At 33.6% G+C, this 57,607-nt stretch overlaps 4 protein-coding genes across 4 annotated transcripts; 1 reads left to right on the forward strand and 3 right to left on the reverse strand.

Moving 5' to 3' along the window:
- Nucleotides 1-774: 774 nt before the first annotated feature.
- Nucleotides 775-4,248, reverse strand: LOC132753814 (uncharacterized). Its single transcript, XM_060744350.1, has 2 exons — nt 3,587-4,248; nt 775-3,384 (listed from the first exon to the last, which is right to left on the reverse strand). The coding sequence occupies exon 2, from the start codon at nt 2,578-2,580 to the stop codon at nt 1,951-1,953; it is 630 nt and encodes a 209-aa protein (XP_060600333.1). The 5' UTR covers nt 2,581-3,384; nt 3,587-4,248; the 3' UTR covers nt 775-1,950.
- Nucleotides 4,249-13,177: 8,929 nt separating this feature from the next.
- LOC132753820 (uncharacterized) lies at nt 13,178-20,259 on the reverse strand. The gene is made up of 4 exons (XM_060744356.1): nt 20,034-20,259; nt 15,102-15,533; nt 14,201-15,070; nt 13,178-13,924 (listed from the first exon to the last, which is right to left on the reverse strand). Exons 1-4 carry the CDS (start codon nt 20,257-20,259, stop codon nt 13,476-13,478), a joined length of 1,977 nt encoding a protein of 658 aa, XP_060600339.1. The 3' UTR covers nt 13,178-13,475.
- Nucleotides 20,260-29,270: 9,011 nt separating this feature from the next.
- On the reverse strand, nt 29,271-39,098 carry LOC132753816 (DNA-binding transcriptional regulator BolA-like). The gene is made up of 7 exons (XM_060744351.1): nt 39,077-39,098; nt 37,009-37,082; nt 35,066-35,116; nt 33,757-33,808; nt 32,897-32,961; nt 30,825-30,893; nt 29,271-29,606 (listed from the first exon to the last, which is right to left on the reverse strand). Exons 1-7 carry the CDS (start codon nt 39,081-39,083, stop codon nt 29,526-29,528), a joined length of 399 nt encoding a protein of 132 aa, XP_060600334.1. The 5' UTR covers nt 39,084-39,098; the 3' UTR covers nt 29,271-29,525.
- Nucleotides 39,099-45,401: 6,303 nt separating this feature from the next.
- Nucleotides 45,402-48,935, forward strand: LOC132753817 (uncharacterized). Its single transcript, XM_060744352.1, has 2 exons — nt 45,402-45,554; nt 47,098-48,935. The coding sequence occupies exon 2, from the start codon at nt 47,117-47,119 to the stop codon at nt 48,401-48,403; it is 1,287 nt and encodes a 428-aa protein (XP_060600335.1). The 5' UTR covers nt 45,402-45,554; nt 47,098-47,116; the 3' UTR covers nt 48,404-48,935.
- Nucleotides 48,936-57,607: the final 8,672 nt, after the last annotated feature.

A 57,607-nucleotide genomic window follows, 5' to 3' on the forward strand; every position in this document is an offset into this window, starting at 1 on the left:
TAATTATACATGTTCTTATACTATGAAACTTCACTTTAATGCCCCAACCGCCCATAATTACGTCAATAGGCATATCAAGTAAGTAGTAGCCTTAGACCTGAAACAGATACTTAGAAGTTAATCTTGCTACAAACATGCTGAACTTTTAACAAGGAAAACCAGGGATCAACAGGTATACCTGATATTAACTTGGAAGTGTAGACGGCTGTACACCATAATGCAAGTTGTTACAACAAACATGCAGCATATGATCAGAAGAAGAACCTCAAAAGTTTCTTTAATAATGATAGCTGTCAAGAACAAAACAATCAATCAGTCATATTATGACCAGACCACTACCATGTTGGTTCAGACGCTCATCAGAGCATGATATCATCATATGATTTTCTCCTCTCTAGAACTATTTTCCTGCCTTAGTTGTTTTTTAGCTCGACTTTTCTATGAAAAGGGGAGCTATCCTACTCGCCCCGGCGTCGGCGTCGGCGTTGGCGTCACACCTTGGTTAAGTTTTTCGTACCACCCCACTTTATTTCAGAAGTATTACAAGTATGGCTTTGAAACTTACCATACTTGTTCACCATCATAACCTCCATCTACAGACAAGAGTACATAACTCTGTCAAGGTTTTTGACAGAATTATGGCCCTTTTTTGACTTAGAAAGTGTATTGAGCTTGGTTAAGTTTTTTGTACCACCTCACTTTATTTCAAAACCATTGGAGGTATTGCTTTGAAACTGACCATACTTGTTTACCATCACGACCTTCATCAACAGACAAGAGGACATAACTCTGTCAAGGTTTTTGACAGAATTATGCCCCTTTTTTGACTTAGAAAATACATTGAATATGGGTAAAATCCACTTATTGCCTTAACCCTTTGAGATATTGCTTTGAAACTTTTAATGCTATTTCACATCATTACCCCATCTGTACGCAAGAGAAGGTAACTCTGTCAAGGATTTGTTTTAAAAATTAAGGCCTTTTATCGACTTAGAATCTTGGTTAAGTTTTTTAGTACCAGTCCACTTTTTGACTGAACTGTTTGAGATATTAATTTGAAAGTTGGAATACTTGTTTACAATCATGATTCCCAAACATGTCCAGGAGAAGGTAATTCTGTCAAAGATTTTATTTGAAATTATGGCCCTTAACTGTCAATGTTTTGTATTATAGGCAAGCACTAAAAAACTTAAAAAAATCTAAAAAAAATTCATTCCTATCCACTTGTTCACTTTTACCATAAATTATGTCATATAAACATTGCTGTAATATTCAAGGGTATCAAACAACTAGTTCACTTTAAAAATACAGAGATTCTTGTATTGCCTTTTACTGCAAAAACTTTTTTTATTGGCAAGCAATAAAAAAGTCGAGCGCGCTGTCTTACGGACAGCTCTTGTTATGATTTAAATTAATACTGTTTGTTTTACAGTGACAAATATGTATACATACTCTGAAATCTGTATTCTGTATATTAAGAAAAGATGGTAGATCCGAGTACCAACTAGACACTTAACTGTAATGACTTAACTGTATTCTATAGAATTATGGTATTTGATGTGCAGAGTCAGCTTGTACTGTAAAATAACTGTTCCAAAATTTAAAACAATAAAATTTCAGATTATCATAAAGGGGCCATAATTCTTTCAAAAATATGCTCTGTGATTGTAACTCTGAACCCTAACTGGAGTATTCATTATTGCCTCATTATGTTCAGAAAATGTTCCTGCTACAATGAAAGCATGGTCCAATATAGCAAATTTTCAAAAACTTAATCTAAGCATGCTTATGTACCAGTTCAAGTTAAATTTCCAACATGCATTTAAGAAACTTTATATAATAATGATAAAAGCAAGGTTCTACTGGCATGGCAAGTTACTTCAGCGACAGCATTGTTCCATCATAATCAGATCATGCAGGTAATACCTGTGAAAGCGCTCCATTTTCATGTTAATCATCTGACTCGTTTACAAGGTCCATTGCATCCCTTAAATCTTGTAGGAATGACACATACTTCTCCTTCTTTTTCCCTTTAGCATGTTTAACCTCGGTCAAAAACAGTTCATTATAGAAATCTCGGTAAAGTGAATCTTGAATTAGTTCTAAATCTTTCATTATTTCAGAATTCAGTTCTGAAATAGTTAGCCGGTCCAAACTGAAGATCTTCATTCTTTCATCAGGTGTTACTGGAACTGGTTGGCGTAACAAAGTGTTTTCTGGGATATCTTCACACAAAACATCTTTTCTTATTTTATGCTTGCGCTTTATATTAGATTCTGTCAGAAAATCAACAAAATGTTCATCTAGAGCCTTTTCACTTACAGACATATGTGCCCCAACTGCAGATATGTAGTTACTTTTGCGAAGATGACACTGGAAAACTTTGATGCCACTTTCTACGTCCAAATGACTTACTGCACCTTGATCTGTACTGATACCAAACAATGAGTAGGTTTGTTTCTCAACATTCTCCAAAATATTACTATTTCGGCACACAGTCTGCCATATGGTATCAGATGGCACACCCTTTGGTAGCCAAGACTTAAGCTGTTTGTTCTTTTCTTCCAGAAGAAAATCCATGTCTTCCCCGAGAGATAAATATGGGGGGGGGGTCTTGTTTTAATTACTTAACTACAAACATATTAAGTTTTGCAGCTTGCCTCTGTATGTTTAATAACTGAACAGAGTTACAAAGATTTGATAAGTTAATACTACAAGTAAATACCAACAAGAAGTTAAACAGTACTGTTTCTTAAACTGAAATATTGTCTTTTTTCCAAACTGACCAAAAGATTCCCAATTTTCCAGAAAAATTCCCCAATGATGAAGCAGTAACAGTCTTATGTTAACAGAAGTAACTGTTTTAAGTTATTAAATTTATAACTCGGTTAAGTTATTAAATAGCAAGTGAAGAGGCTTATGATAACTGATTTCAGTTATCATAGTTATTACCACTTGTTGTAACAGAACAATAATTATCATTCAGTTTTCTAACTTCCTCCGGCATCATTAAATCCTGCAGAATATCATGAAGTTCAATGTTCTGGTATTTTGGATGAGGTCTGGCATAGAATAATTCTTTTGTCATATACTTGGCACTGCGGAGCAAGCTTGCATTATTTCTCCTAACAGCCATCCTGAAGTTTACTATACCTTGCGAAAATCTACAGACCTGGTCCATCAAGTATTTAAAGTTTGGTCGACTGTCCTTGGAATAATCATCAGCAGTGTGCTGGAAGAATCCTTTTGGGCTTGGTTCTTGTTCAGTCAACATGCAATGGCGAACATACAGAGTAACTAGTTCTCTCAAGGAAGCTGTATGGAAAATTGTCTGCACAAAGCGTTCTTTGTCAGTAAGGGGATTACTTCGCCTGATAGTGTGCACTGAAATGAAAAGAAAATATTTACTCTTTATTAACCTATATAATTATTAGCGTTCTTTTTATACATGCAAACAAAATTTTTATAATAAATACGTAAAAAGATAAACCATAAATACAATTGAACAAGATCATTTTTATTATCAACTGCCTATCAATATAACCCTTTTATCTTTTCTAAATTAAACATCGATGAAAAAACCTACCTCTCTGGTTGCTGAAAATTCACCCCTTCGCCATGATGAGGCCGGTATTCATGTAAGGGGAAAAAATTTAAGTGTCAACAATGATTGGAATAAATAAATTAATGTAAGGCCCAGGGCAACAATAAACCCTGGGCAAGTACAAATGATTTAACAGAATCAGAGATTATTCAAAATGATTTATCACAGATATGCTTTTAAATAAAAATTTTTTTTACTATTTAGTGATTTTTTTATACTTTCTTTTTGGTGACTAGTCAATCAAAAATTTACATCTGATTTGAAAATGATTATCTAAGTAATTGCAAAATAGAGATGATTGTAAAAGTAATAAAAATCTATTTACAAAGTATGTGCAAAATCATGCACATTTTTCAGGTTAATTTTAAATAAAAAAAGAATTACAATGGAATAGTCTTTTTAAAATTAGAAAAGAAACAGCTGCATACAAAAAAAGAGTCAATGATATTTTTCAGTTATTTCAAAAACGGCACATCATATTTCGCCATACACCTTGACATATTCCAGATCTTATCTCTCACTTTATTGGCACCTAAATCAGTCAAGTTTTGTTTTCCTAGTGTCAAGAGCTTGTTCCTGACAGTGTCTATTAGAGGTTTTGTGCCACCGCTAACTGCGACAGAAATCATGTCTTTAAAGTCCTGTGCGAATTCTGTATTTTCCTCCGCTGTCCACTTTTTCCTTTGATTTCCGAGTGTGGACACGCTGCTTCTTGTCAAAGTCAGGGACATTGCAGTATCCGTGGTTAATACCCATTGGGCAACTGTTGTTTCACTATGCACTGGAGACAATCTTGCTTCGGCTGGAGGAGCGTGTATATCTTGCCACCGTTATCACGCTATTAGAACATGAAATGTTGTGGTCCTCAGCAGGAATAGCTAAAAATGTCGCTTCAATAAGAGGGGCAGGGGTGGTGCTCGGCACATTAGGTTGAGATTCGGGCACTGGAAACAATATAATCTCTGCTGGCGGAGTGTGTATCTCTGCAACAGTTGTAACACGGTTGGGACCTTGAACCTGGTCGCCAGCGGAAATAGGGAAAGGCTGATCACATTCTGTTAAAGAGACAGTGGTGGTGGCTGGTCCTATAGTTGGATTACCTTTGGCGATGGAGAGGATTTTTGCGGCCTCCTTTGCATCATGAACTAAGTCGTAATGAGGCTGACGTTGATGGGGCGTGTCGTAGCTGTTTGGCTAATTGTTTTGACAATAACAGTGAAACCATTGCCATCTTCATTGCCAGACGCTTTCTATTTAAAGTTGCGTTAAAATGACCATATTTGGCCTTGCATCCTGAGGATAACCAAGCCATTCTAACATTCGTAACATAGCAAGCTTGTCGACATTTCCCGGCCTTCAGACATGCTAAAAACAAGCACCTTGTCACCAAAATAGCGGCCTCTCCAGTTTACGTACCGCCCGCCGAGTATGCCGAAATTTCCCCACAACTTACATTTGTATTCGGACCTTAGCGCTATCATGTGTTGGCTGCGAAAATGTTGTGTCAATTTCAAAACAGCACTTCTACATATCAGGCATCTATACCCGTTCCTTGTCTGCTTGGAAGGCGTAGATTCAGCCATTAGGGACTTTGCTCAGGGATCCTAATCCTAACCTGCTGTCTGAAAGGCTAAAAAGGACGTTGGTCTTGAATACAAAGATATATACCCTAGGGTCTGGTTTCAACATTTTTTTCCAAGATGCAATTTAATATTTGAACAATATCTACAAAACACAGATTCGAATTAGACAGAAAGCTATAAAAACTTTGAATTGTTCCTCTCCAGGAATTTACAATTTATGTAAACACAGCCCATGGCAATATCACACACAACAATTTGTCAAAAAAATGGAAGTCATTCATAGAATGATCCAGCATTTTACAATAAAACATTTTTAGGTTCTATCTTCAAAAAGAATCCAACAGAAAAAATATTTTAATAATAAAAAGAAAGCAAAGTGTAGAAAAATCATAAGTGATATCCCTAGGTTGCTGCTAAAGTACCACTGCTGTAAAATAATCCTTGTTGTTGTTTTTTTTGTGTGTATCTTTACAAAGTTTATTATACAATAAAGTATGTAAGACAAGATATCAAAAGGACAAAAAAATTGTGTAGACATGAAAAAAAATATTTGTAACCTCTACAGACTAACTTTTAACAATAAATAAAACTATATAAAAACACAAGATATTGTAACAATGACACAATGTGTTCTGTTCTAATAGTCAGGCTATGTTAATACACATAGCTTTTCAACAAACCATATCAACAAAGTCATCACTTTTAATCTAGATATCAAGTTTCAAGAGGTCATCATCATCCTCCACAGATTTTTGTAGATTTGATGTTGTGTCGTCGAAAGCTTTTGGTACAGTGGATGTTTCATCTTTGTTGACAAGTTCAATTTTTGTCACAATATCTGATGCACCCTTGCACTCTATACTGTACTTGTCATGCTCTAATATGAAATCTTCAATAAGACCATCATTGTAACCAACAATATGGTTCACAGCACAAAAGGACTCTATCACATCTGATGGTAGAATTAATTTATTAGGTCCCTTTTGCTCATCATCAAGTTGAATCTTTCCATATCTTTTCACTTTCAATGAAGCAAGGTTTTGTTTAGTGTTGCAGTGTGTGCATTTAACTATGGAAGTACCTGTGTCACCCATGTCAATTATTTTATAGCAATGTAGGCATTTCCTTGTGGAGACCATCTGATTCATTGGGATGGAACCCACAAATTTTGTGGAAATTTCTGTAGGAACTTCGGTTACCACATTTTCAATTTGCTCAATTGGCTCAAATCTTGTGTCTTTAGTTGTTGTTGCCTGTATTTGGCCATTGAACATCTTTGTGTATAAGTTGTGTATTTTATAACACATATTGAGTTGTATATACCATTGACACATATGTACCCCTAAGTGGAAGTATAATACTTTCTGTGCATTATTGCAGTATATTATTAAATTTTCTTTCGCCGTGCAGTTTCGCACAAAGTGTTCTTCATCACTGAAGGAGATTTCTTTGGCTGATAGTGTGCACTGAAATGAAAAGATATCATTTACTTTTATTATTGTCGTTCTTTTTATACACGCAAACCAAATTTTTGTACTAAATAAAATAAAAAATTTCTTCAATATTGTATTGAAAAATATATATAAAAGAATTTATATTGTTTCTACATCTAGTCACAAACTTGAAAAACAACTTTACTTCTTTAAATCCAAATGGAAGGTGCAATTAGTATGATCTACCCCATGGTTTGGAATGACAGGTATAGAGATGTGACACATTTTATATTTTAAATTGATTTCGACTCTGGAATTTCAATTTCAATAAGGGCTTAGATAGATGTCTTTTAGATTCTTGTAATCAAATACTGGTTTGTCCTTATCCCCTGGATTTGGACAAACTTGAATATCACAAGCTGATACATCTTAAATTTTGCACTCTTTCTATTACTGCTAGATACTTCTGGTCCAATATTGGTTTGTACTTATTCTCTGACCTCTACCCACACCTGTCCCCTGTGAGTTAGCCAACTCATGAATGGTAAAGATCTGGTTTAGTGGACTGTACATAATGCCCATGTCACATATTCTTGGATAATGCCTCAGAAGAGCTATGGTCTAATCGTTCATAGATAACTAGGGAAATGTAAAATTTGGTAGCCCTCTACAGTCCCAGTAAGGACACAAAATGGTATGAGTACGGAGTCTGAGGGATTTACCACCAAAAGCCCCAGTAGAAACTTTGATTGTTATGGACCGACCCAGTTTGATAAGGAGCGACACTTATCAGGACGGACACACTACGGATACACTACCTTCTGTTATTGTGTAAACACGGGTTAGTAAAAAATAAGTACAGTCTGATACAGAGAAGAACGAATTATTGAGAGGAACAAATTGCCAAGGATCTAAACAGACCTATTATATCCGTCTACAACCTCTGCATGCTCATTTTCAAAATGCCTCACAAGAAAAGAACACCTAAAAGAAGGGAATTGCAAAGTTCAATGATTTTGGCGGAGAGGATTTGGCCTCATCGTGTCTGACCCCCGAGACATATCAGTCCAATTAAAATGAATTTCTTGAAGAACGCCGGATCCTCAACAATTTCGGCCACGAGAGCTTCATACTAAACATGAATGTGTCTTCGTAAAAAACCTATCTCTAGTCCACCACCTCTGTCCACTACCTAGTCTGTCTTCTCTTACCTGATTAGATATGGACTAGTAATCATTAATGATAAATGTTGATCAATACTGCTTCTCTTTTAATTTTGAAATTTGCTGTTCATTTTATAATTACATTAATTATCTTGAATGTTTATGTTTCAAAAATATGTAAAAAGCTTGTTAATTAATCTTATTATCACTCGAGGGCCAGCATCAGAGGCTTATAAAACACTTCGGTCTATGTACATATTTACTCCAATTTCACAATGCAATGTTTGTAAAATATGTAACATTAAATATTATTCTATTACTTATGAATTGTAGTACGATATAAATATATTTTTATCTCTATGCATGTCATCAAGCAGCTCAACGGCTGCCTCCGCATTCTGAGCAATTTCAATTTAAAGTTGCAGCCAGTAAATTGCAATTATCATTTATTGAATGTTCCCGCAAATATGTCTGTTTTTAACAAGAATGTTGTATTTATACCCTTGAAAAAGTACATGATACTTAATTTATCCGTACTTAACATTGGTGAACCGTACTATTCCGTACCGTTTTGTGTTGCAATGCAATTAACCGTATAAGACCGTGCTTATCCCTGCCTCTCCATAGTACAACGTATTATGATCATGACTTTCCGTGACAAGGCCACATTAACCCTTATTTAAACGGTAGCTTAAACATAGGGTAACCGTACAAAATATGTAATTCTCTGTACCAAACTGTGGAAATCCTTGACAAGTTGGTGGACTACGACTCAGTACGGACTAGTAAGGTTTTCGTACGTCTCATAACGGTTTAATACGGACATGTAGGATTACACTACGGATTATTTTTCCGTAGCAAATTTTTGTGCATGTTCAAAAATTGTCAATGATCGCTACAGTAGATAAGGACTACTACGACTGATTACTGTTACATTACAAAGAGCTACTGTCCAGTACAGGTAGCTACAGACGATGCCGGAATTAATCCATGGCTATTCCGTGGGCGTAATAATTCCGTGAATATGTGACCGGGGTATTAGATAAAATCCTGCTTTATCTTTTTTGTTTGATGCAGTATTGCATGCCTTTCCTAGTGCCTTTGTTTTTACTTTCAAGCAATTGTTTGGATTGCCTTCCAAAAAATTCAATTTGGCCGTGTCTGCAAGAGCACGTCTTGCTTCAGCTTCCTGGTTCATGCACTCTTTAATGCGGAACAACGAGCAGCCTTTTGTCTGTCTTTTGTAAACAGCATTTTAAAGGTATGTGCTGTTCCTTTCTAAGGCAACTTGTAGTTCAACCATCACTCAGTCCTTAAAAATGAGTAGCAATAATCAGTTAATAGCAATAACCAATAAATAAATACAGTAAACACGTATTTAATAAGCACACTCCACTTTTCTCATTGTAACATAAAAGTCTATGTTGAATAAAAGGAGATAACTTGAGTTTCTTTGCACTCGACTTTTGAGGAAAAACAAAAAGGTATTGTTAGCCATGGCAGCGTTCCTGTTGCCATTGTCGTCCACAAACTTTAACCTATATCATAGATTTACAGTCAAATTGGCCCCAAGTCAGATCAGCCCCAAAATAGTCAGATCAGCCCAATTTTTTTAATTTTCTTAATTCATTGTTCATTTTCTTATTTAAATATTGATAAAAAAAACTATTGTGTGGATGGGAATACCAAATAACTAACAATGGATTGCATAGAAAACAAGAACAAAAAATGTACTATAAAAATGTGAAACAGTATACATGTAATTGTCACTTCTCATGTAATTGTCACTTCTTATCACTGAACACTATTCGCACATTACTGTGCTTCTTGTCTAAGCACCCTGGGTTGGTAAAGACTTGAAACCTTCTTCAGCAGTGCCGTTGCCGCGATCGTTTCACAAGCAGAAAAATTAAATGAAAGTATTAAAAGAGTCAACAATTATTTATAATGTAAATGTATATTCATTTGAATGATATTATACAAATTAGAAATTAACATTAATTATATTTATCTTGTATCACACACATTTTTCATGATCAATAATCAGTCTGTGAACATTATACTAGCGCCTCTGTTCAAATTCGTATATCATTAATGAAATGCAACTTGACATCGAAAGAAATGGTCGATAAATGGTACTTTAGTGTAAGACACAAATAATGAATCATATTTACCTGTCTCAAGCTTGAAATATCTGCGACTGCATAGATCTGTAAGTCTTTCTTTGCATTGGCCGCAGCTTCATCTCAGACACAAGTCGCACTTGCGATTCTATGAATCTTGCTTCTTTGTACAGTAGCTTAATCAAATTGTAGAAGGGCGGCAACACTCCAGCTCTGATGTTCAGACGACGATGCCATCCTGCAAATAAACAAAATGATAGATAATGCTTCTAGTTGAGTTATAATCTTAAAAACAACATACAGACCCCTATATATTTAAATGGAATAAAATGTATGTAACATATATTAATAAAATCCTGTGCATAGGTTGAATGATTAAATGTTGAATGTTCAAACATCAATTACTTTTACGATTTTACATAAACACATTGAAGCTGGCATCTCCGTTTCCATGGACTCTTCTAAGGTAGAAGTAGCATGTTCACGCGATTGCTGACATCCACGACATGTGGACAACAGCTCCGTGTTTCCACGTATGGTATCCCTATATTGCGTCTGAGAGAGAGTACAACTAAGATTGTTAAAAATTATTCTTAAATTAAAGAAGTCAACAGCAAATTATTTTGTTTATGGAGAAACCGCTTGTATGATCACAAATATGGTTCGACATTACATTTACAAACTCTGAGTGGCTCAAACTTTCTTTTACACAAAAGCTAAAAGATCTCTTTTTTTAAATTGGTGGTATTGTAAAATTGAAAATTCGAGTAAAAGTTTGTTATAAACAGTAATTAAAAGAACTTTTGGATTTGAATCGTACTTGGTTAATTTAGATAGTTTATAACTGTAGTTTTTTATTATATTTCAAACAAGAAATCATCGATTTCCAGAAGAAACGGGTACAGTACTTCAATTAACCAAAGATTTTGTCCTTTATTGTTCATTTATGTTACAGTGCAATTCTCAGTTAATAATCTTGTAATTTTTGGCTAATAACATTATTTTTCCAAAGTAGGATTTTTCTTAAAAATAACTTTAGGGCAGATTTGACTAGTTCTGACGCTGATTTGAATAGTTTTGGGGCCGATTTGACTAGTTTTGGGGCCAATTTGACTTTTTATAATTGTTGTGTGGCAGATTTGACTAATTTTGAGGCCGAATTGACTAATTTTGGGACCAATTTGACTTGGGCCGATCTGACTTGGGGCCGATTTGACTAGTTTGCATATCATAACTTTCTTTCAAAGTACTTGGTGTATTGTCTTCATACTTGGCCACAACAGCCCTTGGGGCTGGACCATCAAGTAGACAAGCCTAAACTTAACCTTCATTCATAAATGACCTTTACTTCAAGGTCTAATATCTAAATTTTGCTGGCCCCAACAGTCCATGGTGCAAGACTTTCAAGTAGACCAGACTGCAACTTGACCTTGGTTCATAAATGAACTTGACTTCAAGGTCCAATATTTAAATTTTGGTTGATTTTTGCTTTTAGTGGCTTTGTGATTTTTGAAAGGATTTTGTTCAAACTTGAATACATTAGTACAGACCTTTAAGTTAATCAGACTGACCTTCAACTCATAAATGACTGACCTTTAGGGTCAAATTATTGAAATTTTCATATATTTTTTTGCTTTAACTCGATATAACTTTGTTATGGATTGATTTCATATTAAGACATAGCATTCTTAAGAATAAGACCTTCAAGTATATCAAGCTCAAATCTACCTTAGGCCATTTATGACCTTCAATTAGTGGTGTCCCGATTGTCTCTGAAAATCGATAACTAATTGGACCACCCCAAAATTTGCGAAAAAAAAACGATTATTTTAATGTTCTACCACCGCTGAATTGCCTAGGGCCTTACTTGTTTACACACTGTAAATAGAAGTTTCCCGACCGAATCTCTTTAATTCCAGACGATTCTAAATTTATTTTTTTTATTCAATGCCACTTCAGAAAATTATAGTGTGTAATAACAAAACATTATAAACTTATATCGTCGTTGGGGGGTCAAAATCTCGTATAACAGTTTTTGCTACTTTTCAGGAGGAACATTTTTTTGATTTCTTTCTTTCTAAAAGAACCTTCTGTGGAAACAATTCCTGTATAGTGGTAACATGAATAGTACGTTTTAATATATAATTGATTTTTATGAGTTGGTTTGATCAGTTTTGACATATAGAGTGTACGACAATTTGACCTTAAAAAATAGCATATACGACATTTTGACCATAAGGGATAATCAAAGAAGTGCATTTATTTAGAAGTAGAATAACAATATAATATCATTTTCATGAACATTGTTTTATTTTTAACAACTTGAAACCTTGAAGTATTGATATTTAACTTGAACAAATTAAACAGAGTTGGTTAATAAACTGTTAACTTTTGACATAACAATTGAATTAAACATCAACTTTCCTCAGTCTTTTTATGCATTCACACACACACACACACACACACACACACACACACGCACATACGCACGCACGCACACGTACGCACGCACACTCGCGACGCGCACACGCACAGACGCACACGCACTCACTCACTCAAATCTTTAAAACTTTTGAAATTCAACTTGAACAAATAAAACAAACAAAATTAATTAACTTCATTATTGACTGAAACATCAATCTTTCTCAGTCTTTAAATTCACTATTTATGAATTTAGTACTTTTTACTTCAAATGAATAAAATGGCACTTTCATATTACTGTCAAGAGAAAATTATAGTTTAACTAAGGTCCCATAACGAAACACCTGTATACATTTCGTTTTCATGTTTTTAAGAATCATGTTTCAGGTGGTCATAAAACCCATGATAATCCATTGGAAGAACACTTTTAAGTGCCTGTAAATGGTCGAACTTCGTTTTCTTTATCTTCAAAGGACCACCGTGCAACTTTGGTATTATCTCTGTATGTTTAACATAAGATTTTCTAGATTTTCTTGGAAGTTCCTTAAATGAGTCTCTATAATTCAATTTATAGCGTACAGAACCATCTGCTTCGTAGTGAAGAACTCTAATGTCACTAACCACTGGGTCTCCAACCCTAGTCCCAGGTCTAATTGAAACATAGTAGCCCAACTCCGAGTATGCTTTGAAAAAATCGTAGCCAACGTATTCAACGATATATGGGTTAGAGGGACAGGCTTCCTTGATGAAGTCAACATACTGTTGTGGCACATAAACATTCTTGTTCTTTATTTTTCCTCTCCACTACGCTGTGTACTGAATCCACCTCCATTTGAGTATGGCCTTTTCGAGGATCTTTTGTGTGATTTCAAGGTCAAGAGTCATAGCCAAGTGACATAAAGTGTTTGACATTACCAAGTTCCTATTTTGATAGGTACATCCATCACTATATATAATGATGTGTTTGATTTCTTCATCTTTGGAAATCATTTTTTCAATGTAGTCAGCCAAGCAAGAAGCAAAGGAATTAGCCGAAAGATCCCCCATTCCTTCATGCCAAAAGTAGCAGGTCGCCTGCTTCGTTATAAGGTCATACAAAGTGAAATTATGGCATGCTAATTTGGTTTTATAATACAATGCGCTTGCATTCATTTTTGGCGAAAGTAGAACTGCTTGTACGTCCATTTTGTAAGAACTTTCACTGAGTGGTTTGTTTGACAAAATAACTTGTCACGGTTTTTCTCCTCTCGTGAATTTATTTTTCTATTCTGATGTTCGTTGTAAATATCAGCGGATATATTACCTGCATCAAAACCTACACAGATATCACACTGGTCCTTTTTTGGCACAAATAGACCAATATTTAGGCTCTCGAAAACTTCGGTAAATACTCTACGACTCGCACATACCCTTTCATTACAATGTTTCACGTATTCTTTATACAAGCAGGTCAGAGAGTTAAATACAGGTTCAAGGTAGGTCTTCGAAGTCGATGAACGGCAATAATGAGATTCCATTCTAGGGATGCTTTCAAGAAATTGCTTGACACTCATACGTAGCTGGCCGTGTCTTTCTTCTTGAGCTTTCTTTCTTGTATCTGAAAAAGAAAGGCATCAAATATCTTTTATAAAGTGCTAACAACACATTTAATATTTCAGTCAATCACTCATTCACTTAAACTGATACTCATTCATATTGTAATTCACTCACTAACACACACACCAACTCACGCACTCTTACGCACGCACGCACTAATTTATTCATTCACACTCCCACAAATTTATTCATTCACTAATTTAAAACTCACTTTTTTATATAGAGAAGAAATTGGGATTTAGAAATTGTATTAAACATTTAAATGGCATGTTACTACCTGACTGCTTCTGCTTTTTCTCAGCTGATCTATCTGGTACACCCGATATTGACTGTTCTATCCATTGATATACTGTCTGCTCCCCTAGTCCAAGAGTTGACAAAAATAGTTGTTTACATACGACAATACGCTCTTCATTAATTCTTAGATGGTATGTGAGGGTTCGAGTTCTTCTACTTGGTTTTCCATTTTCAAGTGTAGGTTCCTCCACTGCTTTAGCATTTATAAGCGAGTTTACATATACACGCCTTTCATCCCATGTTGTCATGTTTGTCCAAAAATTAGTAAATATCTCTCTCCTATCTGCTTCTGTTACGGTTTTGCAATTTTTTATATTAGAGGTTTGGCAGCGTGATGAACACCTTTTTTCAGACAACGTCCTTGCGGACTTTTCAACATGGAATCCCCACTTCCCATCCACTTTTTTCATTCCTTTGTATGCATTCCCTGACATACGCAACTGTTTATTACGATGTCTCTGCCTTTCTCCTTTTCCATTTTGTTTATCATTTGCCTTTACAGATTCATTTTCTACGGTTTCTTCATGATCAATATCGTCTTCCGATGGTGACGCGTATTCACCCTCTTCACTAGGATTATAATCTGGGTCATTTGCATCTTTGTCATTATTTATATCTTCATATTCTTCATTTTCTCCTAGATCCAAACATGTTTCATTTTCAACATTTGTTGTAATATCTTTTACACTATTTTTGTCTCTATTGTTTCCAATGAAAGAACTTTCACCTATGACAGAATATGCTTGTTGAAAGTATTCGTCAATCTCAGTTTCTTTACCACCAATCGATTCATCATTAACACCTGCTACAACACTGCCATTAAATTCATCCAATATAGTAACATTTGACTCTTTGCAATTCAGAGAAAATATCTAATTCACTATTTTGATCAGTTGCTGCATTGGAACGATCATCAAACACATTTACACTGTTATCAGCGTTTACAATTCCAACGATCTTTTCAATCTCAATGTCAGTCTCAGCATCTCCACTTTGAACAAATATTTCAAGTTCTATAAAATCTTTATATATTTCAGTGTTTGACACCGGTTCACTGTTATCTAAATTGGCGCATGACTCATTGTTTTCTGTTTTCATTGTTGATTCACTGTTTTCAGCACAGATAATCGAATCAATTTTGTTATAGATTACAGATTCACTGTTTTCTAAAGTAGATATTTGCTCACTATTTCCACCATTTATAACTTGTTCAGTCCTTTCTGTATTAATATCTTGTGCCTTATAACACACAGATTCACTGTCTTCCACACACGTAGACCCGACTTCCATTGATTCATTATTATATTCTGTTTCTGAAAAATTTGGTTTATTACAAATATTTGAAGGTGTCAACTCATTGTAGTTTTTGTTGTTATTATTTATGTCATGGTTAATACTCGTATCAGTCACTTGTTCTTGTTCCATAACCTTTATGAGTTTTAAAAGAGAATTCTGAACCACCATTTTCTTAGCTAACACACGGCTTTCCTTTTGATTGCTTTGAGCAAAAGTTTACCATTGTTTTGCCCAGTGGTAACATATTTGAAAAATAGTTAATAATTTACAATTTTTATCCCTGGCTCACAGACTGGACAGTGTATCCCACTTTCTTTCAATGTATCTAAATGTGAATAATTTAATGCTTCATCTGGAAATGTTGGATGAATACATAATAGATGAAAATACCGTTCACAGTCAGCGAACTGACATCGAACATAAAACTGCCCATTTCTAAGAGAAATTAGATAAGGCCCAATGTCAACTACTTTTTCAAGAATATGAATTAACTCATTAATATCTGGTACAAACTGACAAATGTGACACTTATATTGTAAATATTCAGTTTCTCCCGTTGACTCGGTATCACTTTCTCCAGAATACTGTGACATTCCGCTTAACCGTATCTGAAAATAAAATTAAATCGCCATTATGATTCTAGATGAATTAAAACACCTATTTTTAAGCTATTTCAAAACATCGTATTTCGATATAAAACGGGAAGAAAATGAAATACCAAATAATCGTATCTCGTAAAATCTCGTATCTTGATTGCTAGTATCTGAAAAATGAAATGACAAATTCTCGTATCTCGAAAAATTACATCAAACGTCAGAAATCGAACAAAAATTATCTTTAGCGAAAATTAATATCTTTATTTACGTTTAATTATTTCAAACATTAGTAACGATTGAAAGAATTATATACAGATAAGCAATGAAAATTAATGTATTTTCTCTATCAGCCGCAATAGGACACTTCTTTGAACAGATATGACTAAGCATATTTATTAAAACCTTAAAAAGTAGGTAATTTAGAAAGTACAAAAATAGAATCTACTTAACTTACCGATTTGAATGTAAAAAACAATTTATCCAACGTTCTCCGTCAACATATTGTGAAATTTAAAAGATACGAGGTTTTGACAAAAACAACAAAATCATCCAATCGACACACGAGATTTTGTCACGTGACAATTTTCGCCTTTTCCATTGGTGTAGAGCTACACTATTTTGGGAGACGGTGCGCTGGTATGTTTAAATTTTCGCGGCATCAAAAACCCATTTTGCTAAAAAACCGAGTTACGATATTTTGACCCCCCACCGACGATATATCTTTTAAATGATTATCTACTGTAGTTAAATTAGTGATCTACAAAACTACTCATTAATATTTTGACCTGTTGACTAGTACTTATATTGACTGCCATAAAGTTGTATTTTACAAAAATTGACTGTCACAAAGTAGTATTAGGTATTTGTGTTATTTGTTTTGAATTCAAAGAGCAAAACAGACTTTAATCTTGGAGACAAGAGTTTATTTATTCTAAAAATGTGGTCACTTTTAGTACTGTATAAAGAATACAGGGATTGGTACTTTAAATGAAAAAAAGGGCCATAATAAGTGCGAATCTCGGTTATACAATCGGCAGACAATCGATTGTGGTGGTCCGATTATCGATATTGATTTTTGAGTCTGACACCCAACACTACCTTCAATGATTAAATTTTTGAATTTTCACTGAATTTTACTATAATTGACTGTAATTAATGAATGGGTGACTTGAACAAAACAACCTTCTTGACAAGACAAAAGGGTTGAACTGACTTTGATGGCCTTGAGCTTTGAATGTCTTTGACTGTCAAGGTCAAATGAATTTTGGTTAAAATGTCATAATTTTGTTATTTTTGTAAAGATCTGACCCATACTTGGACAAAACACTACTTGTTACGGTACCAAAAAAACATATTGAATAATTAAGATTTGACCTTGACCTTTAATTGACCTTGACCATAGTTTTTTGTACAATTGAACTTTGATATCAGCTTGCCTAGAGTGATGCCCGGCATGGCCGTGGCTCTTGTTAGATTATTTGCCTTTTTGAAATGGCATTCTTTCATGACAATAAACATTTATACCAAGTAAGTATTGAAAAGCTTTTAAAGTTTCATAGAAAATGGATCTTAAAGGTCCCTGAGCTCGCTTTAAAATTGCTCTTTTCAGTATCTAATTGTATTAAACATACTTTTATAAACTTATTTTTCCTAAAATTCATGAAAATTGCGTTAGTATTACTGTTACAAAACTTGTAGGAATTTCTGGCAGCAAAGCAGTTGAATAACACGATCAACATTTATTTTACCAACCTAGCGGGATTTGACACATGAAAAAACAGCCTTGAGCAGCTCATTTCCTCACCTTTCTAAAAATAAAAGCTTGGGAGCTTCCAAGAGTCCGGTGATGCCTGTGTCACATGCATTTACCATACCACAAAAGCCCAAAAAATTGAGCACAAGGGCATTTTATTATGTAGATTATGATCCCCTTTGACCGACATATCTTTCTAATATCAGTTTCTAAAATAGGTCATTCTTGCAGTAAAAAAATTGAGACTTAAATAATACAGTGCTGAGTATACAAAAACTATTTAATTAGTATACTGAAGCCTAATATATTTGCAACAGATAACTGTAATTTTGGAACTTGTACAAATGCATAGATCTTACCAATTTTCTATTATTTTTTTCTCAAAGTCTCTATAGGATGTCCTTTTCCTCTTTGGTGGCCCTAGGTGGCTTACTGATGAAGGTTTGTTGCTGTCTTTAAACGCTTCAATTTCAGGGGAAATTGTAGGGACAGCACCTTTTACTAGCTGTAGTTTCAAAGTCAAACCAACTGAGTTCATTATTCTTGGTGGATGAAAAAATGACTCGTCAGAGAAATGTCTAGAGCACAAACGTGAAGTTTTCGTCGGCATAAATGGCTTTAACATTCCGTTAAAATTTCTCAAAGATCTAACGGCATTTGTCCACTTCTTCCTCAAAGAATCATCTTTCAGAAATAGAAAAAAAACCTTTTGCTCCACCGTCACTTTTGTTAAGGCATCCAAATGCCACACAGTGCACCATGTTTTCCTTACGAACACAAATTACTGGGATAAATTATCAAATAAAACAATAGTAAATCCTTTAAACAGTGTTAAATGCACCTTCCTTTATTACACACACAATATACACAACTGACATTTCGCTATTTTGATGTATACGCGGGAAATGTTGACACACGAATGGCTGTCACGCAGTTCGACACGGATCGATAGAGATATTCCTACGTCATCACCAAAAATGGCGGCGGAAATTACAGATAGCGTAACGGAAAAAACAACTTACTAAATCACATTTTTTTAGAAAAGGAGTTTACAAAACATTTTTTCATAAGGATTTTTGAAATCTACCTATTAAATTTTATAAAAATTTGTAAAATATAGGCAATTTTGCAAATTCACCTTTAACAGAAAAGTAAACCAACACAGAAGCCAATGATACTGGAACACATGACTCTGGGATAAGCATTGGCTATATCGCACTTTGGGAGTCGCGCAGGGTTGGGTTCGCTCCATTCTACATTCCACATCTTTACTCAACATTTTTGATGATCTTTGCAGGATAGCTTGTGGTGATAGCAACCGTTCTTGGTTGGATACAGTAACCTGTATTTTTTCTTCCTCTTCGATTGTAGATCATACTGTAGATCATGACTTGCCCTTACTAAATGCTGAAGATGAACTCTCCTCTGCTTTTAAAAAAGCAAATGACCAGTAATTATAGTCTAAAATCAAGATGTGTAGAGCTTTTCCTTGTTACTTGCGTTGAGGAATGTTAATATAAAATAAAAGCATTAACAATGCACAAGTTGAGAAAAAACTGTATTTTCTTGTTCTTGGTGTTACTTTCTCAAGAGTTTTCCACCTTCCATCATCATTTTAGAAAGATTGTTGTGTGGCATATTTTTAGCCAGTTCATCATTGTATTTCTATTTCTTTTAAGTAATTGAACTGATGTGTGGTGATGGAGAGAAGCACTTGGTCTTTGTCTTTGACTGCTATCGAGATCACCAAAATGATGTTCGCAGCTCAGACTTGTGATTTGTGCAAAAATTGTTCTCTTTAATTCCTGTAGTTCTGATTCCTGGGTTGTACTGACCATTTAAAAATTCAGCTAATTGTTTTTCGACATTAGGCTTCATTGCACAGGATATTGTTTTCGCAGAAGAATTTCTCAGTACATTGAGTTTTCATTCATGTTGACAAGTTTACTCATTACTAACTCATGATATGGAACTTTTATGGTGTCATTTTCACTGAAGGGGTATTGTTGGAAAATTGTTGCCGGGTTGACGATGCATTCTTCAAGAAAATCTAGGATAGTACACACTTCCATGTGTAGCTTCAAATATGGAATTTTACTTTGGACTGTATAATTCCAATATGGGCCAGTGAGATTAAAAAAAAAACTCCAATGCACAATTATCATTACTTTCTTTGACTTTACATCTCCTCTTTCTAGCTGCACCTTCATTTTTGAATCTCTGGTGTTGTTGGTATGTGGCATGTGCATGAATTACACACTTCTTCATGTTTGGAGTGACTACCATTTTGTTTGCTGTTACACTCTTCCTCTTGAGTCCTATCTTTACAATGGCAACAGCCTCATAATTTTCAGTTGTCATTGTGGCTCTATCATCTTGAATTATGTCCCCCATGATGAAGTATTGTAATAAAAGTCTTTATTATGATGAAAAACAACTTCAGCTGCTGTTTGAAATAGCACACTGAATCTATTATCCGATATAAACCGATTTAAGTCCTTTTTTGGCACAATGGGCTTCCCATTAATCCCTGACTCTATGGTAAGTACCAGATGGCCCAAGTACATCTGTTGTAATGAGGAACATGAAGACTGGTAATATCAAAACTTTTATAAGCAAAAAAAATGAGTACTACATGTATATAATTAAAAAAAAACACAAAAAAAACAGAAAGCATTATTGATGACATTGTAAAATGCTATTTTCATGTAAATATCACAATCAAGATGATCATCACCTAAAGAAATAGATCTGTAATAATTGATAAACAAGACTTTTACTTTATTTTACCCCATCTTTTTGATTCTTTATTGATTCTCAAAAAAACCATGAAATTGAACTTTTAAGGTTCTGTATTTCACTCATGGTTTTGCCTTCTATCCACTGAACACATTGTCTGTAAGTTGGCAATTTCCTGCTTCATGTTTATTATATTCTATCACAGAATTATTTCTTTTTACCATTCTTGTTTAACCAGCCCATATGTCAAATGGTCATTGAGGTCAATTCTATTAAAGGACATGTATTTTTCATGCATATTGTCAGCACCAATAAATGTCTGAAAGGCTTCACATTCATCTGGTGCTAATGTTCTTTCTGAAATTCCACCAAGAATATAAAATCCCTTTTCTACAGTTATACTTCTTTTCAAAATTGTTGTAGAGTCAATAGAATTGTAAATCTTTTCACATTCTGATCCATTTTCAATACATTTGCTTTTTCAGTTCTGACAGTTTTTGTACAAAAGAAACTCTTGTCACAATCTGATTATCAATATTTGGCTACCTCTGATCATTTTCAGAAATCCTCCATTCATATTTTCATTACTGAAACAACTACTAATGTAAAGTGGCCCAAAGTTCCGAACACAGTCTGGGAGATGCAACAACTGATGTATATTAAGCCTCATGAAACACTCCTGATACAAGTCCTGGAAATGTACACAATTCCAGCAGCATAGTTTCAGCATGTTCAATTTGTCTTTCTGATGAACCACATTTGAGAAGTTTATGCATGGAATTTACTAATAATAAGTAGTGGGCAAAGTGTTCATCATCTAATATACCTTGAAGTACAGGAGCACTGTAAAACGGAAGAAATTATCTTAATTCAGATATTCAAATTCCAATGCTGCACATCAAGTTGTGATCTTGGCAGACGTGCTATATCAAGGTTGGACAAATGCTTAGAAGTATTTTATCAACTGTACTTAGTTTGTTGTAGAGGCTGTTATGTTTGACAGAGAACTTCTGTGAAAACCACAATTCAATTATAGTTTCTCAACTCTTTACAAAACCCTGTGCATGTAATCTATAGCAATGCCTACAATAATGTAGCTAGGGGAAAAAGCATCCATGATGGCCCCTTTATTCCTTTAACAGTGATTGAACAATTCAAACCAATTTGTAGTTTGTGCATTTTCAACAACATTCTTGGGTGTTCTTTTGGGTTCACTGCATCACAAAGGAAAATAAAAGTGTTGATGTAGCCCAGTCTACAGTTATTTGTATTGGTTCATGTATATAAGACAAAGACACAACACATGTAAATATCCAAGATATTTATTTATAACAAATATTTATTATAATAATAATTAATTTTATTAATATATAATAATAAACATAGAACATATGCTATGACAAAATGTTAAGTGCCATTTAATAGAATATTACATCAATTGCAATGAATTGTATATTTATATAATAAATCACTAACAGCTTATGAAGGTTACCTGTACATATCCTAAGTCAAAAAGGTGAGTTAACAATCCTATTTAAATTATCTCTTTTTATCTTACTCTTATTTATTATCATTTTCTGGGTTTGGATTGTCATTGTCATTTGATAGAGGTAGCATTAAGGATTTTGAAATAATCTCCTCAAAATCAATCACCTCGCCCTGTTGTGGAGCCTGCTCCTCTAGAATGTTTATTCTTTCCTCATCTCCTCTATCCTTAAGTGCCTCAGAGGCCTTCCTCTTCCTCCCTGCTCCCTTTCCTCTTCCAGGCATCTTTAGAAATTCTTAGATTTATTTAGATTTAATTTTTTTGTTTTAAAACAATTCAGATTGAAAGCTGCTGCTTAGCATGGAATTGAGAAGGGCAGATAATCATAATCTACTTCCTGTCATAGATTACAAGAAAGACAACTGTGTATCAATTCCCCAATATAGAAATACCTGATTATCCCCCTTTCCATTGGAACTTTGCTGAAATAAACAAGGCATTATTGCAAATATGCAATAAGCCCAATTATTTAATTATACAAATTACACATTCTATTATATGTTATCTCCGAATAATCTAAGATAACTAACCTGTAAATATCCAAGATATTTATCTATAACACATATTTATAATATAAAATAATAAGCGTAGTACAAATGCGATGACAAAACTTAACACTCGGACATAGGATACCTAGCTAAGGGTGACAGGTTAGTAATGATAAGTATAGATGATAGAGTCAAGTGATAATAGAAGAACTGAAGGACATATATTGTCTATATGTTATATTAATGATGTCCAAAATAGCCGTTACAATGTAGACATTGATATAACTTGACAGACTCATGGCATTTTGCTATTGTGAAAAAGGCTGGTCATTACTGTGTGATAAAGTTGAAAAACTATTCAACAGATCCCTTTTTTTTCTGGTTGTATAATCATATTCAGTTACACGACAACGACGATCAGCGTCTTCGTATGGTAAATTCCTTAAACAAAGGGAATACACAACTGCTTCTTTGAAAAGAACACCGTAAGTGTATTGATACCCGAATCTGAAAAACATTAAAAAATATGGAAAATAAAATCTGTTTTATTACATTTTTATGACTGTCATCCAATTTGCCAATCCAAAATTAGGCGGGGCAGTAAACTGAAATATAAAAAAATAATGGCCTTATTGGATTATACAAATTTTACATTCTATTATATGTTAACTCCGAATAATGTAAGATAAATAACAATTCAATATCCAAGATATTTATTTATAACACATATTTATAATATATAATAATAAACGTGGTACGTATGCTATGACAAAATGTTAAGTGCAATGAAGCATCGCACAAAACACTGAGACATGGGATATCTAGCTACGGGTGACAGGTTATAGATGATAAGAGTCGAGTGATATAGAACTAAAGGACATAACAGGATCTTTGGTCCGGACTAGGGACAAGTAACAAACAATACTTTTATTGAGTTAATTTCATACTTTATTAGAATATGAAGCGATTGAACATACTTAAATTCTTGTCCTATGACACAAGCATGTCCTATGCCAACTTTAGCTGTCTTCCCTTCCCTTCCTGTTTACACTTCCAACAAGCAAATGCTCCACTATATTGTATATGATTACATAGCAAACTCATACTCTTCTGGAATGGTTTAAGAAATGTACTCATACTTGGTTTTTTATTTCCAAACCAAAGGCTTGCAAGGAGCATGTTCTCTTTTTTTTCATCCTAATTTTATATGGAAGTTCATTTATAACCAAAAACAATGGCCATACAAAAACATTGCTGCTCTTGAAGACTGCAGCTCCATTGATGTTAAATGAAAATAAAGTTTTCAAACTCAGGTTGTCAAAACAATTTTTTGGCATCAAATCTTCAGCCACATTTTCCTGTAATGATGTCAAATACATCAAACCATGTGTAGCTCTTGGAAAATTTCCAACAGTATTTTTCTTGTAACTCTTTCTCAAACAAAATGTAATCTCTGGTGAGCGATACTGGGCTATTGTTGAAATATTGCCAAATCATTTAAATCAGAAATAAAATGATTGTTTTGATTTAGTTTATACAATTTTATTTTAAACCAATCAGTACTATTTGAAAATAGTTTTTGTTATACAGCATTTATAAAACTAACAAAACCTGGTGATTAGAGAAATGTTTTTATTATACAACTGTCATTTGAAAAATGATATCTACAATAGAGCATTTATTTAACTTGACGGAAACTGTTGTTTGTTTGTTTGTTTTTTCAAACCATATGAGAGGGTAATATTATTGTACTGCGACTCATTTGTATTTTATTTTACATAATTATGAAGTTTTAGAGAAGTATTGTATTTAGAACTGTTTTATGAAATCATAATTATGCAATTTTATCATATTAAAATATTTCAGTAAAAAGCATGTGTTGTTTTATATTAAAACAAAATGCAACATGAAATTTGAGCCGCGTCATGACAAAACCAACATAATGAGTTTGCGACCAGCATGGATCCAGACAAGTCTGCACATTTGCGCAGTCTGATCATGATCCATGCTGTTCGCTTACAAACCCTACAAGTAGAGAAACTGATAGCGAACAGCATGGATCCTGATCAGACTGCGCGGATGCGCAGGCTGGTCTGGATCCATGCTGGTTGCAAACACATTATGTTGGTTTTGTCATGGTGCGGCTCATTTTAGTGAAGCAACATGTCAATGTGCAATTTACTCCTTGTAACAAGTTAACATTATATTAGAATTAACAAGGGTGCCATAGTCACAAAATACGCCCGTTTACGAAAGCTTTAGATGGAGATGGGGGCATTATGGATAAGTGTTATCTAGCAAGCAAGTTTTTATTCTTGGCACTGTATTGTTAAATGAACCTTAAAACAAATCAGTAGGGAAGATATGCACAGGATGTGTGACCTTGAGCTTGGTCGCAGGGACCTGAATTTTATGCATGGCACTCAGCCTCACAATGATGAACATTTGTGCCAAATTATATTGAAATCCCTCTATGCATGTAGAAGTTTTGCTCCAGACAAGTGTTTTTCTATGAGCTCTAACTGTGACCTTCACCTTTGACCTAGAGACTTGGTTTATGTGCAGGGCACTACGTCTCATGGTGGTGAACAATTCTATAAAAGTAACATTAAAATTCCTCCATGCATGTAGAAAATATGCTCCGGACAACATCTGGATATTTAATCATCTCCAGTGACCTTGACCTTGCAAATATTAACCTAAATTAAATGTGTCACACCTGTAGTCATGATAGTTACCATTTGTGCTACAATCCATCAATAAATGATGACTAAATGGTCCCTATAACCATCTTCAAATTTTTATCTGAACTTTGACCTCTATGTGTAACCTTGACTTTGGTCGCAGGGATCTGAATTTTGCATGCGACACTCAGCCTCACAATGGTGAACATTTGTGCCAAGTTATATTGAAAACCCCCTATGAATGTAGAAGTTTTGTGTGACTTTGACCTGGATCATGCATGGAGCAATACATATCATGGTGGTGAACATTTCCATAAAGTATTATAAAAATTCTTCCATACATGTAGGAGATATGCTCCAGACAAAATCTGGATATTTCACCATCTTTAGTGACCTTGACCTTGCATATATTGACCTAAAGTACATGTGTCACAGCCGTAGTCATTATAATGACCATTTGTGTTACAATCCCTCAATAAATGATGATTAAATCGTCCCTATACACATCTTCATATTTTTATCTTTTTTTAACATGTAATTGTAATTTAATAACTAAAAAATTCTGATTTAAGATTTTATTCTAGGGAAATACATTTCATTACAATTCTTAATCTTTGAATGAGCTGAACTGATATTTACTTGAAAATTAAAATATAATTAAATTTCTATGAGAAAGTATTTACATTTGATAAGGTAATTACTGTATGATCTTTATGAACAAATACAAAGTCTACAGAACACCATAGTTATCACAGTTAAGAATCTTGACCAATGAATGAAACATGTGTAAATAAATGTTACATTCTTTAGAACATACTCAAGTCCAAGAAAGAGGATTATTTCATGCCCTTTGATTAAATTCTATTTTTAGAATTGAAAGTGAAAGTAGATCAAGGGGAGTAATTGTGTAAGTAATAACTTTGTTGTCACCCTTTGATTAAATTCTATTTACAAAATCTGGATATTTCATCATCTTTAGTGACCTTGACCTTGTATATATTGACCTAAATCATATGTATCACAGCCATAGTCTTGATAATGACCATTTGTGTTACAATCCCTCAATAAATGATGACTAAATGGTCCATATACACATCTTCATATTTTTATCTGAACTTTGACCTCTATGTGTGACCTTGACCTTGGCCGCAAGGACCTGAATCTTGCACGCGACACTCCGCCTCACAATGGTGAACATTTGTGCCAAGTAAAATTGAAATCCCTCTATACATGTGGAAGTTTTGCTCCGGACAAGCATTTTTCAATGAGCTCTAAGTGTGACCTTGACCTTTGACCTACAGACCTGGTTCATGTGCGCGACACATCTCCTCACAGTGGTGAACATTTCTATGAAGTTTCATTAAAATCCCTCCATACATGTAGGAGATATGCTCCGGACAAAATTGGACGCCGCCCGCCCGCCAGGGGCGTTCCCATAATACGTCCCGTTTTTCAAACGGGCGTATAAAAAGGGGTGCCATGTTTTCCTTCAGTTTTATTGAGAAATATTGGAAAGGCGCTGAGTTAATACCTCACCTTCTACACTGTTCCATATTCAACATATCTTCAAATGATGGTTTTGCAAAGATTATAAATTGTACAAAACCATTTAAGGTATTTAGCAAGTTAACGATGTATCATTGAAAGTATAAAGTACATGCTAAATACACGCAAGATGTACTTAGTAGAACAATATTAATGAAGCAAACTTTAACCATCGCTGTTCTTTTGTTTTCTTAAAACATTTCTATGCTTCAAGGATATATTACATTTTTCTGAGATCAGTCTTAAATCTTAGGATTTTCATTGGTCTTTGCACAATCTGATCTGGTTTCTGGCCTATCATATAACTAAGCTAAGAAATTTCTTGATAACCTTGCGACCAGTCTGGGTCCACAATTTAAAACACCTTTTTTAAGTTCAAGCTTTGATCTCAAAATAAACAGACAAGCCACACAAACACGAACATTCAGTAATTAAATTTTATTGCATACGTTTCGGCTATATGCCTTTATCAGTGCAAAACATAATAAAATTACCGCTATAGCTTTGATCTCAGGTATTTGAAAGATCAGAAAGAGCCACAGAATACAAATGTATACATTGATCAGTGAAAATCCTGAGATTTAAGACAGAACTCTGAAAATGTTTTATAACCTCACCAAAACTTATGAATTTCACATGATAGTTACTCCCCTTGATGTATAAATTTTATATCTCATTATGATATTTGAATATCAAATAGTTTTTGTTATACAGCATTTATAAAACTAACTAAACCTGGTGATAAGAGAAATGTTCTTATTATACAACTGTCATTTGAAAAATGAAATCTACAATAGAGCATTTATTTAACTTGAAGGAAAATGTTGTTTGTTTGTTTTTTCAAACCGAGAGGGTAATATTATTGTACTGTAACTCATTTGTATTTTACATAATTATGAAGTTTTAGAGAAGTATTGTATTTAGAACTGTTTAATGAAATCATATGCAATTTATCATATTAAAATATTTCAGTAAAAAGCATGTGTTGTTTTATATTAAAACAAAATGCAACATGATATTTGAGCCGCGTCATGACAAAACCAACATAATGCGTTTGCCACCAGCATGGATCCAGACAAGCCTGCGCATTTGCGCAGTCTGATCAGGATCCATGCTGTTCGCTTACAAACCCTACAAGTAGAGTAACTGATAGCGAACAGCATGGATCCTGATCAGGCAGCGCGTATGCGCAGGCTGGTCTGGATCCATGCTGGTCACAAACACTTTATGTTGGTTTTGTCATGGTGCGGCTCATTTAAGTGAAGCAACATGTCAATGTGCAATTTACTCCTTGTAACAAGTTAACATTATATTAGAATTAAAAAGGGGTGCCATGTTTTCCTTAAGTTTTATTGAGAAATATTGGAAAGGCGCTGAGTTAATACCTCACCTTCTACACTGTTCCATATTCAACATATCTTCAAATGATGGTTTTGCAAAGATTATAAATTGTACAAAACCATTTAAGGTATTTAGTAAGGTAACGGTTAATCATTGAAAGTATAAAGCTAAATACACCCAAGATGTACTTAGTAGAACAATATAAATGAAGCAAACTTTAACCATCACTGTTCTTTTGTTTTCTTAAAACATTTCTATGCCTCAAGGTTATATTACATTTTTCTGAGATCAGTCTCAAATCTTAGGATTTTCATTGGTCTTTGCACAATCTGATCTGGTTTCTGGCCTATCATATAACTAAGCTAAGAAATTTCTTGATAACCTTGCGACCAGTCTGGGTCCAACATTTAAAACACTTTTTCTAAGTTCAAGCTTGGATCTCAGGTATTTGAAAGATCAGAAAGAGGACAGAATATACATTGATCAGTGAAAATCCTGAGATTTAAGACAGAACTCTGAAAATGTTTTATAACCTCAGGGCCAAAACTTATAATGAATTTCATATGATAGTTACTCCCCTTGATATATAAATCTTATATCTCATTATGACATTGGAATATCAGAATAATTAAACTAAGTAACAAAATGTGTGCAAAATTTAATGGCAAAATTTATTACTTAAAACAAGCAGGTTATTTAGAAAAGAAAACAAGTTAAGGCATAAACCCTTCTTTTTTCCATAGCACAGAACAGAAGAGGTCATATGGCAATTTTTCAGCTTTACTGGTGGAGGTAGACCTCACCTTAGAGGAACCATTGACAATCTGTTAGCTGGTTTGCTTCCATACAGGATAGAAACAAAGTCCCGTGGGGGATTCTAACATAGTGGTGAGGGACAAGTGGTTTGAAATCAACAACTATAACCACTTGGACCACCGATAACCTCAGCTTCACAATTTTGAAAGCATACAATAGTATCTGCTCCATGTTCTTTCTTCAATATATAACAAGGTGTAACTGGTAACCAAACATTTATTTGCCAGGTTGAAAAAAATTCACAAATTGTGTAAGTTTTCAGATTTATTAGGTCAACAATAATGTATGTAGAAGTGTAAAAACCAATTCTTATATAATTCCAAGTATTGTAGGAAGCAAAATCTTTATATAAAGTCATGTCCATCACATAGGATACATCATTTCTTATGATGAGCACTTCATTTTACATTGGGGGGTTCTGTATGTGCACTGATTCACCATTGTTAAACTAGCACAACATCGAAGTATCAAGATTATCTTTTAATTACCAATAACTAACTATCACAAGCCGGCCCCTCCCTGGCAAGGAGGAGATTTGGACACTTGACCACCACTGTCCTCCCACTGTTTTGGTGTTTTAGCCTAAAAATAGAGTAACATAAATAGAGTAACACAATACCGTATTGTTTCTATTAATAGCCCCCCCTTCTAATTGGCGCCCCCTGGGTGAAAAATGAAAAAAAAAATTCTTACCTGACTTGAAAATTTTAATATCCGAAGTGTATTTAAAAAAATAAACAGAAAAAAACTAACTGTTGTAACTTCCAAGTAACATTCAACTTCCAGTTTGAATGCATTCATGTACGTTTTCTTAGAAGTGCAACCTTCCATTGTTAATTGTGTATTGATTAAATCATCACACAGGTAAACTGATGTGTGTTACGTCATAATTTTCCGCCAGAGTCTTGACAAAGTTTATCTCGGTCAACGGACTACCGTATTGTCTACAATAATTTTGTGCTGCTTATTTATTGTACGTGAACAAGGGGTTTATAGGACGAAAATAGTTGGGAGATTTTTAGATATTTTTAAACATAAAATTAATTTTCATTTTATGAAAATTAACGCCCCCCGTTTCCGTTTTTGCAACGCCCCGGGGGCGATAAATGGAAACAATACGGTAGTTCATATCTGCATGCAGTTCAAAATCAAAATTCTAAAATTGAGTGCCCAACAGTATAGGGCCTTGATAACAGGTTATTAAGAAATTTTTAAAGCCCAAACTAAGATCTTGGTCAGATATTGGAACAGAATGTAAATTGTACAGGCATCAGTGACCTTGACCTTTTGACCAGGGAGAACTCCTCAAGGTGTGTCTTTACATTCAGTTTCTATGTATGACCATCAACCTGGAAAAGTGACGCTAAAAGGCCAGAAAATATCTGATTACTTTTAACATTCTGGGAGCTCTTTTAAAACCAAATGCCTCCAAATATGAGTTCCTTAAAAAGTTCCCTAATAAGTAAAATGTTGTCAAGTGAACAAATTAAGTGATTTAACCAAGTTTTTGGCATGTTATTTTCACAGAAATAACCTTAAATTTTACCTTCAAATATGCAGATTTCCCTCAATCTGTTAGTCACTGTTCACAATTTTGATCAAGATAGTAAATTATGTCAGATTTTGTATAATACATTAAAAGTTTCAATTGTTTGTTAATATCTATACAAGTAGAAAATAACTTTCTTATTTCTCAGTTTGATTTTTTTGAAGATTTATTTTACTCATTTAAGAATATCAAAAATCTAATCTTCGAAATAAATTGACCAGTACTGATAAATTAAAAAATGTCCAACTTACTATAATTGACAGAGCATGCACTCCAGTCTGCAATTCTTCTTGTAATGTATCATTTATCAAACGATGTCTCTGAAATAAAACATAAACATTTCCAACCATTCATGTAAAGCTACCTGCATCAATTATCGTTCACATGTAAGAAAAACATTTACAATAGTTAAAAGATACACTGTTAATGGTGTCCTGAATGCTAGGTTGTGGTAAAGTCAGTGGCTTTTCTCTCTTAATTAGGAGGAGGCCTTAGCCTCTTGAGTTTTGTGAATATTATTACTAAAATTGCTAATTTGAGAAGTAAAAAAGCTGTGTTGTAAGCTTACATTTTTGGGAAAACAGCATTATTTTAAAGAAAAATTTCAACTGGGAAGAGGCCTTTTATAGGCTTCTGTTATATAAGGTGAATAATCACTGATTTAAATGTTGATCCATAAGTAATAAGACAGTTTGCAAAACTGTTTTTCAACAGTTTTGATGGAACATTATTTTGTTACAGTTTGCTTGTTTGTTTGTTTCATTTTACGCCTTTTACCAACAGTATTTCAGTCATATAGGCGGGTAGTTTCCTAACCATCGTTCCTGGAGAGTTACACCAGTACTAGACTACCTTCCTCCAATCTAAACTACCAAAGCATCTCCCGGGGTTCGAACCCACGCCAGAGAGGTAACTGGATTAGAAGTCATCAACTCTAACCCCTTGACCACGGAGGCGGTCAATTGTTCCAGCGATGGTAAAAAAGACTTGGATCAGTGAAAAGCTTTGTAATACGCATATACTACATTGTAGTATCAAAGAAGAGCAAAAAAATTATATTATGCTTTCATCATATTCAGACAAGTTAAATTTAAAGATATATGGATACTGAGCTCACTTTAAATATTTGCCAAAGAGGATTCTGGACATATTCCAGACATGATTAATTTTGTTCCCCTTGTTATATTTTATGAATATATGTACAATGTAGCTGTAAGTAGAATATTAAAATATTGCCAAATAAGTAGGTTGTACTTAAAACTCTGGAATGATTCAACTGTCACCCTTAATCTTAAGTGATTATATATTTTAAACATATTGTATATGTGAATTTACCTCACATCACTTAAGTTTTAATTCAATAATCAATTTTTGCTCCAAAGTAATAGTACTAACATACTTTTTTGATCAACCTTTCCTACTACTAGAAACACATGATACTGATTTCATTTCAACAGATAAAAGTGATTTACTACATGTATAAAAACACTAAAGTTATACATGTAATTAACTGCATAGGTCTATTGACACTTGTTAGTTATAGGACATTGAAGAAGTGAAACAAATTGACAAGTTGGTCTTCATTTAAAAGGTTGTTGGATCAAATAAACAAGGCACTTAGTTTAAGATCAAATGTAAATGTTTCACTTAAAATATTTTAAATTCTGAGGCTTATTTTCATCTGCATCAATATTAAATCGTGACTTAGTAAACATAAGCAAATGTTTAATATTGTTTACTGAAGATTAATCATCATATATTTTTATCAGTAAGCAATTGAGTTATCTCCCTTCCAATATTAAAAATATGTGTACATGTACATAATAAATTTAGTTTAACTTGAATATGATGAAAGCTTGTATCTTATCTGAACCTATTTCAATCACTTTTCTTCCTGGAACTTACCAGTACTGATGCCATATGGGGAAACATGGATGTTGTTAGCCTTGTAGGGTAGTCAGACAGACACCCTTAACACAGTCAGTATGTCTTCTTTTTCCAATTACATGTATTGACATAATTGATCGTAAAGGATCACGCCAAAATGAGGCGTGTCATGACAAAACCAACATAGTGCGTTTGCGACCAGCATGGATCCAGACCAGCCTGCGCATCCGCACAGTCTGATCAGGATCCATGCTTTTCACTTTCAGTTTCTCTACTTGCTATAGGGTTTGTAAGCGAACAGCATGGGTCCTGATCAGACTGCGCGGATGCGCAGGCTGGTCTGCATCCATGCTGGTCGCAAACGCACTATGTTGGTTTTGTCATGACGCGGCTCAAATAATAGAACAAACCTGATAGGAACACTTGATTACCGTACCTTGATAAGAGGCAAACTTTCAAACTTGTCAGTGACCACAACAACTTTAAAATGAGTTTCTGAACCTGGAAATATAAAATAGATAATAGAGCTCAAACCCATGACCTTAACCACTAGACCATCGCTCCCCTTCAGTAACAACTATATATAACTTTTGTAAGAAGTTGTTGGAAATTGTTTATTTTTATTTAATTGAGGTGTAGGTCTTATTTACATGATGCGTAAGTAGGCATTTAAACATAAAACTTAAAAGCTGTGCTTCAAAATCCTAAATGTCATATTAATTTTCATACTATAATACATCACAAAACATTGACTTAAACTTGTAACTGACTGCCTCTATGTGTATTAATAGTATAAAATAATCTTGTAACTGACTGCCTCTATGTGTATTAATAGTATAAAATAATAAGAATTTATCACATCACCGTGCCCATTTTGTGACTGTAAAAATGGTATTGTATGGCCGTGCATATATTTTGGTGTGACTTCAATTACGTTATACAAACATAGTGTTAAGATGCACAAATTGTTAGCGTTACACTATTGGCATGTCAATGAAAAATGATTCTTTTGCACTTTAAACAGTTTCTATTTTGGATATGCGATAAATAGAATATATATATTCGTGTAGGTTCATTACAGGATTTATTGAACAAGCTTAATAAAATAATATTATGCTCGCCACAAGCTCACATTATATAATTTTACTCAACTTGTTCAATAAATTCAATATTGGAATCAACACTTATTGTATAGTTATACATCTTACTTAAGTTGGAATTGAAATGAAAACAAGTCTAAGTATAACTTGTTTATCATTTGTTCATAAAATACCTACATTTAACAAAATTACATACCTTTAGGTACACTGTGCATATTACTTTCATTGATAACATCAAGAACAGCTGGCTGGGAAAAAAAGGAAGTCATATTTACTGAACGATATGGAATGATTTAAAAAATGTGAAGCTTCTCTACAAGATTGATCATTTTCCAACTTTGAACTTGATGTAAAAAGAATTAAGTTGTTTATGTGCGACTTATGATAATCATATTGTGTTTGACTGCCTGCCATTTCATAGAATTCTTCAAAGCAGCCTTCAGCTTTTATTAAGGTTATATATGTTATTTTTTAGATAAATTTGTTTTATATAATTGTCAAATCAATAGAATTAAAGTGGAAAATGAAATTTGCCTTCTATAACATACATAAACAATAAGGAAACCCCCCTGATACCTCTAACCTTCCCAAGTCCCTTCTCTATATGTAAATTAGTAAAGCAGACAATTCGTTTTTCCGATCTTCTATTTTTAGATACAACGTGACTGACACACTATAATACTAAATATCCCTTAAAACGCTGTTTTGACCATGGCTAACAATGATATGATGCACTTTTCCAAGATAAAATTACTGAAATATTTAGTATGAAACAAAACTGAATACTTAGTAGCTTTTTTCATAGGACACAGCGTCATTTTGTTTTAAACAAGAAATAATTTAACTTAATAAAAAAAATTTAATTTTACTACTTGACCTGATTGTTTGATGAACTTCATGTACTACATGTTTTGGAACTATGTCTGGATCTATTTTCAGACCTACTTAAAACATGGTCATGAAACTCATATGAAAATTTCAATGCCACAAATTATATCTTACTATTACATCTTTCTTTAGTATTTATTTCAATCATACTCAGCATCATACAGATATCTTAACTGACTTAGTTTTTATGATTCTACTTCAGAATTTGCAGTATGGTACTTCAATAAACTAGCATCATACTTCTTGTTTGCCACTCCATGCAAAACTGGTTGGCACAATTCATGTTTTGTTGACAGGGGTAAAAAGGTTTTTGGAAAACTCTTGAACATTTGACTTTGCAATTGTTGCAGCTTATTTGAAGATGAATTTGCATATGTCATACAGTCATGTTAATCTAAGTAAATCAAACAGTATAAACAGATAAAAAAAATATCATGAACCTTATTAGATCTGATAAAAGAATTTAGTAGAAGTATATATAATGAATGTTATATTGGGCAAAGCATTTTAGGGAAATCAACATTTTCTTACACCAATAAGTCCAAAATTGACAGTTTATGTATGTATGATTTTTTTACCAATTACTTTACATTTAATTTCTCTTCATTTACATGTACCTGAAATGTGTCTGTCAACTTCTTCCTAATTGAACTTTCAACTGGCTTTTCCTAAAACATAAAGGATGAAAAGTTTAAACAAATGGATAAATGTCCACTTTGGAGAATAAGGTAACCAATTATAAAAAGAAATTAACACACATTTGTATTGTACTGAGCCAATAATTTCATTTAAAACAAGAAACATGGCAATGCCATGAAACCAGGTTTTCAATTATCACCATTGTAGATAAATATGTTGAATTTGAAATACAAATACAAGCAACAAACAATGTAACTATGTTCAATGTAAAACATGAATAATGTAGGAGGAATTGCCACTGAAGAAGCGTTCACTATATATTCTGTATAAGGAAAAAAAACAAAGGGCCATAATTAGATAAAAAATTATCCAATCACAAAACCCCGACAATATGTGCCAGGGCACTTGATGACAAAGCTTCTGTGAAAGTTTGAACAAAATACGTTGAGAAATGTAGGATGAGTTCAGCACAGAAGAATTTGTACACTATATATTGATAATTCTGTATAAGGAAAAAAAACAAAGCGCCATAATTAGGTCAAATATTATCCAATCACAAAACCCCGACAATATGCGCCAGGGCACTTGATAACAAAGCTTCTGTGAAAGTTTGGTCAAAATCCGTTGAGAAATGTAGGAGAAATTGCCCACGATAGAAATTGTTCACTATATATTCTGTATAAGGAAAAAAAACAAAGGGCCATAATTAGGTCAAATATTATCCAATCACAAAACCCTGACAACATGCATCAGGGCACTTGATGACAAAGTTTCTGTGAAAGTTTGGTCAAAATCCGTTTAGAAATGTAGAGGGATTTCAGCACGGAAGAAAATGTTCACTATATATTCTATATAAGGAAAAAAAACAAAGGGCCATAATTAGGTCAAATATTATCCAATCGCAAAACCCCGACAATATGTGCCAGGGCACTTGATGACAAAGCTTCTGTGAAAGTTTGGTCAAAATCCGTTGAGAAATGTAGGAGGAGTTGCGCACAGAAGAAATTGTTCACTATATATTCTATATAAGGAAAAAAAACAAAGGGCCATAATTAGGTCAAATATTATCCAATCGCAAAACCCCGACAATATGTGCCAGGGCACTTGATGACAAAGCTTCTGTGAAAGTTTGGTCAAAATCCGTTGAGAAATGTAGGAGGAGTTGCGCACAGAAGAAATTGTTCACTATATATTCTATATAAGGAAAAAAAACAAAGGGCCATAATTAGGTCAAATATTATCCAATCGCAAAACCCCGACAATATGCGCCAGGGCACTTGATGACAAAGCTTCTGTGAAAGTTTGGTCAAAATCCGTTGAGAAATGTAGAAGGAGTTGCGCACAGAAGAAATTGTTTACGCCCGCCCGCCCGCCGACATACCTCAATCTAATAACCAGTTTTTTCCTTCGGAAAACCTGGTTAATAAAACATTAATTAAGACTTGTAAAGTAAACAGGTAAAAACTTATACATATTAGGCAAGAGCTGTGGCTGATTACTTATATTGCAACAAAAAAGCAAGAAAATTCATTGCTTTTGCAAGAAGATACTTTGCTTTTACTTTTAACAAAATTCTTCATACAGTGTATTTCCTACTGTTTTGTATTAATGTATCAATATCTATATACATCTTTTTATATTTCTCTTTTTTTATATTTAAAAGCTGCTTAACATGCCAACTGTCTTTCATCTCCAAATAGGTTTTATACTGGTTTGACCCAGCAATAATAAACTATAAATGAGCCACGTCACAACAAAACCAACATAATGCGTTATCGACCAGTCTGATCAGGATCCATGCTGTTCGCTATCAGTTTCTCTACTTATAATATTGTTTGTAAGCAAACAGCATGAATCCCGACGCATTACGTTGGTTTTGTCATGACATGGCTCAAATTCAAAATCAAACAGAAAGTCTTACCATTCTAGCTGAAGTTGTGTATCTCAAAGCAGTATACTGACAGTAACGCAGGAGTGGCAATATATTTCTATATACTGTTGAGAAAAAATATAAGTATTAAGTATTTAACAACATCAGTATAGTACCAAAATTTTAGTAAATAAATGGTTGAAAATTGAAAAAAAAGAGCTGAAAAATGACCGAAAAAAGAGCTGAAAAATGACCTATATTAGTTATAGAAAATGACTCAAAGAAATAAAGTATACCTCTTGTTGTTTCAGAGTTATGTCCTGGACAAAGTTCAAAGTGTAAAAATGAGCAAATGGTAATGAATCAAAAATAAGGCAAGGCAGAGTTACTGTTCTTTGCATAGCACTTCTCAATGAGATCTATTGCATAGTGCACTTCTCAGTGAGATATATCTACCCACTATGTTTCTTGTTGATACCTCTAATGATTTCAGAGTCATGGTCTGGACAAAGTTCAAAGCGTAAAACAGTACTAAAACTGAACAAAGGGCAATAACCCTAAAATTAGGCAGGGCAGAGTTAAAGTTCTTTTGCACTGCACATCTACTCAATGAGATTTATCTACCTGCAAAGTTTCTTGTTAATACATTTATGGTTTCACAGTTATGTCCCGGACAAAGTTCAATCAAAGGACTGCATGCTCTGTGGTATTTTCTGATCTTTCCTGTATAACCCTTTCCCCCATGAGCATATTGTGAAAAATGGCCGTTTTCACTGAAAAGCCTCCTGTTACAAGTTCAAACTGCTAAGCAACAATTCTCAAACGAAAACTTATGTTTGGGGCCCAAATAGGACAATTTTTCACTATTTGAGGCCTAAAAAAGGGGGGGTCGAAAGTGCGTTGTTTCGCGTATATATGTGGTAAAGGGTAAGTTTATTTTTATGTACTATTATTCATCTCAGCGACTGTATTTAACAGGTTGTGATTGATAAATATGGAATTTTGCATGCCTAGAGTTGCATCAAAAATCATTTTTCATTTTTTATTACAGCCACACTTTATCCTTGCATATCTTGGCTACTTCCTTAAAAAATACACTTCAAGAAAAAATGTTGCCTCGACAAGGATTTTAACCTTAGACCTCTGACACCCTAAACCAGCGCGCTACCTCTGCACCACAGTGAAGTAATACGTATGTAGCATGAATAAAAACAAATATATTGTAATTCTAAAATTGGGAATTTTCATTTCGTATTTGTAATCCTTATTAATTTCGAGGTATTTTGTTCACGATAAACCTGTTGTTAAACACTGATGCGAAAATATTCTCGCCAAAACAGTCCGACATGTATATATTCCATTACAGTCAGATTTATTTGTGTACTACGCTCTGGAGTATTCAGTAATCGACATAGCTAAAAATAGCATTTTCATTGATTAAGCTTTACGGAAATAGTCGAACATTCTTCATTGGGTAAAAAGATTTTCATCCGCGAAATTTGTGATTGTAACCTCATATTTCTATTGACTAATGTAAACTTTAAATGCACTGTAATTCGTTTAATGCCTACATTAAAAATTATTCTTTCTTTTAAATTGCTGGTTTTAAAGCAGTTTTGAGTGAGAACTACTTTGCGTTGTTAGGTCTGTGAGGAAATTTTGTGTTAGACCGTGGATGTTAGCTATGTATTTACTGATGTTGCGATCAGAAAATACAAAAAGTAAAAATAAACAAAGGGCAATATCTCCAAAATTAGGCAATACAGAGTTATGGGATTTTGCACTGCACATCTACCCAATGTGATCTATCTGCCTGCAAAGTTTCTTGTGGATTCTCTTGTTGTTTTAGTTATGTCTCGGACAAGAAAATGGGACAGACGGACATCCGGACAAAGTGGCGACTATATGAGCTCTCCATTTTGGGGAGCAAGAAAAGAACTGGCCATTTAAACTTTCTAAAACAATGCTACAGCAATTAATGAATTGTAACTGTCCGAATACTACTTCATTTTTCTTACAACGAATTCGTAACATTTGTCAAATACTACGGTATCATCATTGGCATGAAAAGTTGAGACTCGTATTAAAAGTTACTGCTATAATCAAATACTCAACTGACATGCCATTTTAAACACAGAAAATGCAAACAATTTACCATTTGTCATTTGTACATTTTCAGCTCAAATAAACCCAAAGTTTTTAATTAAATTTAAGGAAAATTTACAAATATAATAAAGCTGACTGGGAAACCATCAAAAAAGACTGCCTCGAGCTGTCCGAGGAGATACAGACTATGTCTCATACAGGACCACACAAAATTGAAGACCTATGGACATTGTTCAAAAACCGAATTCATTCTAGTATTGAAAAGAATGTACCATCGAAAATTCAAAGACACATCAACAAACTACCCTGGCTCAACCATAACCTTAAAAAAAATCTAAAGAAAAAAGGTAGGCTTTATAAACAAGCAAAGAAAACAGGATCATGGACTAAATTCAAACAATTCCAAAAAGAATGCAAGAGGGATATGCGCAGGGCTGAATGGGACCACGTAAACAGGATCATCACTGAGGGTATGGAAAAGAAAAACTCTAAACCATTTTGGAACTACATCAAGTCGAAAAAACAGGACAACATTGGGATTGCTCCCCTAAAGAAGAAAGGAAATCTCTTCTCGGACTCTAAAAGCAAAGCAGAAATACTACTAGATCAATTTAAATCAGTATTCACTAAAGACAACAGTAATTATCTACCTGAGATGAAAGAGAAAAACAAATACCCCACTATAAGTAAACTTTCTATAAAACCAGATGGTGTGCTGAAACTACTTAAAGACATAAACATTAACAAAGCAAATGGTCCAGACAACCTACCAAACATTATTCTCAAAAACTGTGCAAATGAACTAGCGAATGGCCTAAGTTGCATTTTCCAGCTCTCTATTGATACGGGTGAACTCCCAAGGGATTGGAGGGATGCAAACGTTACCCCAGTCTTCAAGAAAGGCGACAGGCACTCAGCTGAAAACTATCGACCAGTGAGTCTTACATCAGTTCCAAGTAAGATATTAGAACACATCATATGCAGCCACTTACTTAAACACCTGGAAAAACATCGTATATTAACGTCACTTAACCACGGTTTTCGCTCCGGTTTTTCAACAGAAACACAACTACTAGTAACTATGCATGACCTACTTTCATCTTTCGAAAGAAAACAGCAAGTAGACGTCGCCATTCTGGACTTCTCCAAGGCGTTTGATACCGTCCCCCATGATCGTCTGCTTTGGAAAATAGAGAACTATGGAATAAAAGGAGAACTACTAACCTGGCTATCGTCCTTCTTGAAAGAGAGAACAATGAATATAGTAGTCGAGGGAGAACATTCCAAGAGCACCCATGTTGAATCGGGCGTGCCCCAAGGTACTGTACTAGGACCTCTGATGTTCCTTTGTCACATAAATGACCTACCATTAAGCGTTAAATCACAAGTCAGACTGTTCGCAGACGATTGCCTCCTCTATAGAGAAATTAAAAACCACAAAGATCACATAACTTTACAAAAAGACCTTAAAAGCCTTGAGAACTGGGCGTCAGAGTGGGGAATGAGGTTCAACGCTGGTAAATGCTATATACTGAGCATCAAAAACAAGACATCACACTTCTATGAACTCAATAATACTATCTTAAAACACGTGGACTCAAATCCTTATCTTGGTGTACTTATCTCCAACGATCTGACATGGACCAACCATATTACAAATATATGTAAAAAAGCAAGTTCAACCTTGGGCTTCCTTAGAAGAAATTTGAAACATTGCCCTCTAGATTGTAGAAAAACAGCCTTTATAGCCCTTGTACGTTCGAAAATAGAATACGCTTCAATCATCTGGGACCCGTTCTTGAAAAAAGATATTGATAAACTGGAAAATATACAAAGATTAGGAGCAAGATTCATTATGAATGACTACAAGTCAAGAAAAACCAGGATGTGTTACAGATATGCTGACCAGCTTGAAACTCGACTCACTACAAGACCGTAGGACCTACAACCGCCTTGTAATGCTCTACAAGATAGCAGGGGTATGGTGCCAGCAGTGGACCCTGATAAATACCTGACTCAGAAAGTTGAAGGACGCTTAATTAAACCAAAGAGATTCAGTGACTGTGAAACCACAAACATTATAAGAGTAGCCAATAACACTAGATCATTTAAAACTATAAACGCACAAACAAATCAATTTAAAAACTCCTTCTTTGTGAAAACACTTGAGGATTGGAACCATCTGGAAGATTCAGTTGTGCATGCAGCTACAATAGGGGGCTTCAAATCAGCCCTTCAGAAACTCGACTAGAGTTCCTCCACTCCCCGTAGGACATATACCAGAAGTGGTCCTCCTACGTATTTACACAGATACAGAATTGAAGCAAAGTGTTCCTTTTTATCAATCGTGACAACTCGGCAAATAAAGGGGATGTTAATGATCCGGATAATTACAGGGGCATAACAATACTCAGTTGCTTTGGAAAACTTTTCACTTCGGTACTTAATAACAGATTAAATGAATTCTTGGAATCAAACAACATTCTATGTGAAGAACAAGCAGGTTTCAGGAAGCATTATAGTACTGTTGATCACATATTTTCATTAAAACTTCTAGTGGACGTATATCTAGCACATGGAAAAAAATTGTACATGTATTGTGCATTTGTAGATTATCGCAAGGCCTTTGATTCTGTAAATCGCACTGCCATGTAGCATAAATTATTAAGTTACAATATTGATGGGAAATGCTTTAAAATAATACACAATATGTATGACAAAGCTAAGTCATGTGTTAGTTCGAATAATACAATTTCAGATTTGTTCACTAGTCATACTGGAGTAAGACAAGGTGAAAACTTATCTCCAATATTGTTTTCTCTTTTCTTGAATGATCTAACTAATTTTATGTCTGATAAATATGAAGGTTTGCAGTTTCTAAAAGAACATATAAATGATATGTTAAGTGATGATGAAATGGAAGTTTATCTTAAACTGTATTTACTATTGTATGCAGATGACACTGTAACATTGTCAGAGAGCTCTCAGCAGCTTCAGTTAGCATTAGACGCTATGTCTGACTACTGCAAGCTTTGGAATCTTGAAGTAAATACAAATAAAACCAAAGTTATTATATTTTGGAAAACCAAGAGAGGTTTGCGTAATATGCCTAACTTTCACTATGAGGGGACTGTCCTTGAAATTGTTGAGCATTTCTCATATTTAGGTGTACAATTTTCATTTAATTTTATTGTGCCTTTTATTTTCATTATCGAACTCAACGATTTTCAAAGCATGCCAAATTGCACATGATGATTATATCTTTGCACAAATGAGAATCTAATATAAAATATAAATTCAATCATTCCCGTGGGTGACAAAACAACAAAAACAAAAATTATCAATGAATATGATCACGTTTTTAAGAATTCGGTAATTAATGCCACAGACACTTGGGGTGTGGAGCTCAAAACGCCTTTAAAATCCCAGTAATACATTAAAACAACATTTTATTTAATCAATTATTCATATATTTACGAATATCTCATAAAATACGAGAAAAAATACACAATATAAAACAGTTAATAATGTTGATTAAAGAGATTAGATACATTTCCTGATGACTTAAACATGAATTTACAAAAGTATCCGAGGCTTATATTGAGGCTATCGAGGTAAATGTAAATGAGTCTGAAATTATCAACATATTGACTGAGCATGTTATGCTTGGATGATCTGAAATAAAATATAAAGACACAGACAAAAACATGAACAAAAATGATAAAATTTAATTATTCAACCATTCAGTGGATGGGTTGAATAGAAAGGATATAAAACTAGAAAAGTGAAACTATTGTTAATATGTTTTTTTTTTCTAATAAAAAAAGAAGTAATAAAATATATAAACATCCTTCTTTCAAGTGTAGTATATATGCATGTTATTGTAATCTTTTTGAAGTTATCTTCCTTGCCGGCGTTTAGGTATATAAAGTACATGTAGATGCATGTCTATATGGTATAATTTATGAAATAATTTGCAACAAAATCCTCACACAAAGTGTTTACTTCCTGAAGAAATTTTATTTCCGTGAACAATATCCATTACATTACTCCCCGGACATTTTAAACAAGAAGTTAATTAAAAAAAGATACTCAGCCATTTCTAAGTCAGTTTTGCGTTACAGTTGTAGTTCTTAGTCAAAATAGATTATTATTCAATAAGAAATTAGCATTTTAAGATAAAAAATTACTTACATTATTTGCGAAGTTAGTTCAGATTTTGACCCTGAATCTATGACTGAACGTTTTATCTATTTTAGTTTACAATGTAAGTACATTATCATTTTTTTGATAGATATTGTTCGCGTGGTCATATATTTTTTTAACTTTTCAATGATATGTTTTATGTTCTATTTGCTATAAAAAAAACTTATAGAGTTGTAGAAAAATTATCATTTTCGACATGTCGCTGGTGACAGGCGATTCTATGTTTCCGAATGACCTTACTCATATTTGTATTGAATCAAATCACAAGGAGAAAAGTTTCGGAGAGCGACGCCACTTTAATAAATACCAAAATTAGGACCTATGTAACTCTAATTTTGGCTCGTTACTTAAATTGCGTCAAAGGTCATTTGAATATTTCACCGGTAACGCACTCTAAACATATATTTTTCCATTTATGTCAGATCTTGACTGCGTAATCTAAAACGATCGCACGCGGTTATAATAGTTGAAGGCGTCTGCGCATGTGTGTGTGTGCGTGTTGGTGTGCGCGCGTGCGTGTGTGTGTGTTCGCGCGCGCAGAAGGACTTGAATATGAAATTCTACTTTTATTCAGTTCATTCCTGTGTATTTCACAAGCAGTCAACCTGAAATTAGTCAACCTCTGACTAAAAAATAAAGAACCATCCCAGAAAAAAACCCAACAAAAACATTTAAAAAAAAAACAATAATCAGGCAGTCAGGAACCTTTTTATAAATTTCTACAGCAAGTTTACTTAAGTAACAGCCAGTGAACAAGTACATGTATTAGTCAGTCGAGATAAGATCATCGGAAATTTCTATCACATGCTCTTCCTTAACTTCTTCTTTATCTTCAATCCCATCATTGAATTGATTTGATGTGTAGTACGTGAACGTGCAGGGTGACAGATCCACTTCAATTGGAAACACAATAGCTTTCTTCATCATACTGTGACAATAATTATAGTACTAAGTAGTTTAGCCATCCGCTTAAGTCGGAAAACAATGTCTTGAATTACATTTATAAACTAAAACGTGATGAAATTTGCACAATAAAATCAAATCAGAAAAATATTCTCACACATGCCATGCAACCAAAGATTTAACTATGTAAAGGGGGAATGGAACGTGCTCCATGGAAACATTTTTAAACGTAGGTCGTCATAGACGAATTTTCAAAATATTCCAAAACATTATTTCTTAGTTTTAACCTTTTGATTCTTTTGAGTTTTAGGTTTCTGATATATGAAATCAGCATTTGAGACCGTACCAAATAAAGATTCACAATTGTATAAGGCCTTTCTTACGATATCGTATTTTACATTATATCTTCTATCATATGGATAAAGATTACTTAAAATCATTATGAAAAGAAACAACTAATTTGTCATCGTCGGATACCCACGGCCGAACCATTAACATGGATTGCATGTTATGTGACATGTTTATTAATCGTGGGTATCCGACGATGCTAATTTGTGTGCCAAAGACAGATGTTGCAAGATTTTTACAAAACGTCATTTAAGTCGACGGCACTCTTGTTCATTTCCTCGAAGTGAGCCTGCAGGGGACCGAGACAAACATTCAGTCAATCTTTGTCTCCATCATCGTCGCAGACGAAAGGGCGTTGCTAAGTTCATGGGTGTAATCTTTGGAGTCAGACGGAGGACCATTCACCAGTGGTTCTTTGACGTCTCGAAGGAGCCAATACTCAGGTGGTCGGATCGATCTGGTATGGCGGCCATTGTCAGATCGTCAGCTACGCCGTACAGTGGGCGGTAAAGCTCCTCAATATAAGTCGGAAAAGTCTCATCAAATAGAACTTGTATAAAACAACAGGATTTGTAAGATTTCTAGAACTACTGTTTGTATGGGAACAAGCTCATCCATTCAAAATGAAATGAAAAATCATTTTATAACAAGACCTCTCCGCAGACAGCACAATGCTCAAATTTCACAGTGCAGGGTATTATAATTAAAGTCGAAAATGGGACATTATTTAGCACAATTAATTTTGACATTACCTGCCTTTTTGAAATGACAACATAATTTGATAGTTGTGAACATGTACATGTATACCAAGTTTGAAGTGAATAACTTCTTTTAAAATGGTCTTTTTCGAAAATGAAACCAAATGGACTTTTACGAAAATGAAACCAACGTTAACGAATTGAAAAAGTTTCTTCGAAATTCGATGCATTTCTAAGTGATTTGATCAAATTTTCAAACTTACTACCATTCTAAATATTATTAATCTCATTCACTGCAAGCACATCAAGAAGTTTACAACCATAGGAGTAAAATGGGTATGTAAATAAAAATACTGAATTACTTTTAATGTTTTGAATTTGACCAGATTATTGATATTCTTGATATACATTTATTCCTTTGCGAGCACTGGCATTTCTATTTTCATGCCACTGATTCTTATTAGCGTAAATATTAATACAGGTTAGGCATGTGCTAGATGTCAAGAAAATGTTGTTGTTTTTTTTACTTCTTTGTCTTAAACAAGTAATAATTAGTAGCAAAAATGAAAGACTAAAATTTATCAGAGGAATGGCATGTCCATTGTTTCATTAAATGCAAAGGAAATCTGTAACATATAAGTTTTATAGTACATGTAGTTGCAAGATGCTTTCTCTCCAGATGAGCCAAAATATTTCAAGAAAATCAAACTTGAGAAAAATGTACTGTTTTAAAATGTAAGATTTTAACAAAAGTAAAAAGATTTAAGATTTAAGTAAGATTTAAGTAATAATTTAAATGTTTTGTACGATAAATGATTGATTTTGTAGTATCTATTAACACATTCTACCGCGTGACTAACACAGTAAGAGCTATTTTTGCATATTTTGAAATCTTTTTGTAAATTTACGTGTATTGCAAAAACAAACAGAAAAAAATGTAATTTTATGATAAACTGGCCAGTAATTATTTCGGTAGACTGTGGGTAATTATTTAAATGTAAAAAATGCCTATTATACAGGTTTCACTTTAGTTAATAATTACATGCAAAGGGCTCGGTATACGTACAGGATTGACATCAAATTATTGTTTCCATATTTACATTAAACTCATATTTTCTAAAACAAATAATCAAGGGTGGCTGTAAAGAGGTGATTAAGTAGTAAACTTTTAAAGCAGACTACGACATATTACATAATTGACACTTAAATAAAGACATTGAAATGATTTGAAAATAAATAAAATTTTGCAAAACAAATATGATACATGAGCCGCTGCAACATGTGAAGAAAGTTTCGCTTTCATTAACTTCTTCAGTTAGAATTAAAGAGTTAGAGGAGCTGAAAATATTTTTTATACCAATACAGAGATACATGTATGTGATTTAATTTAATAACTTAATCTAATAACTTGATTCAATAACTTGCGAAAGAAACAATTCTTAAAATAGCATTCGGTCTGAAAATTTTATTTATTTTGCCATAGGACAATTGGATAAAAAAAACAACAACACAAATTTAAATATCAAAACATGTTTCGCTTTAGTTAGGTTCCTCAGTTGATACATTTTGCCATGAAATTCGATACCAGTTTGCTGTAACTTAAAAATAAGCACTTCTTTATTGTATGACCTAACGACGCGTGAAGTGCATTACATATTGCATGTACTACATACACTTGTAATATCAGGAAATAATATGCTGTATATCTGTTTATTTATCAAAAGTATCTAGTTAGTTATTTGAATACAATAAAAATACTTAGTCGATTAAATCTATTTAAAGAACATTTGAAAATCAATCCAATATTTCACAGTTATAGATTCAGACATAATATTTTCAACAGAGGACTTTTGGTTTTGGAATGTAATTTGACTTTCAGACTTACAACGAAATATAGAATGGAGAACAGAATGGCTCTTGAAATTGATTTGCGTAGTTTTCGATATTTATTTGGACATGATACAAAAGATTTAGGCTGTGTCATCAATGCTATACAAGACTGTATTGGTGTTCAGGGAAATTTGCTGAAAATAACGTGTGAACTGAAAAATATGGGTATAATAAGCGAGGAAAATTATGAGATTTTGATTGAGTTGCATCGTGGTAATAGAGACATGTCATTACCAGAGTATATTTTAAGATTATTAATGATGATTCCACTTGAAGACCTGTGTTTTATTCTAGACAGACATGGACTCAATACTGTTGTTATAAAACTGCAGGAGGCCAGATATACACGTTTGTACAGAAAACCTCAAAAGAGAGAGCTTCGTTTTGCAAAATTCATTCATAAATATTACAAAAATCTAAAAAGCCAAATAGATAACAACTGCATCATTGGGGGTAAGCAGGGTATCAGAATTATTCTAAGGGATTTTATTGCTACATGTGATGACACCGTGGCATCCAGTCAAAGCACGGATAACAATCGGCAGCTAGCACTTGAGAAAAATGCTGTACATTTTGTTTTACTTATGCAACAGTATCAAAATCCAGAGGAACGAGATATTATTCTTACACAAGCACTAAAAACAGAGACAAATGGATGCGACAACACGTCCCTTCAAATAGTTTGTCATTCAAAATTGGCGTGTACAGAAGCGTTCAGAGAAAACAACGATGCTGCTCAAGCATATATTACACAAGCCAAAGCTCTTTGTGAAAACATTTCACCATGCTTTGCTCTAACCTCTGCTTATCATGACGATTTATTCTTGCAAACATTATTTTTTTCCAATGAACAGTCAGACGAGACATCGGAGTCTGCCTTGAAAGGAAGTGAGAGTGCTCTTTTATGTATGTTTGAGGAACAGAAAGAAGTACAGGTTATTTGGAAAAGAATTATATTGCAATACATGGTAATGTCTTTACTGAAAATAAAATTGGACTTCAAAGTGCATAGAAATGAAATCACAAAAGAAAACGTAACAAAAGCTAAAGAATTACTCCATGAAATAGATAAAAACAGCCAAGGTATTGAAAAGAGACGCCAAATGATAAAGAGCCTTTGCTACGGGGTAGTGTATGAAATGGAAGGGGATCTGGACAGTGCTAAAGCCTTTCTTGAAGAAGCGCTAGACATAGCAAGAGACGGAGGTTGTTTCCATACGAACGAGCTGCACAATATTGAAGACTATCATGCTCATCTTTCAGCTCAAACATCGAGAAAGTATATTTCTTCTTAAATAAGAGGTCTCAGTACAGAAGTGCCATTATATAAAACTGAAATCAATCATCGGGATGTTATTATGGTCAGCCATTGATTCAGTTCGCAAGTTGGAAGAAAAGTGGTCATTTGGAATTAATAAAACTTATAAAAAGGTCATTTGGAACTAATGATGGTCATTTGGAGTTGATGATGATCATGTGGAACTAATGATGGTCATGTGGAACTGTTAATGGTCTTTGGAATTAATGATGATAATTTGGAAGTAATGATGACTGAGTGGAACTAATGATAATCATTGTGAGCTTTTATACAGTCATCTGGTCAGTTGAATATCAATACAAATATTATTATGAATACCATAAATGTTAAGCTACTAGGCCTATAACCCAGGAAAGTACACAAGCATCTAAATTAAATCACACTACTGTATGTCCAATCAGCCGAATCACTCAAAACAATTTACATATATATAAATGCTTGTGGTCCAAATACAGATCATCCAAAGTTTTATGAAAATATTCTCTTTTAATAGATGATATTAATAATAATACTTTTATTTTGTGTGGTGATTTTAATTTAGTACAACATATAGAATTAGAAAATGACAATTATGAATCTTTATATATAAGAACCAAAAACTCTAGGTCTGTATTATGTAACTACATTGAGCTGTTTCGGGAATTAAATGCTAACTGAGGCGACGCACAAATCCAATTCATCATGTCAAATTAGAATTTTTTCTTTAAAACTGAAGATTTATTACCACATGTTAGAGGTTGTGATATAGATGTTAGCTTATATCTGACCATTCTATCATAATCCTTATAATTGATTTACAAAATATTTTACATGGAAAAGGTTAATGGAAATCTAATATTTCTTTATTATGTGACTTATAATATTTAAATTGTAATAAAAAATGTAATGATAAGATGTAATATTACAGTATTTATTGCCTCTGTATAAAATTGACTGTTTGAAATGTCAGTAATGAAGATTTACAATTTAGTATTGATGATCAACTTTTTTTTAGAAACCATGTTAATGGAAATAAGAAGCAAAACGATTTATTTTTCTAGCTACAAAACAATTATAAACGAGAAATACTGAAGAAAATAGTCTCCTTTCCAAAATTCAAGACATAAAATCAAACATAAATAAAAAAAGACCCAGAAAACTTTATCTTATTTGCAGTCAAAACTGGAAAAAATAAGAAGTGAGAAAATAAATATAGATGTGTCTTTAATTTATGAATCTATGACAAAAAATGAGTATTATATGAGACTGAAAAATTTTACAGAAATTTATATAGAAATGCTGACGTTATTGGGGATAGAAATGTTAATGATTTTATTGACAATACAAATGATATATACAAACTATCAAAGAGAACAATCAATTAGTCTAGAAGGACTCCTATCTTTCTCTGATATTTCAAACACTTTAAAACAAAAGTCCAAGCTCAGACGGTTATACAGCTTAATTTTATAGGTCAAAAATTTGTTATTTTGTTTAGAGACAATGAACCCTGGCTTTAGAAATTTCTCAGAAGCACGTGAAGTGGATTACATATATTAATACAGGACATGCATCTTACACTCGTAATAACAAGAAATAATAGGTAACATATATCTACTTAGTTATCTATACTATCCAGTTTCTTACCTATATGAATAAAATAAAGAATACGTAATCGATTAAATCTATTATTGAAGGAACAGTTGAAAATAAATATCAATACCGGTATCAATAACAATATTTCACAATTACATATTCAAACATGATATTTTAACCAAAGAACTCTTGATTTTGGAATGTAATCTGACTTGTCTGAATGGCTATTGAAATTGAGTTGCGTAATTTTCGATGATATAAAAATAGGGTGCGTCATCAATGCTTTACAAGACTTTATTGCTGTTAAAGGAAATTTGCTGAAAATAATATTTGAATTAAAACGCATTTGTATGATCAGCAAGGAAAATTATAGAACGCTGTTTGGGTTGCTTCGTGGGGACAGGGGCATGCCATTAACAGAGTATATTTTGAGATTATTGATGATGATTCCATTTGAAGACCTTTGTTTTATTCTACACAGACAAGGGCTCAATACTGTGGTTATGAAACTGCGGAAGGCCAGGAACACGGGTATATGTACCAAAAGACATAAAAAGAAAATCTTACTTTGTAAATGTTATTCACAAATATTATAAAAGTCTGAAATGCCAAATAGATGTGTAGGGTATCAGAATTATTCTAAGAGCACTTCTTGCTAAATGTGATAACATCGTTGCATCAAGTCAAAGCACAGATCGAGAGTCAGCTAGCACTTGATAAAAAAAGCTGTCGGCCTTGTTTTACAACAGTATAAAAATCCAGAGAAACGAGATTATTCTTACTCAAGCACTAAAAACGGAGACGAAGGATGCGACATGTCCTTTCAAATAGCCATTCAAAATTGACGTGTTCAAAGTGTTCAGAGGAAACAATGTTGCTGCTTGTAAAACAAGCACTAGCTCTTTGTAAGACATTTCATCATGCTTTGCTGTGATGACTGCTTATCATGACATATTCTATTCGTGCACAATTTTTCTCTCTCGAATGAACAGACGACACATCGGGTATTGTTACGACAGGAAGTGAGAGTACTCTCTATATGTATTATTCACAGGCAATCGGTGCGTGGCTTGGATAGTATACATGTACATGACCACGCCCACTTACTTTTTTATAAAAAAATTTTTTTTCACAAATAAAATATTTTTTTATTCAAAATATTTTTAAAATATCTTATTTTCAATAAATCAACAGAGAAAATTTGTTTTTAAAAAATTTCATCCATATATACTATTAATATAGTAAAGGTAGAAAGGTTCGCCAGCGGACCTACCACCAGGCCTTATGTTACCTCCCAGATCTTTGTTAATTGTCAACCAATTTTCACCAAATAAAGTGCAATCTACGCAGAAATGATTTTTCTTTCGAAAAATGTACAATATTAGAACAGTTGGTACGACAAAAGATGGAATTTTAAAGCAAAAATGCACTTTTTGTCTAGGTCGGCCATCGCATGACCGAGCCGAAAGTAGACGATTTTGAACATAAATCGATCTTTTTCTTAATAACAAACTAATGTCAGTGCATGCAAACAGTTGAAATAGAAAAGGCAGCTATAAAACTATCGCTTACCGGTCCAAAGTTAATCCAAAACGTCTGCAGGTACGCACTTTCAGTAGTTATTTGCACTAACTTTTTAAATTTCCCGACATTGTACATGTATACAAATTCTGATCCGGATATTCAAGGTACGCATGCTCGGTTCCCGCTGGTACCCAGCTTCGCTCAATTTTTATTATGCGAAAAGGGGTACGCATCAGATACATCCGGGTCAGCATTTGTATACATGTAATGTCAGGGAATTTAAAAAGTTAGTGCAAATAACTACCGAAAGTGCGTACCTACAGACGTTTTGGATTAACTTTGGACCGGTAAGCGATAGTATTATAGCTGCCCTTTCTATTTCAACTGTTTGCATGCACTGACATTAGTTTGTTATTAAGAAAAAGATCGATTTATGTTCAAAATCGTCTACTTTCGGCTCGGTCATGCGATGGCCGACCTAGACAAAAAGTGCATTTTTGCTTTACAATTCCATCTTTTGTCGTACCAACTGTTCTAATATTGTACATTTTTCGAAAGAAAAATCATTTCTGCGTAGATTGCACTTTATTTGGTGAAAATTGGTTGACAATTAACAAAGATCTGGGAGGTAACATAAGGCCTGGTGGTAGGTCCGCTGGCGAACCTTTCTACCTTTACTATATTAATAGTATATATGGATGAAATTTTTTTAAAACAAATTTTCTTTGTTGATTTATTGAAAATAAGATATTTTAAAAATATTTTGAATAAAAAAATATTTTATTAGTGAAAAAAAAAAAATTTATAAAAAAGTATGTGGGCGTGGTATGTACATGTATACTATCCAAGCCACGCACCGATTGCCTGTGGTATTATTGAGGAGCAGGGAAAAGAATACCGGTAACATTGCAATTCATGGTAATGCCTTAACTGAAAATGAGATTAGACTTCAAAGTGCAGAGGGAAGATATCACAAAAAATGTAACAAAAGCTATAGAAATACTTCATGAAATCGATAAAAGCAGCCAAAATATCGAGAAGAGACGACAAATGATAAAGTCTTTGTTTATGGGGTAGTGTGTGAAATAGATGCAAGGGGATCTGGACAGTGCTCAAATAGAGAAAATAAGAATCCCTAAAAAAAGTCAAACACGGCAAAATTGAAAATGTTGAAGGCTCGGTTTGATTGAGCCTGTTCATGGACAGTACTGGAAAGTGCAAGTTACCGACAAGGCCCCATAGCTTAAGCAGAATTCAACATTTAACCAGAACTGGTACAATTTTGAAATATCCGCAGATGTGTTCATGGCGGTTATCATGGAACCGTCAATGTGACACGTAAGTGCCATTCCATGAAAAGCGGCATGACCCCCAAGTAAAAAATGTCTATCTAGAAGTTAACACGGCAAGAGAGGGAAACTGTTTCCATAGCAATGAGCTTCGAATATTAAAGAATACTATTCTCATATTTTAGATCAAACATCAAGAAAATATCTTTCTTCTTGAAGCTCATGTGTAAAGAGACACCAGCGATCATAAGAAACTCAAATCGGTCATTTTGGTAATTAAAATGTTCAGATGATGGTCATTTGGATCTAATCAGCGTCTCTGCAATACTTGAACCTATTCCGAGTAAATATATTGAATGGTTGTGTGTCTACTTAAACAAGAGGGCCATGATGGCCCTAGATCGCTCACCTGAATTATCAAACTCATCCAAACAATTACCTAGACAAGCATTCTGACCAAGTCTCATGACAGGTGAGTCAAAAATGTGACCACTACAGTGTTAACAAGGATTATCCATATTTGAGCAGTGCGACCTAGTTTTTTACCCAGGTGACACATATTCAAACTTGACCTAGAAATCATCAAAACAAACTTTCAGACCAATTTCCAGGATACTTGGATCAAAACAGTAGCAACTAGAGTGTTAACAAGATTTTCTATTTTTAGCTCCGGTGACCTAGTTTCACATGCGATTTCGAACTCATCCAAGCAATTACCTAGACAAGCATTCTGACCAAGTTTGATGATAATGGAGTCGAAAATGTGACCACTAGAATGTTAACAAGGTTTTTCCATATTTGGGCGGTGTGACCTAGTTTTTCATCCAAGATGACCCATGTTCGATCTTGACTTAGAAATCATCAAAACAAACTTTCAGACCAATTAACAGAATATTTGGATCACAACAGTAGCCACTAGAGTGTTAACAAGATTTTTCTATTTTTAGCTCCTGTGACCTAGTTTTTCATCCGAGATGTCCCATGTTCGATTTATTCCCAGCAATGACCTAGACAAGTTTCCTGACCAAGTTTGATGACAATTGAGTCAAAATTGTGACCACTAGAGTGTTAACAAGGTTTTTCTATTTTTAGCTCCTGTGACCTAGTTTTTCATCCGAGATGACCCATGTTCGAACTCATCGGAGTTATTACCTAGACAAGCATCTTGATCAAGTTTGATGATGATTGATGCAAAAATGTGACCGCTAAAGTGTTAACAAGGTTTTTCTATTTTTAGCTCCGGTGACCTACTTTTTCATCCGAGATGACCCATGTTCGAACTCATCCAAGCTATCAACTAGATAAGCATCCTGACCAAGTTTGATGATGATTGATGCAAAAATGTGACCGCTAGAGTGTTAACAAGGTTTTTCTATTTATAGCTCCGGTGACCTAGTTTTTCATCCGAGATGACCCATATTCGAACTCATCCGAGCTATTATCTAAACAAGCATCCTGACAAAGTTTGATGATGATTGTATTATGCGCTAACTTATGGTTCTACTGAAGGTGGATTGAATTTCAACACAATGTTCCGTTTTATCATTTATTGTTTCTTTTTCAGTGGAATACCACAAATTTTAATAATATATAAAATATACAAGGTGACCTATAGGCCTATAAGGCCGGGTGTTCTTTATTTACATTGTATATATGTAATTTTCATGTACGAAAACACATGTCACTATAATAAAAGATTATTATTATTATTATTATTATTATACACAGGTTATCCTGACGTTAACAAATACAAGGTAGATATTAAAAAGCAGTAACAAATATTTCTAGTGGAGAGCCACAACGTTATTAATTGGAAATCCAAAATCTAACTGTTCGATTTCTCTATCTTTACAATATTTCTAAAAATGGTTTCGTTTTAAACTGACCAATAAAAATTTAACATTTTTGTGTCTTAAATAACAAAATGACCAATCAGGTTTCAATACAAAATAAGGTAACATAGCAACATAGAATTTATAACAACAATCATCACCTGGACATTTTATCAGTCATAAGGTTTAAAAACTTATTAAGTACAGACAGCTTAATTGACTTTATCACCTTTATATAATAAAACTTTTAGCACAGTTGATTGGACAAAGAGGAAAAGCCATATTTAATCTTCCGGTTACATAATTATTAATTTGACTTCTGTTATTATAACATATAATATTTGCAACTTAACATATTCGAAATTTCACACATTGTTCTGAAAATTTGACCTTTTAGAAAATGATTATATTTAAAAATATTTGTGTTTAAAACAAAATCATCATGCATATTTATTCATTTTTTTAAAAAGAATTTTATCATTTTTCGGCCGCACAACACTTCTCCCTCCTTTAAGACTATTTCACTCCTGTGAAATGGAGCATAAATATGTATATAACAAAAATAAATATCATTAAATTAGAATACTGTTTACGTAAGATATTCAGTTACAGAAATATATTGTGAACATAAAGCACCGATTTTGCTGAAAAGCGTAAGTACCATCCACTTATAATATATATCCTAATCACTGTCTTCTTGTAAACAATACACCCTTAATGACGTCTATTTCTGTTGTATTGCCCTCTATGTCCTTGCTGTCTTCCGCGGTGACAATTGCCTCCCCTATGTTGGAATCCGGCTTCGCATGTGTTATAACGATCGTGTTGTTGGTTTTCATTTTCAGTTACTCTTCTGCGACATAAATATTTCGTTTTGTCTGTCAGCTGAGCGATCTCATTTCTCAAGCTTTCATTTTTATCTTTAAGTTCATCTATTTGGTCGTTTTTCATTGATTCTGTCACCATTGCTTCGTAAGTGTTCCGGTTGTATTCAAGTCTCAGTTCTTCATAATCGTCATGTATTTTCTTAAATTCTATTATGAGTTTGTCCATTTTTTCTAGTTTTGACGAGTCAGCCCTAAACTTTTCTTCTAGCGAGTTTCTTTGTAGTATCAATGTTTCTTGAAGATGACATATTTCTGATTTCTTGAGGGAAATCTCATTCTGCAGGTTTTCGGTAAAGTCCTTGAGTCTTTGATTTTTCAAATTGAGAGCCACATTTTCTGATTTCAAACCGTTAATTGTTTTATTCATTGAATGAGTTAAAGATTTCAACTTTTGAAATTCTGCTATTGAAACATGACTTACAGAGTTGTTTGTTTGGTTGTTCTGAAAGAAAGCATCGTTTTCATTGTAGAATGGTAATGTGCATTCTGCTGTTTTGCGTCTAATAAAAGTTGTCATTCGTTCTTGATCCCGTTGTTTAGATAGACTTGACTTGACATCTTGATGTCGGCAAACTCGTGCAAAATGTCCAATTCTCTTGCATTTGTTACATCTTGCCATTTTCGCACAACACTTCTCCTGTCTGTGATAATGATTATGTCCACATTGTCCACATGATTTTTCACTTCTAAATGGTATTCCATTTATGAAACTCATTGTTGTTTTTCTTAGGGAAGTTGAATTCGTAGTCTCGCTTGCTAAATTGAGAGGTTGGGAAAGACACTGATTCCCACCAAGTATTATGCGCTAACTTATGGTTCTACTGAAGGTGGATTGAATTTCAACACAATGTTCCGTTTTATCATTTATTGTTTCTTTTTCAGTGGAATACCACAAATTTTAATAATATATAAAATATACACAGGTTATCCTGACGTTAACAAATACAAGGTAGATATTAAAAAGCAGTAACAAATATTTCTAGTGGAGAGCCACAACGTTATTAATTGGAAATCCAAAATCTAACTGTTCGATTTCTCTATCTTTACAATATTTCTAAAAATGGTTTCGTTTTAAACTGACCAATAAAAATTTAACATTTTTGTGTCTTAAATAACAAAATGACCAATCAGGTTTCAATACAAAATAAGGTAACATAGCAACATAGAATTTATAACAACAATCATCACCTGGACATTTTATCAGTCATAAGGTTTAAAAACTTATTAAGTACAGACAGCTTAATTGACTTTATCACCTTTATATAATAAAACTTTTAGCACAGTTGATTGGACAAAGAGGAAAAGCCATATTTAATCTTCCGGTTACATAATTATTAATTTGACTTCTGTTATTAAAACATATAATATTTGCAACTTAACATATTCGAAATTTCACACATTGTTCTGAAAATTTGACCTTTTAGAAAATGATTATATTTAAAAATATTTGTGTTTAAAACAAAATTATCATGCATATTTATTCATTTTTTTAAAAAGAATTTTATCATTTTTCGGCCGCACAACACTGGTATTATGCATTAAAATTTTTGATTTTATTTTTTATTATTCATTTTTATTTAATTTTTATTTTGCTTTTATTTCTTAAGGTACACTTTAATGTCGGTAATATGTTATAACAGAAGGCATAAGAACAAATACAGATAGGAAGATCTAAGTTAACCAATCTACAGTAATCGCTTTAACAAGATAATTAATCCTATTTCAGACCTTTCGATAGTAAATGTTACAAAAGAAATTTTAACACTATCAGTAACCATAAGCTGATTTGTCATGAACTTACAGGGTTTCAGTTAATACTTTTATTAACATGTAAACATTGTTTCATTGGGTGATTCCAAATTTCGTTACACGAAATTAAAATTGATTGGTTAAAATTACCTAAGGGAATTAAGGGTCACATGATGTAGCAGTAAAATTGATTGGTCTATTATTGTTATGGAAGTTGTTGTTCTAAAGTCCTTTCCTCTGAAGAGCCATAGATTGTATGACTCTGGATTGAAATAGTTTAAAAAATAGTTTGAAAATAAATTGAGGAAAAAGGACATCTTTTTGA

The sequence above is a fragment of the Ruditapes philippinarum genome, unplaced genomic scaffold (genome assembly GCF_026571515.1).
Source record: "Ruditapes philippinarum isolate M1 unplaced genomic scaffold, ASM2657151v2 ctg6359_1_1_1_1, whole genome shotgun sequence".
Lineage (NCBI taxonomy): Eukaryota > Metazoa > Mollusca > Bivalvia > Venerida > Veneridae > Ruditapes > Ruditapes philippinarum.

Bases quoted from the DNA above. Each gene is read 5' to 3' on its own strand.
- LOC132753820 (XM_060744356.1), bottom strand. From the start codon at position 20,259: ATGGGGGACATAATTCAAGATGATAGAGCCACAATGACAACTGAAAAT. The intron at 15,534-20,033 runs GTAATGATAATT...CAAATTTTTCAG, and splicing joins GAGATGTAAAGTCAAAGAAA to AAACAGAATATAATAATGAA. The intron at 15,071-15,101 runs GTGAATTAGATA...TGAATTGCAAAG, and splicing joins TGCAGCAACTGATCAAAATA to AGTCAAATGTTACTATATTG.
- LOC132753814 (XM_060744350.1), bottom strand. From the start codon at position 2,580: ATGGATTTTCTTCTGGAAGAAAAGAACAAACAGCTTAAGTCTTGGCTA.
- LOC132753816 (XM_060744351.1), bottom strand. The intron at 35,117-37,008 runs GTAAGACTTTCT...TTTATGTTTTAG, and splicing joins ACACAACTTCAGCTAGAATG to GAAAAGCCAGTTGAAAGTTC. The intron at 29,607-30,824 runs GTAAGTTGGACA...CTCTATTTTTAG, and splicing joins TGCATGCTCTGTCAATTATA to GCTAAAACACCAAAACAGTG.
- LOC132753817 (XM_060744352.1), top strand. From the start codon at position 47,117: ATGGAGAACAGAATGGCTCTTGAAATTGATTTGCGTAGTTTTCGATAT.